At 38.4% G+C, this 72,089-nt stretch overlaps 3 protein-coding genes across 7 annotated transcripts; 2 read left to right on the forward strand and 1 right to left on the reverse strand.

Annotated features, from left to right (window-relative positions):
• Positions 1-1,335: 1,335 nt before the first annotated feature.
• LOC117327986 (WD and tetratricopeptide repeats protein 1-like) lies at positions 1,336-15,828 on the forward strand. 5 transcript variants are annotated; one of them, XR_004532766.1, is made up of 15 exons: positions 1,336-1,704; positions 2,628-2,711; positions 2,949-2,995; positions 3,850-3,961; positions 4,340-4,527; positions 4,789-5,019; positions 5,707-5,795; positions 6,393-6,593; positions 6,878-7,040; positions 7,423-7,605; positions 8,217-8,455; positions 8,959-9,136; positions 10,069-10,261; positions 11,058-14,120; positions 14,194-15,828. XR_004532766.1 is itself a non-coding variant. In XM_033885270.1 (14 exons), the coding sequence occupies exons 1-14, from the start codon at positions 1,654-1,656 to the stop codon at positions 11,247-11,249; spliced, it is 2,151 nt and encodes a 716-aa protein (XP_033741161.1). In that variant the 5' UTR covers positions 1,336-1,653; the 3' UTR covers positions 11,250-15,828. The 5 variants fall into 5 exon arrangements, 1 of the variants encoding a protein (XP_033741161.1); XR_004532764.1 differs by having other exon boundaries at positions 11,058-13,887; positions 14,084-15,828; XR_004532767.1 differs by having other exon boundaries at positions 11,058-13,887; positions 14,121-15,828.
• A 1,326-nt stretch (positions 15,829-17,154) lies between these two features.
• LOC117327987 (protein GDAP2 homolog) lies at positions 17,155-34,617 on the forward strand. Its single transcript, XM_033885272.1, has 12 exons — positions 17,155-17,692; positions 19,359-19,507; positions 20,074-20,227; positions 20,398-20,486; positions 21,022-21,098; positions 22,824-22,986; positions 23,275-23,455; positions 24,432-24,585; positions 25,714-25,853; positions 26,682-26,736; positions 28,291-28,434; positions 30,567-34,617. The coding sequence occupies exons 1-12, from the start codon at positions 17,505-17,507 to the stop codon at positions 30,618-30,620; spliced, it is 1,548 nt and encodes a 515-aa protein (XP_033741163.1). The 5' UTR covers positions 17,155-17,504; the 3' UTR covers positions 30,621-34,617.
• On the reverse strand, positions 32,551-33,921 carry LOC117328451 (putative proline-rich protein 21). The gene has a single exon (XM_033885983.1). It carries the CDS (start codon positions 33,919-33,921, stop codon positions 32,551-32,553), a length of 1,371 nt encoding a protein of 456 aa, XP_033741874.1.
• Positions 34,618-72,089: the final 37,472 nt, after the last annotated feature.

A 72,089-nucleotide genomic window follows, 5' to 3' on the forward strand; every position in this document is an offset into this window, starting at 1 on the left:
TGTAGTCGTTTTGTAACTTACTGTAGTCGTTTAGGTACTTACTGTAGTCGTCTGGGAACTTACTGTAGTCGTTTGGGAACTTACTGTAGTCGTCTGGGAACTTACTGTAGTCGTTTCTGTACTTACTGTAGTCGTCTGGGAACTTACTGTAGTCGTCTGGGAACTTACTGTAGTCGTCTGGGAACTTACTGTAGTCGTCTGGGAACTTACTGTAGTCGTCTGGGAACTTACTGTAGTCGTCTGGGAACTTACTGTAGTCGTCTGGGAACTTACTGTAGTCGTTTCGGTACTTACTGTAGTCGTCTGGGAACTTACTGTAGTCGTCTGGGAACTTACTGTAGTCGTTTCGGTACTTACTGTAGTCGTATGGGAACTTACTGTAGTCGTTTCGGTACTTACTGTAGTCGTTTGGGTACTTACTGTAGTCGTCTGGGAACTTACTGTAGTCGTTTGGGAACTTACTGTAGTCGTCTGGGAACTTACTGTAGTCGTCTGGGAACTTACTGTAGTCGTTTCGGTACTTACTGTAGTCGTTTGGGAACTTACTGTAGTCGTCTGGGAACTTACTGTAGTCGTCTGGGAACTTACTGTAGTCGTCTGGGAACTTACTGTAGTCGTTTCGGTACTTACTGTAGTCGTTTGGGAACTTACTGTAGTCGTCTGGGAACTTACTGTAGTCGGGGGAGGAGCTTATAGCCAGTAATGACCACCAGGGTGTCGTTTTACTGAAAATGTGCTATACAGAATAGGAAAGGTTGTTATAGGTGATGTTGTCTCGTTGTCATATATAATATGTATGTCTCTACGGCATTTCGATATCAAAACCAGGGACATATATATATATTATACGTTCCTGTCAAAACTAAAAATAAATTTGAAATGAGGTATAGATCTAATATATGTTATAGCAGAGACATATATGTCTCTGGTTATAGGGTCATTCATGATGACGTCACACTAGTCAGAACTATAGATTAGGCCACGCCCATTGGTGGTCAGTAATATTGGCTTGGGTTAAGTAGTTATATAGTGAAAAAAATACAGGTGAGCTGATAGCTATTGATATAGTCATAGCAGTGAAAAATGAAATGCACCACGGGAAAGGGAATACTTCAAGCTTCAGTTTGGTACATTTAAAGTTTGGTCGAAAAATAGTGATACAGTGATAAATAGACAAACCACCAAAGTCAGACCACAAGTGGGAGGGGCTAAACTGGACATGGTGACATCACTGTATGTCAAAGGCGAGCTAGGGCTTATTGTGCATTCGGTGTACGCGTTGCGTTTCGCTTCTTTTACAATCGTCAATATACAACATCTGTCATAACACACAGAGGAATATCAACAAATCATGAAGTCCTGAGACGTCGGGTCGCTTCATATCGAATTAAGACTACCATGTAGTTCTTTTAACACGTGTCAGTTGTGGCTTCAGGAATGGAAACATCAAGAACACATACCACCTTTATTTTAGGCTTTATAAGCGGTTTTTTTGTGAAACATCATGAAAAAAACACCAACTAACAGTGTCATTTTTTCACGATTTGCTAAAAAAAAGAACAAGCAAAATTATTATTTTTAACGTCCTCACTTATTCAAGGAAATTGTGACATATCGTGAGAAAGTTGTACGTAGGTCAGGAAAAGGGTGAATATGGCTTTCGCATCTCGAAAATTAAACAGCAAGTTCAGAAGAGAAACTGATGTAAGTGACCCAATATTTCTTGGAACAAAATATAAGCCTATAACGTTATTATATATAGTTTACTGAAAAAGTCGATGTCATCCTCATCACAGGGAAATTAAGTAAAAAAAAGATACTAGAATTCACTTTTGATGAAACATATCTTGAGTAGATGGAACATTGACTAGAATCCCATAGCAGCAGCTACCTTCAAGAATCCGGATGAACCTAATATTATATGTGTACTGTAATGAATATAACGATTTGCTCACATAACTATGTTCTTTAGTAAAATGACATGGGCAAGGAAAATACTAAATCCAGACAGGTAATATGAAACCATATCGCCTACCTAAAACCTAAACAACAAATTCGTCATTAAGTGCAATATCAATTTGAAATGAAAGCTAATGAAAATCAAATAACCAACAGAATTGTTTCTTTAACAAATATTTATTAAAGTAACATTTGTATTTTTGAAGAAATATGTTGTTTGCAATGTGAGAGACAAACCACTGAGATTCCACCATTGCTATGGGAGTTATCACTCTATTATTGGCAAACTAGGGAATGATGTATCTCCTTCTTAAAACTCCCTTATAGTTAACCTTGAATACTCTTTACCTTCTTACATGATCTATTGATGTGATTCATCAAGACATTTGCTGGAGAGGACTATACCTTTCAGATGTTACTAGGTATCATTTTACCAATATTTCATCTTGGACTGCTTGGTACTTGTCAGGTGGATCCCGCTATTGTTTCCTATAGGCTGACACTGTTTCAGTGTATCATTGTCTTTTCTTTCTATCACTTTGTTTCAGAAGTTGTCTATAAAAGGACAGAATTGTATTTTCTAGTGTTAAATCACTGTAAGATATCAATTGACTGATGCAACATGAACATTATTTCTATATATAGGACATACTCTTTTCTAATTTTAGGAAAAATGCAGATTGACATTCCAAAGAGAGTTACAAGTTACAGGTGATTTTATTAGCAGACTTGGGTTAGACCATGAACTACAGGTAAGTTTTAAATGTGGTGTGAAACGTGAAACACCATAGTTTTCTCAAGAATGTTTAATTAGGTTACAGTAATCATCAAAAATGCTATTACTGGAAGTTCATCATCAATTTATTTTCATCCATTTACCTACTTCCTTGTGGTATAAACTTGTACAATGCAATTTTATTCAAATAATTAAAGAAGCAATCAATAAATTATAACTGAAAATTATACATTCTGTATTTTGTGCATTTCAGGGTCACCAAGGATGCGTTAATTGTCTTGAATGGAACGATAAAGGATCGTAAGTACCTAAACATTTGAAAAATGTATACAACAGGAATAATTGAACAAGCTTGAACAAGGATTTTGATTTCACTCACAAAACACAATCTTGGAATCTATCTGATGGCTGGCTGATCTGAATTTGAGCTAAAATGTGTAACCAATACATTTACTGAATGACATGGAGACAGCATTCTTTTGAAATATTCTTTTTTGATCAAAGTATCCCGGTTGAAATTTACATCAATAAAAATACTGAATATACATGACGAGCTGACTTCTCTAAGCAAGGTGTTCATATCACGGTGGCAGAGTGGTTAAGGTGTCCCGACACTTTATCACTAGCCCTCCACCTCTAGGGTTGCGAGTTCGAAACCTACATGGGGCAGTTGCCATGTACTGACCGTAGGCCGGTGGTTTTTCTCCGGGTACTCCGGTTTTCCTCCACCTCTAAAACCTGCCACATCCTTAAATGACCCTGGCTGTTAATAGGACGTTAAACAAAAACAAACAAACAAACATCCCGAAGGTGACATTCGGCTGTATGAGACAACCATCGGCATAGTCTACACCTGGTCAAACTTGTATTATGTACCTGTACTAGCGTGATCATAGACTACACTTGCCACTGTTGGCATATCATAATTGTATATATATTGTATTCTGTCCTGCCTTCATGACAGTATTATTTTCTGTATTTCACTATAAATTCTCTTTTCGGGAAAACTGATTCATCACTTTTTAGAAAGGTTCTGTATGCACTGCCAAACTAACAGGCTTCATGCTATTATACTGATGTAATAATATAAGTGGTTATTAAATTCAGGCAATTATATTTTCCTGATCAATGAAATGATTGTGTGTTATCTACAGATTACTAGCGAGTGGTTCTGATGACGTACAGGTGATAGTTTGGGATCCCTTCCTACACAAGCCATTATCTACCATTCGCACAGGTCACCAAGGCAACATTTTCTCTGTAAAGGTAATATAATTCATATCTGTCGCCTATACTGTAGTATGGTATCAAGGGATTGAGTGTCAAACTACAGGCAGTAATAAATGTAAACTCAATCATGTATATGATTTGAGGAATTCAGGGGATCATTGTTGGGGTACATGAATGTAAACACAATAATGTATATAATTTGAGGGATCCTTGTTAGGATACATACACGTAAACATAAATGTTAACACAATGATGTATATAATTTAAGGGATCATTGTTGGAGTACATAAATGATCATGGCATGAAATATGTTTCATTGTATCTGATTTGTTGGTGCAGCTGACTGTATCTTCAGTATAGTGCTAATGTTGACAATGTATGCTCCCTGTACCTAACTTTCTCGTATGATTTCAGTTCCTGCCTAGTTCCAATGATTCTGTGATAGTAACTGGTGCTGCAGACTGTAAGATCCGAGTACATGACATCAACTCACAAGAGACGACCCAGGTTTTTTCTTCACATGCAGGGCGGGTGAAACGTCTTGCTGTGGCACCCAATGTCCCATTTATGTTTTGGAGTGCTGCAGAAGATGGTACCATAATGTAAGTCTGGTCTTTAAGTATTTGTATCCACTCAGAAGTATGTTTAACAGGACATTCAGTCAGTTTCTGAGAGTTACTGAGTGGATATTTATTTTACATTATGGTGATTCATGATTATAATATATAATTAGTATGTCTCTGTAAATGTATGATTATAGGGAAATTGGATTGTGGTCTTGACCTGAATTTTAGTAATAAGTATATATATTCTGCAAAGAACATTTGTTTTAACAATGTAAGGGATGTAATCATGTATTGCAGGCAACATGATTTGAGGACACCAGAGAAAAGTCAAGGTAATGGTGATCCTCAGAATGTCCTGATCAACCTCAATGCTCACATGGGTGGGAGTGCGGAAGCCAAGTGTCTCGCTGTTAATCCCCTGCGGCCTGACCTGCTGGCTGTCGGAGCCAATGATCCCTATGTTCGTCTGTATGACCGTAGAATGCTTAGTTGTAAGAGCATGAAGCTGCCAGCGGAATCCAGTAGCAGGTATAATATTGTTATAGGAGTTTATTAAACTTTTGTATTTGTCACAAACAGCGGGTTGGAGATCACCAAAATTTATATTGCTAAACATTAACAAAATACCGGTATACAGTAGTAGAAAAAATGGTACTCACCTTAAGAATATTGAACTAGTGAGGTTTTTTGGTAAATTGGTCTAGAGATTCAGACAAGCACCTACTCATTAAATTTTGAGCTGGACTTGTGTAATTAATAGCTTTCCAGACTTGTAAGCTAGCTAGATAAAAGAAATGCATTAATTTGAACATTATCAATAGTAACAAAGTATACCTTTTCATGACACTGGTATTTGTTGGCTTACTTGAAAGGTGATTAATATCATTAAGTCTCTTTATAATTTTCATTTAAATTCAGTTATGAATTGAAGTGTTAAGGAAAAAAGCTGTTGTATGAGTTTGCAGTAATGATGATAAGAACAACAGTCAATTCAATTATCACCATAAAATAACTCTGAATCATAATAAATCACACAATATTGAATAAACAAAAATGATATAATCTAATTTTTAGCATAAAATCACAAAAAGAAAAAATCTCAGCACTACTTTAGTACCTCAATTGATGTATTGTCACTCAGTTCCAGTTATCAGATTGACATTTCAATCATCAACCATAAGGAATCTTAGTGTAAAAACCTTTAATCTTTTTCAGATTACCGTGGGAAATGTCTGATATTTCCATCAACAATCCACCAGAAGATTTTGCCTTACCCCAGGGCTGTGTCAAGTATTATATAGCAGGTATATACAAACATGTGGTTGTCATTTTGTCGTGAGGATATATCTGTGGTCAGTTGTTGTCTCATAGAGGTATAAAGCTGTCACACATTCACTTTTCATCAATCTTCTACTGCAACCCCCCCCCCCCCCCACACACACACAAATATATTGTGTAACAGAAACCTTACCACAGTCAAGGCTTCTGTTACATGTAAATGGAAAAACAACACATAAAATAGAAAAAAAGGAGAGGCAAAGCAAAATTATTTCAGATATTTCACCAGTCTGAATTTCTGGTTGAAAAAAGGAAATATGTCCTGTCCCCCGATTTACTAAGGCAATTTTCAATTCCACCAGATCAATTTTAACCCAATATCATTCAAATCCTCACCTCATTGCTGAGTGTTATTTTAGTTCTCAGAACTGTTAGATATTGGAAGTCTCCCGTTAGCAAAAAACCCAGTTTTGTCAACTTCTTGTCAGTTGAAGTACAGTTACAAAAAGTATTGGGTTCCATTCAATGCTATATGTGAGCCAAATAGAATGTATTTACCAGAAAATAAACAAGTGCATATGCATTCCAAAATTTTATAATCCTCATTTTGAATATTTGTATAGGACATTTGCCCCAGAAGCAGTTAGACTATAAAAAGCGTTACAGAACTTTGGCTGCCACTTATGTGACCTTCAGTCCTGATGGACGGGAGCTGCTGGTGAATCTGGGTGGAGAACAGATCTACTTATTTGATATCAATAATAACAGGGTTCCAGAAAAGTTTGACATATCAATGGTTTTAGCTGCCAATGGAATCGTCAAAGGTAAGTGTTCTGGTATGGAGAATCTGTAAACTCCATGTAGGTAGAAATTAAGATTAAGATAATCCGAAATCCATGTGGTAAGAAAAACGTCCATTAAGATAATCCAAAATCCATGTGGTTAGAAAAACGTCCATTAAGATAATCCAAAATCCATGTGGTTATAAAAAAGTCCATGAAGATAACCCAAACTCCATGTGGTTAGAAAAATGTCCATTAAAATAACCCAAAAGATGTATTAAATAAAGAGTAGAAAATGATAACTGATTGATATAAATGTCTTTCAGAAGCAGCCTGTTCCCATAGCAATGGATTCAGTTTGCATAAAAATGGAACTACAAATGGTGTGAGTAATGGGCTACATACTGCAACAGGGGCCGCGGCGGCAGCCATGATGAAGGCAGAGATGGAAGTGGAGGAGAAACAGCGAGACATACACACAGGGAAGAGGTTGGTAACCGACACCAGAGAAACCTAACTAGAAATAGAGAAACATTTAGTCATTCTGTATATCTGAAATAAATTTATCTCTAACCTTATAACATTTGTTGAAATCTGATGCCAAATATGGTGTACAGGAATAACAAAATGTGTATTTTCATTGGTGGATGGATGGTCAAGTAAATGTTTGGATCAGAGATACCAATGTCTGAGATTTCTTTATAGATTAAATAGTTCCCATGCTGTTTACATGTGAAAAACTGTTTACCAATGTATGTTCAAACATTTTTATTCATGACCAGTCAAAAACATTGTTCATTTGACATGTTGTGTTTTGTCCTACCAGTTCTTATACCCTAGTATTTCATCATTAACATTTTATATTTACCAGACAAAGGATGGAGGGGAAACCTCTGCCCACATTTGTGGAGGCTTTGAAGAAACGTGCCAATACATTTTTTGAGAAGGAACAGTATTCCAAGGCCATCATTGCCTACAACGAAGCCATTGCTCGCGTGTCTTATGCCTCTGTGTTATACGGCAACAGGGCAGCTGCTTTCATGAAGAGGAAGTGGTAAGTCGCTCCTTTTGAAACACGTTTGGGTTCTTTGTACAGTGTTTAGAATGAGGCCATAAACAGAACCTATTGTCAATAGACATTTAAGTTCCTCACCTGGATTGTTCTGAAGGTGGGAGGTGATTAATCACTTAGTCCTTCATGTCACCTCTGCTGTCTTTGACAATTTCTGTGTCCCTATCTCCATTGTGTTTTAAAATGTTCACATCAAAATAAATTAAATTTTCATTCAGAATTATAGTAGTTTATATTTATTGTATTTATAGTGGTTAAAAATCTGATGTACATGTATCTGTTATTATATAAACTATGCAGACAAAGCAGGTTGCCTATTTCAATATGTAACTTTTCAGGTATAAATCTTGACAGACCTGTAGATATTAAGGCAAGCCTTGAAAGTCTTCGTGGAGATTTACCATAATAACCTATTTTAAGATATAACCGATATTTTTTTCAACAAGTCCAAACATTTGGACTGTGATAAATGAAAACAGCATAGGTCTCTTAATGTTTCTGGTGTGTTCCAAAACCACCTAAATAGAATATTAGGCACCATGCATGTTTGGTCTGAAGGATTAGTGCTATTATACTACTGTTTCATTTTAAAGGGACGGAGACCTGTACGCAGCCTTACGGGACTGCCACAGTGCATTGAACCTTGATCCAAACCATCTTAAGGCCCACTTTCGCCTGGCTCGGTGTCTGTACGAACTCTCTTGGCCACAGGAGGCCTATCATTGTCTCCAACATTTCAAACACAAATTCCCAGACTATGCAAAGAGCCATGCTTGTGAGGCACTTGACCGAGACATCAAGGCAGCTTTATACTCAGGGACGTGTACTCCAGGTAAATGGTTATGCTGAATAGTCAAAGGTCAACATGCCAGATGTACATATCTTGTGTTCTACTGACCATTTAAGCAATGAACAGTGGTTTTAATGTTGTTATAGTTGATATGGCAGCAAGATGTATGGTGGGCAAATGGCATGGGAACACATGTTAGTTGGCATAACAACATTAAAACCACTGTTCAATACTTATATTTACATTGTCTTACCATTTTTGTCAACTTTGAAAAAGACTAAACCAATACAAAATATAACTGCCATTTTTAAAGTCACATGACCCACTGGGTGTTATATCCAGAGGCACTGGGTGTTATAGGCGTATGGTGGCAACTGCCTCTGAGCATTGTGTGAATGGGGAAACACAGAGAAAATGTAAATATAAGTAAATGATGTAGTGTATATATCTGTATCAGTATCCATTCCTGTCCCCTGTGGTGTCCATTGTGTATGTTTCCTAATAAACCTGCTGTGTGATTACCTGTACCTTGTTGTGTTATATAGATGAGAAGGAGGGTAGTGCATCATCCGATTCCTCTGAATCTCCCATAAAGAAGAAAGCAACAACGCCTATCTCTGATCAGGAGAAGTATTGGCGGGATGAGGCGTACGATTACCATTCTCGCTTCTGTGGTCACTGTAACACAACAACGGACATAAAGGAGGCAAACTTCTTTGGCAGGTACAGGCATTTAGTGTAATGGCCTACTGTGTCAAACACAATTTGTTCACTCTTTGCATGCAACATGTTGGAGTCATCCTTGCAAACCACAGTCAGAAAGTAATTTATCAACATTTTCATTTCAGATTCTTAGTTTATCTATTTTCAAACTGTTCCATCAAGATTGTCTCCATCGTCATTAGTTCTTTCCCATTACAATTATTAATGTCATGTTTCAATCACTGATGACTAAAGGAGTAAAGTCACTGAAAACAGTTTCCATAACATGTATGAATAAGTAAAATTTTCATTGTAAAACGTCGATTATCTTTGTCATCATAGGAGGCAGGATTTCTCCTTGGAGATATCCTATATAATGTGTTAGAGTAGTATTTCAGTAAGACTATACATGTATCAGTAATGAGTTGCCTTCATTAAGATCAGTATGTTGGATTTTGGCAGTAATATATCATTTGTGTTTGTTTTCTCAAACCCAGTGTTTTTTCAGAATAACATGACTTTATTCACCTTAATCTGAAATATTTGTCTGGTTATGATGGCTTACCTAGTGCATTTTATTGTATCTTACCAGGGGAATTTGTTATAATTGTTTTTTTTTATAAGAAGAAATATTTAGATTCACTTGATACATCAAATAGACTGTTACATTTTGATTTCTGTCTTTTCAATTATTCTTTTGTCCTACCATACACAGAAAGCTTTACATTGCTTGGTGATCACCACACAGAAGAAGGCTCACGACATTGCATTGTTTGCAATGGTACTGTAATATTATAGTAATGAAATGAACTGTTGTAGAGATTAGAAAAAATGGAGGACTCTTTTTTTTAAACTGACTCTTGTTATTAGCTATGCATTTATACAATTTGTTGGAATAAAATGATACTGAATTACTGAATATCCACAAAATGCCTTTATAAATTATTTTACAGTAATGGTCAGTACATAGTCGCCGGTTCAGACGATGGGTCATTCTTCATCTGGGAGAAGCGAACTACCAACATAGTACGAGTATTAAGGGGAGACGACTCTATAGTTAATTGTTTACAGCCACATCCAACGTGTTGTCTCTTAGCCACCAGTGGTATTGATCCTGTTGTCAGACTTTGGAGTCCCCGGGCTGAGGTAAGAACAATATTTTATTCATCTTCTGAGATAAAAAAAGAGTTACAGATAATTTTTATTCAGTGTTGATATCAATTAATACATATACTGTATTATTTATGTTTTAATATGTTGGAACTTGTTCATTAATAAAACATTCATTGAAAACTTTGATCAAACTCTGCCATCAATCACTCTCTCTTCAGCCTGTGTAACTTTCCACCAACACTATTACAATATTTACCGTATTTATCCTGTAGATTTACCAAGGGGGCCATCAAATCTCCAAGTAGGATAGTCTTATTGCAGGGCATTGATATAGTAATTGTTGTTACTGATCAGCAATAGACATTGGTGGATTATTGCTATATAATATGGTACTAGCAGCCGAGTTCTTCCCCAATATAAATCATGAATGCAGGAGGATATGAATTATCTTGTCCTGAGTTAGGTTATTTAACTTGTTGGAGTTGTACACCAAGACTTCCTAACTCATTGTCCATTTAATGTATTAACGTATCAATTCATGTACATATTCATATACATTTATATGGATTGTGGGTCGGGAAGTTATGCCAAGCCTACGATTCTATATTAGTTTTTGCTATTCTATAAGGAGTTATATCCCTTTTCTGTATTGTATTTCATCATCACAATGGTTGATTTTGTCTTGGATCAATATTGGTGAAATTTCTTCTGGATGATTGTTAACCTAGATTATCATGTTTTTGGAAGTGTATGTACATGTATTAACTATTTTATATGGTGTACTAGTTACCCATGATTTTATCATATTGTAAACTGATAATCTTGACAGGATGGAACAAAAAATGACCGAGAGGTTGACAACTCAGATGATGCAGCATTAGCCAATCAAAAAAGGATGAACGCTGACCCTCTGGAAGTGATGTTGATGAACATGGGCTATCGTATAACAGGTGTGTTTGATGTTGATGAGGAGGAAGGGGGACCTAGGAATGACCAGGCTGTACAGTGCCGACCTAGCTGAAAATTAAACACCAATAAAAATGTATGAACTTGATTACAGGTCACTATGTATGGGCTTGATCAGTGTTGATAAATGTCGCTTAAGACACGTAGTACACCAACTCATAAAGATTTTAATTTGGATTTATGGCAAAGAGGAAGATAAACATATCTGAGTTACCAGATAAAGCAATTTCTGACATAATATTCAAAACCATTTGTTACTTTGGTTACTTTATTCTACATTTGCTCATCTAATTGCCGTGATCATGATGTCGAGGATGAGATATTGGTGACGTGGACAATTGAAACAGTGCATCGGAATTGCTGTTGGTGAGTGGAACTACTGGCAGCAATATTTGGTTTCATTTCCAAAATATCCTTTTGAACAATTTTCATCCAGTGTTTTATTTGATGTTCTTCAACATATTTTTGGACTAAAGAAAAATAAATCTTTCAAGGTGTTACAGAAAGTGAAGAAAAGTGGTATTCTCTAAAATATTGAACACAAAGTTAATAGATATTCCATAGAATGATTTGACATGGATTGAAAAGAGAGAGAGGGGGGGGGGGGGGGTTGATATTCTATTAATCTATACAAAACGTTAATACAAAGCGTTATTTTTGTATTTATATGCGAGCACATGGTTTTTTATGAGTTGGGTAATTGATTTCTTAGTGGTGTAATTTGTGCAAAAGCATACTTATTTTGGTCAAAAGCTGGTTTGTAAATGAGATGTAAAGATGTGTTTGTTGAGAAATGGCTGAATTGTATTGTAAAACGTTATTATTACACATCTACACCAGGTAGAAATAATGTCACAGGAAGTTTGTAATATGCTCTTTTGAATTTTAGTTCAAAGATGCCTTTTGTAAATTATTAATTTTTCTTCCTTTTAAATACAACAGATCGAACATGAGTCTCAATGTAGATATGGAATTAATAACAAGAATAACAATAATAATTTGATGTGTGTCACAAGCCTATAGAGGAGTGAATTGTTTAACAGATACGACAATGACTGGATGTAAGACTATTTAGCACAACACATAACTCATATCTCTGAGAATATAAGCTATTACGACTTGAATCATTTTTCAGTAGAGAGAGAATAATGTTATATCGTAAAGGTGTCTTCTTTTTATGACATGACATTATGGTCATTACACAAATTGGAGAGATGTTAATGACATGGCAGAACAGGCCAGTAATGTACTGTACTCTACTGATGGAAAAGGACATCATTAGAATTCTCCTTATGTGTTTCACCATTTGTCACTTAACATGGAATCCTAATTCTGTGTAGGAAATTTGAAATTCTCACTTTTTTTTTAATCCCCAAGAAGTTGTTGCATACTTTGAAAATGGAACTATGGTACTGTATCTTATGAATACTGTATGAATGATGGATGACCACCCCCTTGTTAATTTGTCTTTCATTATTTGTTAGATTTTGTTTGTTTGTACATGTTTATTGCCATTGCAAAAGAATTGCCAAATAATGCTGTCCCCAATAGGAGTTGTGATGAAGTAGCGTATAGCCATGGAAATCATACAGATGTACATCGGAAAGCTTGTTGTTTTTTGTATTGTATTCTGAATATAAGGGAACGTGGTGATCAGATTTTGTTTATCTTATAACAGACTTTTCCCCACCAACATGACCAAGGTACTTTATATGTATGCAGAAATTCTTGTTAACATAGATATATGATAAAACTGTTTGTCATGCGTTATCTTAGTATGATAATAGGCTTTTATTTACCAGATAAACATTTCATGATAGGAAATCAGGTTTCTGTTTACTAGGTGACATCTCAGTATAGGAAATAAGCTTTCTGTTTACTAGGTTACATCTCAGTATAGGAAATAAGCTTTCTGTTTACTAGGCGACATCTCAGTATAGGAAATAAGCTTTCTGTTTACTAGGTTACATCTCAGTATAGGAAATCAGGTTTCTGTTTACTAGGTGACATCTCAGTATAGGAAATAAGCTTTCTGTTTACTAGGCGACATCTCAGTATAGGAAATAAGCTTTCTGTTTACTAGGTTACATCTCAGTATAGGAAATAAGCTTTCTGTTTACTAGGTTATATCTCAGTATAGGAAATAAGCTTTCTGTTTACTATAGGTGACATCTCAGTATAGGAAATAAGCTTTTTGTTTACTAGGTTACATCTCAATATAGGAAATAAGCTTTTTGTTTACTAGGTTACATCTCAGTATAGGAAATAAGGTTTCTGTTTACCGGATGACAGTTCAATATAGGAAGTAAGCTTTTTATTTTCATGGGGACGTCTTGGTATAGGAAATAAGCTTTCTGTTTACAATTTTTTTAAACATCCAAGTTTAGAAATAAGCTTTCTGTATACAATGCATGCAGCATCTCATTATAGGAAATAAGCTTTCTGTTTCCCATGTGGCATCTCAGTATAGGAAATAAGCTTTCTTGTTACAAGGTGAAAACTTAGTATAGAAAATAAGTTTTCTTATTACAAAGTGACATCTCAGTTAAGGAAATAAGCTTTCTGTTTCTCATGTGACAACTCAGTATAGGAAATAAGTTATCTGTTTCCCATGTAACAACTCAGTATAGGAAATAAGCTTTCTGTTTCCCATGTGGCATCTCAGTATAGGAAATAATCTTTCTTGTTACAAGGTGAAAACTTAGTATAGAAAATAAGCTTTCTTATTACAAGGTGCGTCTCAGTTAAGGAAATAAGCTTTCTGTTTCGCATGGGACAACTCAGTATAGGAAATAAGCTTTATGTTTCTCATGTGACAACTCAGTATAGGAAATAAGCTTTCTGTTTACCGGATGACTCAGTATAGGAAATAAGCTTTCTGTTTACCAGGTGACTCAGTATAGGAAATAAGCTTTCTGTTTACCAGGTGACTCAGTATAGGAAATAAGTTTCTGTTTACCAGGTGACTCAGTATAGGAAATAAGCTTTCTGTTTACCAGGTAACATCTCAGTTTAGGAAATAAGCTTTCTGTTTACCAGGTTACATCTCAGTATAGGAAATAAGCTTTCCGTTTACTTGGTTACATCTCAGTATAGGAAATAAGCTTTCCGTTTACTTGGTTACATCTCAGTATAGGAAATAAACTTTCTGTTTACTGGATGACATTTTAGCATAGGAAGTAAGCTTTTTATTTTCATGGTGACACCTCAGTATAGGAACTAAGCTTTCGGTTTACAATTTTTTCAACATCCAAGTTTAGAAAATTAGCTTTCTGTGTACAATTCATGCAGCATCTCATTATAGGAAATAAGCTTTCTGTTTACCAGATGACTTCTCAGTATAGTAAAGAAGCTTTTGTGTATACCAGGTGACCCCTCTGTATATGAAAGAAGATTTGTTGCCAAGAAGCTTTAAGTACCTCTTTTTAATAACCACTTGAGTGTTTCTTAAACTTTTGAGGTACCTTCACACTAAAACATGTCATAATTGATGACTTTGTGAATGAAAAAAATGTTGCAAGTAGGCAAACTTTCTCTAGCATTCATTGTTGATACCACTGTTAAAATGGCTTGTTTTGTTGTTAATCCCTTCATTGTGATAAATTGATATACTTGTATCATGCTCGTATAGATTTTAAGTACATAGTACAATTTACGCATTGTTAAACACAGATTATCTGTTACTGCCCTACAAGTGTTTCCCGGGCAGATAATTAGCTGTTTATAAGCCATTTATATTCAATGTTGAATTAAGATTCTCCATTCTCACAAGATTCTAATTTGGTGTAAAAACTACAAATATGTCATTCATACAAATGCTATGTATAGTGATGAGTTAGTTTATCCAGTTAAAAGTTTCCTGTGTATTATAAACATTACGACAGTGGTCTGCCATGTAGTGTTTTGCTCTGTAAGAGAAAAATGTTGAATTATGATGCTATTTTGTCAACCAGGTTTACCCAAATCATGTATGGATACCGAGATGAAACCAACCAATGTCTAAACATACTCTGATATTATTCTTGGTTTTCTTTTAAGTACTTTTCAAGTACCTTCTTAATATCTTAAGATGTTTGACTGGTCCTCACAAATCTTAAAGAATCACATTACATTGTATGTACATTTATACTTCTGACATACTTAAGATTGTTTTTGTTATTACTTGAATTGTACTGTGATTTATTATAAGATATCGGTCGATATTTTTTTCCGGTCAATAAAACCATGTATCAACCTGATTAAAGGCTGTAATTGTATGTTATTTTGTATGTCTTTTTTCATAGATGGCTATTTCAATGCTCAGTTCAGTGTTAATCTTCAGAAACAACTATAGATCAGCTAGAAGTTTCTGTTTTAAATCTGGTTCCCTGTCTGAAAACTAGGTTAATTCGTAAGACCAGTGTTAACTTTTGTCATTGTTACCTTAATGTACTGATTTGGGGTACCCCTTACAAGTGTATTGTTGGGGTACAAGCTGTTGTTTCTGTGTTACTGAGACACAAAGAGATATGTTTCTCTATAATTTGACAGAATGGAAGACTTGTACTACTGGCAGATTGTAAAGTTTCTGAGTTATAAACATACACCATATTGATAGCTTCCTCTGTAATAAAATACTTTTGAGTACTACTGTTTTTCTGTTGTTTTTTTTGTTGTTTTTTTTAACTTTGTTATATATTAGGCCTATAGGCCACATGCTTCCATATAATTGTAACCCAGCTGAAACAGTTCATGTGTGACAGAAATGTTACATCATGGAAAACAAAAAAACACCCAGATGTGTTACAATGTATTGAGCTCCACACACATCCCACCACACACACACACACACACACACACACACACACAACCTTATCTTCAAATGTACATGTAATTTAGATTTAACTCATATTAACACCATTTAGATTAAGCTCATATTCACACCATTTAGATTAAGCTCATATTCACACCATTTAGATTAAGCTCATATTCACACCATTTAGATTAAGCTCATATTCACACCATTTAGATTTAGCTCATATTCACACCATTTATATTTAGCTCATATTCACACCATTTAGATTAGGCTCATATTCACACCATTTAGATTTAGCTCATATTCACACTATTTAGATTTAGCTCATATTCACACCATTTAGATTAAGCTCATATTCACACCATTTAGATTTAGTTCATATTCACACCATTTAGATTAAGCTCATATTCACACCATTTATATTAAGCTCATATTCACACCATTTAGATTTAGTTCATATTCACACCATTTAGATTTAGCTCATATTCACACCATTTAGATTAAGCTCATATTCACACCATAGTACCATAGTATATATCATACCATCAATGTCTACAATGTACACCTGATTAGATTTTGACAGTCATTGGTCAGGGTTGAAGGTCAAATGTCGCACTTGACCACTTTAAGATATAAAAAAAGTCGTGTATGTGATATCTCAAGATCCCCTGGACAGATCTAGTTCACATAAACTGGATATTGCCATACATGTACATAAATCATTTTTGGTCCCAACTCTTGCATGCAAGACTACCCCTCAGGTAGTCAAAGTCAAGGTTAAACCATATTCGAATTCCAAGAGTTTGTCTGTCAAAAATACATAATCTTAGCATTGTTATGACCTTGGCTTTTAATAAAACAAAATATCCAAACTTTTCATTGTATACTTCATGTACTTAACTGACTTAAATATACCATGTAGTAATGCATATATTGCATTTTGGTTTGGAAACAACATAGGGATTTATTTTGTTTAATGTTTTTAAACATTATTTAATCAAGTAAAATTATCAAATAGGGAAAAAAACAAAGATAAAAAAAAAATCATTGCTCTTTCTGCGCGTCGAACCCTGATTGATTAATTTAGAATCCTGTCCAACCTGGCACTGAATAGAATGAACCGGAAATAAAGCTGGACGATCTCAAAAGTCACATGATCTAGAAAATGGCGGACGTTCAAGGAAGAAGTGAAAGTAGGATTTAACCTGCAAGGAAACTGTTGATTACCAACTAAATTGTTAAGCACATGTCTTAAATTTGCCATCAATCTCATGTGTAATTGAATTATTTTCGTAGATGTGCCATCATGTCAGATACATACACTAGCTATGTTACAATGTGATTTTCGATCACAGAGTCATATGACGAACAGCGACACAGCAATCTAGGACATTTTCTGTGATACTGTTAATCTGTTGTTTCTGTTGCTTGTGATATTTCTTAGCATCGAAGGCAACTCGCAATTAGACAGTGTATTTTTAATTACTTGACACACCATCAGTGGAAACCTCGGACATGGAAGAAGAGGGGCCCGAACCCCTGGGTGCCCGCTCCAACAATGTGGACATCGAAGAGTTGACTAAATGGAATCTAACACAGCTCCCCGAGTTCATTGAGTCCATAGACAGTCACTCTGGTGAGGAAGTGGAAATCAACACACCATTCCCTTGGAGAAGCGACCTTAACTCTAAAATCATACTTTGGTAAGAAAAGATTATTTATGTTCTAATTTTACATGTAATTCACAAAGTACAATGTAGATCTTCATTAGAGAATGGACTCCATTGGAAATTAATTAAATTCTAGCTTTCCTGGGACATCCTAATTAGAGCCAATGCGAAACAATTATTAATTATAATTTGCGTACCAAAGCACATTCTAAAGTTAATTCCAAACATAATCTGTGATCTGTATATTTCAATTTATAAACATGTTGAATTTCATGTAATTAATATGTGATCAGTATTCTATACCATGCTTAAATTAACCTGAGTAAGTTTTATTATTATTATGGATCATAGCTGCATAGCAGTAACAGTTTGAGAGAAGTAGAAGTATGGTATTGCTGAAGGTTTTATTTGTTATCTATTATTTGTTATCTTTATTTGATATTTGTCACAAGGTACATTTACCTAAAAATATTGAAAACAAAAAATGTAACAACTACATATACAGAGACAATGAAGAAAATAAGTATAGTGTTTAAATGTGGCCCATTATTTTAAAAAAAACAACAACCTATTATAATAAATGTTAGATTTAATAAACTAAATCTAATTACCCAGGTGTGTGTAATTGATTTGTTAATGAATTATAAATAAACAGGTACTTGTAAGGAAGTGAAGGAACTGATAGAGTAGTACCGAAGAGATTTTCTGCCATACAATATACCTGTATGTAGATCCGAAATATTCAATAGGATGTTTGACAACTTTCAGTCACCTTTTTGTGATTAAGTGCAGTGAGAAATTCTCTCTTTTTAATATGCACATTGGTAGTGTGTCTCATTAGAATATCCTATATTTACATCTACAGATAAAATACTTAGATGAGATTTCCTGCACAAATTGTAGTGAATAATAGTTTTGGTAAGGAACTTGGTGACCTTAGCACCACATCCAATCCCATTATAAAGACAGAGCCTTCTACCTGGACTTGCATGTGATGTACAATTTGATACTATTTTATTATGGCATGTCAGTTAGGAACAACTTTTTAAATAAAATGCAATTGAGAAAATTTACATGGTCTTCAAATATGTAATGCTCTATATTTTGACAAAGAATGGTGTAATATTTCTTATTTGGCCATGGGTTGTTGCATGCAATGAACTAAATGGTAATGCCAGGTTTAAGAATTATAGTATGCTGAATTCAAATGTAAAGTTTAGTGAATAAGAGGGGGCATCTTCCGTGATATGGAGGTTTGACAGGTATAGTAAGGATTGGGGTGCCCTGGGCTGGACTTTACATGGCTAATAGAGTGATTATTTTATATTATTAAGTAGTATTTAGTCCTGCTGGTTCAAAGACAGTAGGGACAACTGTTATCTTCTTCCTTAATAACACATCTTCCTTATGTTGATACAATTTAGTTACATACATGTAAACTTTATATCATGTTTCAATTGTCTAATGATATAATGTCCAAATGAGTCAGTGTTATTTTTTTAGTCAAGTGTGACAGTGTTGTTTTGAGTCAGTGTTATTTTTTTAGTCAAGTGTGACAGTGTTGTTTTGAGTCAGGTGAGACAGCGTTATGATTTGATTCTTAAAACTGATGAATGTTTTGTTTAGGTGTGACAATAATATCTTTTGAGTCCGTTGTAATAATGTTGTTTATTGAGTCCATAAAATGATTTTTTTTCAGGTGTGGTGACATCACACTACTTAATGTTGAAGCTATTGTTCATTCAACGAACGAAAAGTTCAACAACTCGGCTAAAACCCCTGCATCAGAAGCCGTATATGAAAAAGCAGGCCCTGAACTGCTGGCCGACCTTAAGAATAATGTACGAGGTAGGATTACTCACTTGGTGCGATTATCAGGATTGTCCTCAAACCTACACAGTTGATGCCGGGAAAAATGTTATACATGAAACACAGAGGTTACACACTTTCTATGACCAAGAATGAAATATTTAGCCCTGGAGTCCAATCCTCAGATCACTTCAATTATAACTGATCTGGGGTTATTTCATTCTGGATCATTGGAACATGTCTGTGTCTGAATGTTTCAATTAGAACATTGTATATACAAAACAATTTTGTCAATACTATATATACTAAACTTGATATGATATGAATGATATTGATAGAGTTATGGCCCTTGTTTTTCCAATAAACCTTGATCAGTCTATTACTAAAGTATAAAAGTAATTTCAACACAATATTACAAGCAGTTTTTCTGTGATAAAGAAATAATAAAACACAATGCAAAGTAAAATTAACATGGTATTATTGGTGCGGTTTAAAGGTTTTTGTCAATTTATATGAATTATTTCCAATATACAATGTACATATAAGTTATAATTGATATGTCAGTTTTATTTTCCTGTTATAACACATTATCACTTTGTTGTCAGTTTGTAAGACAGGTGATGCTAAGCTCACAAAGGGTTATAAGCTCCTGGCCAGGTATGTAATACATACAGTGGGGCCTCGCTACAACTTCAAGTATGTCACCGCAGCAGAAAGTGCCCTGTTCAGCTGTTACAGACAGGTGTTACAGCTAGTCAGGTGGGTACAGCAGTAAATATGTAATCGTCATTAACATACATTCTGGATAAATATGGCAGAAATAATCAATTCATATCCAACAAAGAAGATCAGATTCCAAATGATATCAAGGGAATGTGAATTACCAAATTTTTATTATTTAAAATTTCTCTTTTAAATTAACTTTTCAGAGAAACAAATATAAAGACTGTAGCCCTGACTCCAGCTCACTCCGTGACCAGGGGCTATCCTCCCGAGGACGGAGCTCATATAGCAATCAGTAAGTCATGATGTATACATATATGGTAGTTTGTTGATATTCATGTATGATATAAGCAGTTTTGTGTCATTAAAGGCAAACATTATCAAGATCCAGAATGACAGAAATCTTGGACTGGGTCAGTTGTTTGTGGTGACCTGGCAGCTTATTGGATAAAGCCTCCATTTAGAATTCAGATATATACCAGTGGCTGGCCAGTGCATTTTCCTGTTAATGCTCCATTCCCCTCAAACACACATGTCTGTAGATGTGTAAGCATTTTCAAATTGAGACAGAATCAAAGCTTTGTTGTTAATTATTTGATAGGTTCCAAATAACATTGAAAACCCGACATGGTTTGCTTAAACAAGATGTGCATATCATTTTAGCTTCAATCGATACATAACTCTGAGATTACAAGTGAGAAGGATTCTGTAAGTTTTCTGACAAGTCATCCTCATCCAGGTCCTCTTCTTAAACTTGGTTCTGTCTTGAGAAAATCAAAAGATGTAGAGATTGCAAAAATGACCCATATCATCGAACTGTATTTCTACAGGAACAGTACGAAGATTTTTAGAAAAATTTGGAGATGAAGTGGAAACCATTGTCTTTCAATGTACTGAAGATAATATGGTGGGTATTTCAATGTTCTGGTGTATTTCTAAAAAAAACTTTTTTTCAAACTTTTTTTTCAAAGTTTGTCATGACTGCTGTTTATTTTATTAACATACAAACAATATGTTACCGTAGATTTGATGTAAGATTATATATACCATATATTGCTAGATATATACCATATATTGCTAGATATATACCATATATTGCTAGTAGGAATACATTAATAAATGCCCATCTGTCCTCCTGTTCTATATACATGGATTCTAGACGATTGTTTACATCACTAATGCCAATCAATTTCAGTAAAAAAATAAAATAGAAATAGCTCTGTACAATGTAATAACCTACTCCTAACTTTATATCAGGCCAAAAACAGTGCTAAATTTGTATGAGGTTTTCTGGTTTTCTTTTACCAAGGAAACACTAGTAGTACAGAAATACCAAATTACAAATACCCATTATCACCTCTCTAATTACCTTGTTAATTGAATGCTTAAAAAGAGAGCAAACATCTGTCTGCTCGGTTTTAATTATTTGAAAGTGTTTTCATCTTCTGCTTGGATACTTGATGGTATTCAGGGTGTCCCACTAAGATGTCAATAAGATAAGGAGGTGGCGCTGTCACTACAAGCAGGGATGGTAGGTTTGGGGTTTTATTAAGCTGGGATGGTAGGTTTGGGGTTTTATTAAGCAGGGATGGTAGGTTTGGAGTTTTATTAAGCAGGGATGGTAGGTTTGGAGTTTTATTAAGCTGGGATGGTAGGTTTGGAGTTTTATTAAGCAGGGATGGTAGGTTTGGAGTTTTATTAAGCTGGGATGGTCGGTTTGGAGTTTTATTAAGTTGGGATGGTAGGTTTGGAGTTTTATTAAGCAGGGATGGTAGGTTAGGGGTTTTATTAAGCTGGGATGGTAGGTTTGAAGTTTTATTAAGCAGGGATGGTAGGTTTGGAGTTTATTAAGCTGGGATGGCAGGTTTGGAGTTTTATTAAGCTGGGATGGTAGGTTTAGAGTTTTATTAAGCTCGGATGGTAGGTTTGGAGTTTTATTAAGCTGGGATGATAGGTTTGGAGTTTTATTAAGCTGGGATGGTAGGTTTTGAGTTTTATGAAGCTGGGATGGTAGGTTTGGAGTTTTATTAAGCTGGGATGGTAGGTTTGGAGTTTTATTAAGTTAGGATGGTAGGTTTGGAGTTTTATTAAGCTGGGATGGTAGGTTTGGAGTTTTATTAAGCTGGGATGGTAGGTTTGGAGTTTTATTAAGCAGGGATGGTAGGTTTGAAGCTTTATTAAGCTGGGATAGTAGGTTTAGAGTTTTATTAAGCAGGGATGGTAGGTTTGGAGTTTTATTAAGCTGGGATGGTAGGTTTGGAGTTTTATTAAGCTGGGATGGTAGGTTTGGAGTTTTATTAAGCTGGGATGGTAGGTTTGGAGTTTTATTAAGTTGGATACTGCTCACATAATCGTTTTGCCAGTTATGGTTTCAAGGGGTGTAGTCAAAGCTGTAAATAACAAAACTCGAGCTGACAGTATCCAACTTACCAGTAATAAAACCTGCCATCCCAGCTTGTTGTGACCCACCATCTCCTTCATCTTGTTAATTGCTTGGCTGAGGCATTTTGTTACATCTTTACAAGAGGGGACAAGTACAAACAAAATGTGTTTTGACTCAGTTTTAACCTATTATGTGTTTTGACTCAATTTTAACCTATTAAGTGTTGATGTTTATTTTTGACCGTAACAGGAAGTGTACCAGAAGACCATACCTCTTTACTTCCCCCGCAGCAGCAAGGAGGAAGCTATGGCCTCCTGTATGTTACCTGAGAATGTTGGTAACGAAGATGGGGAACCGATAATAGCTGAACGGAAGATCAGGATCATGGATAAACCCACTTTTGCCTCCATGCGTATGTACAGTATAATTACCTAGAACATGTGGGGTACGATGAAGGTGATTTCTGTGTGTTTGCATGTATATAAATGTATAGATGTACCTGAAAAAATAATTGATGGACCCCTGGAAATGTAAAATCTAATGTTGATTTAACTTATTTGATCATTAGTTATAATTGGCATTGAATCATATTAATTCCACTATGTCTAGCACATGTTGCTCCATCTTCATGTATTTAAGAAAATATGTCTTGTATTTGTTGGAAAGTGTCTCAACTAATGAAGACTTGATGTTCCCCCAGGTGGTCACACTGAAGAGTTTGAGGAAACCGTTGATCTCAATAAAGAGTTTGCAACATCCACAGTCCTGGAGGTAGGCAAACATCCATTTGCTCAGATGCAGGATAATCCAGATGAGATGAAGAAATCTGCCATCATGGGAAAATCTACAGATGAACAGCGACAGCTAGAAAATAGACGAAGGTATGGAGTTTAGGATTTCTTCAGCATTGTTCAAACCTACTTTGACAAGTTTGTAGAACCAGACACAAACAGACTAATTATTAAAGTTATATTTCATCTACAACTGTTTTCCCATATTTGTTGCGCTAGTAAATATTTAGTTCAGGCTAATGGAGTTTTAGTGCTGTGCTCTGCACAGTTGTTCTATCTATCGTCGACGAGGACAAATTCATGTGAACACTTGCGGTAATCAATTGTCACATATTTCTACAATAAATCCTAATGATTTCAGGATTGGACCAAATAATTTCTTCCCCTCCAAAAATAAAACAAACAAACAACACACTATCACAGGTATTTGTGTGTAATTAAGTAATATAATTCTTGCTTTTATCTGTTTGAAGACATCAATTTAAGTTAAATAAATTATAGAAAAAAACCCACTGAAATCATATACAATGACCTGCTTTATCATTGAGTATTCTCAACTATTTTCTACACAAATCATTATGCTTGCTGCCTAGTTTGTGGAAGGGGAGGTAACTCCAGTCGATGCGACATTGGAAAGTCACCTCTTGGGTTGATAAAAATGGCCCTCACCTGTAGATTCTGTTTTTAGTCTCAGATTTTCTAATTGACCATAGATAAGTGAAATCTCTGATTGTTTCTACATTTGTTACTTAAAATAAAAGTAGAATACTTCTGATTGGTTCTTATGTCATGGTTTAGTGTCAGGAAGAGAGTAAGGACCTGATATGGTGTCAGTAGTATGCTGGGATGAAGGGCCGCAAAATTTGTCTGAATGAATAATCTAAGTCTTAATATATACTCATACATTTAAATAAAGTGGTATTCAGCTGAATACTCAAACATTTAAATAAAGTGGTAATCAGCTGAGCATCCACATAAATTACATCAATTCTTAAATTGCATTAGAAGGCGATGAGCGATACAGGTCGGATGAGCCTCTTGTTTTATACACACCTTTATTTGACAGGTATGAGAGGCTGATGAAGCGTGCGAGGACGGAGGACCTGACAGATATAGCAGCCTTGAAATGTCTGTACCGGACAGGAGTGGACAAGTTTGGCCGCCCAGTGGTCATCTATGTGGGGAAACATTTCCCTGGAGAGAGTGTAAACCTGGAAAAGGTAGTCATTATAGTAGGCACAGATATAGAAATAGTCATTATAGTAGGCACAGATATATTGGGTCTGTGTTGTCATAGTAACCGTATAGTTACAGAAATTACGTCAATATATCAGTTAAATGTCCTTAATTTAACATTTTGTTTACTGTGTCTCAGTCTCCCGATCATGTTGAGGGTGTGACGTTTAGTTGACAGACCCTCCTGTACATGTGATAGAGCCGGTTGTATGACGTTTAGTTGACAGACCCTCCTGTACATGTGATGGAGCCGTGTGTATGACGTTTAGTTGACAGACCCTCCTGTACATGTGATAGAGCCGGTTGTGGGGAGTGATTATGTGGTGGTGTACTTACATTGTATGATGTTTAGTTGACAGACCCTCCTGTACATGTGATAGAGCCGGTTGTGGAGAGGGATTATGTGGTGGGGTACCTACATTGTATGACGTTTAGTTGACAGACCCTCCTGTACATGTGATAGAGACGGTTGTGGGGAGTGATTATGTGGTGGGGTACCTACATTGTATGACGTTTAGTTGACAGACCCTCCAGTACATGTGATAGAGCCGGTTGTGGGGAGTGATTATGTGGTGGGGTACCTACATTGTATGACGTTTAGTTGACAGACCCTCCAGTACATGTGATATAGCCGGTTGTATGACGTTTGGTTGACAGACCCTCCTGTACATGTGATAGAGCCGGTTGTATGACGTTTAGTTGACCGACCCTCCAGTACATGTGATATAGCCGGTTGTATGACGTTTGGTTGACAGACCCTCCTGTACATGTGATAGAGCCGGTTGTATGACGTTTAGTTGACAGACCCTCCAGTACATGTGATATAGCCGGTTGTATGACGTTTGGTTGACAGACCCTCCTGTACATGTGATGGAGCCGGTTGTGGGGAGTGATTATGTGGTGGGATACCTACATTGTATGACGTTTAGTTGACAGACCCTCCTGTACATGTGATAGAGCCGGTTGTGGGGAGTGATTATGTGGTGGTGTACCTACATTGTATGACGTTCAGTTGACAGACCCTCCAGTACATGTGATATAGCCGGTTGTGGAGACAGATTATGTGGTGGTACCTACATTGTATGACAATTTTTGTGACGTTTTGTTAACAGGCCCTCCTGTACATGTTGAGGGTGATGGAGCCGGTTGTGGAGACAGATTACGTAGTGGTGTACCTCCATACACAGACCACAGCGTCTAACCACCCACCCATGAACTACCTCCGTCAGGTGTATAGTTTACTAGATAACAAGTGAGTACAACACAATCTATACTTACCTAAACTGTGTAGCTTAACCTCACAGGGATAAATTATAGTGGCTGTTGAAGCCAAACCTATTTTGCGGGTATTAAAATTTTGCATATCCATGCTTTGTAAACATTATTAAGTCACCTGAGAAAATGTGATGGCTGAGTGAATTGTTGCAGAAACCGTCCATGGCAAAATTGTAAATTATATACCAAAGTGCTGAGGGGTAGGGCAAAAAGGGGTCAAATTGACTGAAATTTCTTAAATCCTCTTCTCAAGCCACAACACATAAAGTAGAATCAAATACCCTTTATACTCTTTATAGATGGAAGGATCTCAAGGTGCTGTATAAAAATGTGAATTTCATGACCCATGAGGCTCATGTTTCCCACGGGGGAGGGGTGAAACTTTACTATAGTTTATACAAGGAAATCACATTTTTGAGCATCATTTGTATAAATGCCACTTAAAATGATACAAATTATCAGATGGGATGGTAATTTGATGGTGTACATATGTTGGCCCTGATTGACTCCTAGGGGCTGATGGTTGGGATCAAAAATGGATAAATTGACTGAAATTTTTCAGAACTGATTTGACCGTTAATGGGTCTCTTGTCTAGTAAACTCTTCTATACATTTCAATGTGTTTTCGTGCTACATCTAATAACTGTGAATAAAACAAATCTAAATCTGCTGTGAAGGAATAGATGTTGTAATTATAGATTTATGTATATAAAAGGTATGTTTTGTGTATTTACAGATACTTGATGTGAATGTTTGATGTGAATGTAAAACTATCTAAACTATTTGTTTTTGTGCTTTGTTATAGATACAGGAAGAATTTGAAAGCCTTCTATATTGTCCATCCCACCTGGTGGTCCAAGGTAAAGCTTTGATTGTTTCATATGCTCGTTAAAGAAGTGACAGCTGCATTTATGTCTGAACATGTTAAATAATTAGTGATGGAATTAAATTAAACTTTATAGAAAGCTTAGTTACCATAAAAGCTTGGACCTGTTTGAAAGAGGTATGACTCTTTGATACAGGACAGGCTTATGTTGTATATTTAGGGATTGAATCTTGATTTGGTCGATTTCATGGGGTCTTTGAATTGAGTTGCTCTTGAGACAAATTTAATGAACTGCAAAGCAGTTCATGTTGAATTTGTCTCAAGAGCAACTCAATTCATGACCCCATGAAATCGACCAAATCAAGATTCAATCCTTATATTTCAATTGTTTTTTTTTTCGAATAAAAAAGTCGGTCTAGATATTAATGTCTCGAAGCTTGTGCAAGTCCAAATGCGGAAAAGCCGGAGGAGTTCCGGATTGTGCATGTCTAGTTGGTCGAGTAAAATGGTCCGCAATTTTAGGATTAAAAACAGCATCATTTTGTCAAAATAGGCGTATCTAGCATATCTGGTTTTAATAAAATACAAGAATACATTATAAATTTGATAATTTTAATAATTATTCCATGTTTATAACAACAATGTAGAAAAAGTGAAATCGTTCCGAGGAAGGATTTTAACCATGTATTCATGCACACTGATCAGTGTTAATCTGGTCAAATTCATGAGCAAATGAAACAGATTAAGTTTGGTAGTTTCACTGAGTCCAACTTGAGTAGAAATTGAAATATTATGGGTTGAAATAATGTCACCCACCATCCAATGTCCCTAGAGAAACTTAAAATGGAAGGATTGGTTTATGTAGACACAATCTTCTCATGTTATAACTTTATAAGAAATGAAATTAAAATTTGAGTTGTTATTACAATGTTAACTGTTATTGAGTTGTTATTACAATGTTGATTGTTATTGAGTTGTTATTACAATGTTAATGGTTATTACAATGTTAATGGTTATTACAATGTTAACTGTTATTGAGTTGCTATTACAGTGTTGATTGTTATTGAGTTGTTATTACAATGTTAATGGTTATTACAATGTTAATGGTTATTACAATGTTTATTGTTATTACAATGTTAATTGTTATTGAGTTGTTATTACAATGTTAATGGTTATTACAATGATAATTGATATTGAGTTGTTATTACAATGTTAATTGTTATTGAGTTGTTATTACAATGTTAATGGTTATTACAATGATAATTGATATTGAGTTGTAATTACAATGTTAATGGTTATTACAATGTTAATTGATATTGAGTTGTTATTACAATGTTAATGGTTATTACAATGTTAATTGTTATTGAGTTGTTATTACAATGTTAATTGTTATTGAGTTGTTATTACAATGTTAATTGTTATTGAGTTGTTATTACAATGTTAATGGTTATTACAATGTTAATTGTTATTGAGTTGTTATTACAATGTTAATGGTTATTACAATGTTAATTGATATTGAGTTGTTATTACAATGTTAATTGATATTGAGTTGTTATTACAATGTTAATTGTTATTTTCCTGTTTACAGCTTGCCACCTGGTTTTTCACAACATTCACTGCATCAGACATAAAAAACAAGGTGTTCAGTTTGAGAGGTGTCCAGTACCTATACAGGTCCATAGCACCGGACCAGATTGACGTGCCATCATTTGTAACAAATTATGATATTCAGGTTAGCACGATATTTTAAGAATTTCCCAAAAATTGAACTACTATTTATATTACCTTGAGATGACTATTTTGAATTCTTTTCCATGTAGTTATGCCCCTTGTTATATATTTGATGGTGGGGTATTGGGAGTATACTGGATTCAGGGTGTGTTTGTTTGTTTGTCGGGATGGACCTTGTTATATATTTGATGGTGGGGTATTGGGAGTATACTGGATTCAGGGTGTCTGTCTGTTTGTCGGGATGGACCTTGTTATGTATTTGGTGGTGGGGTATTGGGAGTATACTGGATTCAGGGTGTCTGTCTGTTTGTCGGGATGGACCTTGTTATATATTTGATGGTGGGGTATTGGGAGTATACTGGATTCAGGGTGTCTGTCTGTTTGTCGGGATGGACCTTGTTATGTATTTGATGGTGGGGTATTGGGAGTATACTGGATTCAGGGTTCTGTTTGTTTGTCGGGATGGACCTTGTTATATATTTGATGGTGGGGTATTGGGAGTATACTGGATTCAGGGTTCTGTTTGTTTGTCGGGATGGACCTTGTTATATATTTGATGGTGGGGTATTGGGAGTATACTGGATTCAGGGTGTCTGTCTGTTTGTCGGGATGGGCCTTGTTATATATTTGATGGTGGGGTATTGGGAGTATACTGGATTCAGGGTGTGTTTGTTTGTCGGGATGGGCCTTGTTATGTATTTGATGGTGGGGTATTGGGAGTATACTGGATTCAGGGTGTCTGTTTGTTTGTCGGGATGGACCTTGTTATATATATTTGATGGTGGGGTATTGGGAGTATACTGGATTCAGGGTGTCTGTCTGTTTGTCGGGATGGACCTTGTTATATATTTGATGGTGGGGTATTGGGAGTATACTGGATTCAGGGTGTCTGTCTGTTTGTCGGGATGGACCTTGTTATATATTTGATGGTGGGGTATTGGGAGTATACTGGATTCAGGGTGTCTGTCTGTTTGTCGGGATGGGCCTTGTTATATATTTGATGGTGGGGTATTGGGAGTATACTGGATTCAGGGTGTGTTTGTTTGTCGGGATGGGCCTTGTTATGTATTTGATGGTGGGGTATTGGGAGTATACTGGATTCAGGGTGTGTTTGTTTGTCGGGATGGACCTTGTTATATATATTTGATGGTGGGGTATTGGGAGTATACTGGATTCAGGGTGTCTGTCTGTTTGTCGGGATGGGCCTTGTTATATATTTGATGGTGGGGTATTGGGAGTATACTGGATTCAGGGTGTGTTTGTTTGTCGGGATGGACCTTGTTATATATATTTGATGGTGGGGTATTGGGAGTATACTGGATTCAGGGTGTCTGTCTGTTTGTCGGGATGGGCCTTGTTATATATTTGATGGTGGGGTATTGGGAGTATACTGGATTCAGAGTGTGTTTGTTTGTCGGGATGGACCTTGTTATATATTTGATGGTGGGGTATTGGGAGTATACTGGATTCAGGGTGTCTGTCTGTTTGTCGGGATGGACCTTGTTATATATTTGATGGTGGGGTATTGGGAGTATACTGGATTCAGGGTGTCTGTCTGTTTGTCGGGATGGACCTTGTTATATATTTGATGGTGGGGTATTGGGAGTATACTGGATTCAGGGTGTCTGTCTGTTTGTCGGGATGCCCCTTGTTATATATTTGGTGGTGGGGTATTGGGAGTATACTGGATTCAGGGTGTCTGTCTGTTTGTCGGGATGGACCTTGTTATATATTTGATGGTGGGGTATTGGGAGTATACTGGATTCAGGGTGTCTGTCTGTTTGTCGGGATGCCCCTTGTTATATATTTGATGGTGGGGTATTGGGAGTATACTGGATTCAGGGTGTCTGTCTGTCTGTCAGGATGGATACCGCTTACTCCCTCCTCCAGTGTCACTTAACACACCTAATCAGTACCTAAGACAGCTTTGCCCTAAAGATTTATTTTCTATTTCAGTGATTTTTCTGAAATTCTCTGAACTCTTTGAATCTGGAATATGTTTAAGCAGAATTGAAGGACCTGCATTTCTTAAATTTCCTAACAGTTCCTGCTTGATTTTATTTCAATTTAGATTAGTGGTTTACTTTACTACATGTATTAATGTACTGATGTTGTATTTTGGTTTTATTTTAGATTAACGGTCCCCGATACTATGAACCTCCTGATGAAAGTCAGGAAGGATTGTGATGAAAGTGTGTGGCATAGTCTGGGAAGTAGTGAAAACATCGATATTAAAAGTGTACTTAAAATATCATGGTGATAAACACGACAGGACTGTATAATGTCATAATAACGATGGTATTATTGAAACTTTGATATACAAATGTATATGTAAAAATATAATGCTATGCTAATGTAATGTTATCTGTCTAAATCAGTTGGCCACATCTGTAATTTGAATTTTGATATCAGGGATAATAGAAAAATTTTCAAAAAATCAAATTGGAAGAAATAAAATTTAGAGAAGTAAAAACTTACATGAACCCAGTAAAGATATGCTTTGGTTGCCACCACAATCCCTCTGGGATCCTTTTATATCATTTTTTTCATTTCTTCAATAAACCAATAATACATTAGATAAAGACCAGGGCATGTGATACTTAACAACATATATCATTGTTTTAGTATTCATTATATCGACAGGCAGAAATTACAAGTTCGTAGTAAATGTGTTTTATGTTGTCATTATCAAAATTCTAAAAATGTAGTTTTTAAATGTATGACTTGTAATGTTTTATTGATTGTTTTCTTCTAAGGCCTACTTAGTTAAAATACTTACGTGAAAGTCCTCTGCAGGACTGTATCCTTTATCCTTGATCACCCTAACTCCATAATGTCCCATTAAGTTAGATAATATTTGATATACAAAATTACTGTATAACATGAAACTTTCCTTGTGTCTAAACCTTCATTGTTTTCTTGGCTGCTATGAAACCACAAATACAAATACACTGTACAATGAATATTGTTGTATGTATTATTGTTATATTATTGTTGCATTGGCTAACCATGAAAGTTTGTAATTTGTAATTTTAAAATAATTTGAAAGCTCCAAATCATGAAAGCACAAACATTTCCTGTTATACAGTACAATGTAAATACAGTATAATTATGAATTAATGTAATTTTGTGTCCATTTTATAGTTATATGTATTATAAAGTATCTATTGCTTTACACCATATACTTTGCTTTATCTATTTTGTAAATTATTTTGTAGATTAAATATGGGTTTGTGTAAAAGTCATAGCCAAAGCACACATTATCTTTATTGTTGTACACCCATTGACATAATTATGATAAGTTTAAGTGATTAATCCTATTAAATGTAACATCGATGTCATTTTTGTTTTAATTTGTAGAATGTAAGACCACATTAATTTTTGATATGTTTTACATACTGATCCAGTGTATGCTGTGACATAAAAGTTAAATAAATCCTACATATTAAATTGTTTGTTGATAATTGATGTTTCGTGGTTTTGCCATTGGATGTTAGATATGTCCCTGTGATTTATTTGTGATCATAAATAGAAAAACCTTAAAAAACAGAATTATAGGGTACACACATGTACTTGCTATATGGAATTATACAAAGTTGCAATCACACATTTCAACTAGATCAGGAACTTGGTGAGTCTATGGTTTCAGTTTTGGATAGAAGAAGAATTTTCTTTATTTAATATATGTGTTTAGTATGTGAAGGATATGTTGTATGCAGTATGGTAGAGTGTATTAAAGTATGGTTGCTACAGTTAAGTTTGTGTAGAAAATAAAATTGGATAATCCTCTATTACCGTGTATATTACTACACTATATAAAGTAGTATTTATACAATAAATTTAACCATGTCTCTTTATCACTGGTCAGAAATTCATTTGTGCATATTATTCCAAGAAGATGCCCACACACATTATTATAATTATCTTACCTTGAATGAGTGTCCCTTTGTCACAATGCCTGAGTCACTAACACAATGACTTGTATGAGAGTCACTATCACAATGTCTTGTATGTTAAAGTATTATTACAAATGTAGAGTAGACCAATGAGCAAAAATACTCTGCAGATGAGACATTATTTGTGGGAGTTATTTCCCTTCCTATGCATCCTTCGCTTATTAGACACTTTTTGTCTGAGATAGGTGTAGTCTGAGATAGGGCTGGGCGTTGGGTGTAGTCCGAGAGGCTGGGCCTTGGATGTAGTCTGAGATAGGGCTGGGCCTTGGGTGTAGTCTGAGATAGGGCTGGGCCTTGGGTGTAGTCTGAGATAGGGCTGGGCCTTGGGTGTAGTCCGAGATAGGGCTGGGCCTTGGGTGTAGTCTGAGATAGGGCTGGGCCTTGGGTGTAGTCTGAGATAGGCTGGGCCTTGGGTGTAGTCCGAGATAGGGCTGGGCCTTGGGTGTAGTCTGAGATAGGGCTGGGCCTTGGGTGTAGTCTGAGATAAGGCTTGGCCTTGGGTGTAGTCTGAGATAGGGCTCGGCCTTGGGTGTAGTCTGAGATAGGGCTGGGCCTTGGGTGTAGTCTGAGATAAGGCTGGGCCTTGGGTGTAGTCTGAGATAGGGCTGGGTCTTGGGTGTAGTCTGAGATAAGGCTTGGCCTTGGGTGTAGTCTGAGATAGGGCTCGGCCTTGGGTGTAGTCCGAGATAGGGCTGGGCCTTGGGTGTAGTCTGAGATAGGCTGGGCCTTGGGTGTAGTCCGAGATAGGGCTGGGCCTTGGGTGTAGTTCGAGATAGGGCCGGGCCTTTGGTGTAGTCTGAGATAGGGCTGGGCCTTGGGTGTAGTCTGAGATAGGCTGGGCCTTGGGTGTAGTCTGAGCTAGGCTGGGGCTTGGGTGTAGTCCGAGACAGGGCTGGGCCTTGGGTGTAGTCCGAGATAGGGCTGGGCCTTGGGTGTAGTCCGAGATAGGGCTGGGCCTTGGGTGTAGTCCGAGATAGGGCTGGGGCTTGGGTGTAGTCCGAGATAGGGCTGGGCCTTGGGTGTAGTCTGAGATAGGGCTCGGCCTTGGGTGTAGTCTGAGATAGGCTGGGCCTTGGGTGTAGTCCGAGATAGGGCTGGGCCTTGGGTGTAGTCTGAGATAGGGCTGGGCCTTGGGTGTAGTCCGAGATAGGGCTTGGCCTTGGGTGTAGTCTGAGATAGGCTGGGCCTTGGGTGTAGTCCGAGATAGGGCTGGGTCTTGGGTGTAGTCTGAGATAGGGCTCGGCCTTGGGTGTAGTCTGAGATAGGGCTGGGTCTTGGGTGTAGTCTGAGATAGGGCTCGGCCTTGGGTGTAGTCTGAGATAGGCTGGGCCTTGGGTGTAGTCCGAGATAGGCTGGGCCTTGGGTGTAGTCTGAGATAGGCTGGGCCTTGGGTGTAGTCTGAGATAGGGCTTGGCCTTGGGTGTAGTCTGAGATAGGCTGGGCCTTGGGTGTAGTCCTAGATAAGGCGGGCCTTGGGTGTAGTCTGAGATGGGGCTCGGCCTTGGGTGTAGTCTGAGACAGGGCTCGGCCATGGGTGTAGTCTGAGATAGGCTGGGCCTTGGGTGTAGTCTGAGACAGGGCTGGGCCTTGGGTGTAGTCCGAGATAGGGCTGGGCCTTGGGTGTAGTCTGAGATAGGGCTGGGCCTTGGGTGTAGTCTGAGACAGGGCTGGGCCTTGGGTGTAGTCTGAGATAGGCTGGGCCTTGGGTGGGTAGACAGAATTACAGTTTTTTGAAGGGAAGTTTATTTGATAGGTCTTCAGAGACACATATCCTTGTAGAAACTATGACATGACCAAAGTATTCTAATTAGGTCAGTGTTTTGTGTTGTTTGTTTGTTTTTGTATAAATACACGTTGGCCGTTTTTTTTTTTTTTTTTCATTTCTTTCTGTATTTTTCTGTATGGATTTTCCATGATTACATGATCATCCTTTATTCGCTGATTGTTATATTTATTCAATGCCTATAAAGAAGATTAATACGTTAATTTCATGAGATGTGTACGTAATTTAAAGCTACATGCATTGCCTGTGCTGCTTGATTGATTTCTGTGATTGTAGGGCTACAATGATAATGTGTTCAATACGAAAATATTACTGGTATATGATTCCTGAATCTGAAACAGCTTGTACCTGGAACACCATTTTGTCTGTTGTGTAAAATTTAGGATAAATTTTTGAGCTCAGAAACAAAAAAACAATAAGTGTCATATAATAAATTAGATATCAACAATATTTTTTGACATATTTCCTATACTTAAAGCTTCATTTTTGTGCCCAACATAGTAATCCCAAGCATACTATCAAAGGTGAAGTACTGTCCGTGGACTCGGTTGTGGTACTGTCCGGGGACTCCGTTGTGGTACTGTCTAGGTACTCAGTTGTGGTACTGTCCGGGTACTCCGTTGTGGTACTGTCGAGGTACTCCGTTGTGGTACTGTCCGGGGACTCGGTTGTGGTACTGTCTAGGTACTCCGTTGTGGTACTGTCCGGGTACTCGGTTGTGGTACTGTCGGGGTACTCGGTTGTGGTACTGTCGGGGTACTCGGTTGTGGTACTGTCGGGGTACTCGGTTGTGGTACTGTCTGGGTACTCGGTTGTGGTACTGTCCGGGTACTCGGTTGTGGTACTGTCCGGGGACTCGGTTGTGGTACTGTCCGGGGACTCGGTTGTGGTACTGTCCGGGGACTCGGTTGTGGTACTGTCCGGGGACTCGGTTGTGGTACTGTCGGGGTACTCGGTTGTGGTACTGTCCATGTACTTGGTTTTGGTACTGTCAGTGAGAACTGGGTTGTACATCTTGTGATATTTCCTTGAATGGCATAATTTGACGAACATTATTGATAATGTCAGTTATTTTGATATCTTAAATATAACCAAAGCATTGCACAGCTATCAATACATGTAGGTGTTCTTAATGAACCCACCATTCAATGCAAATAAAACTGTGTATTTTATTTAATTGTGATTTGTTGTTTTCATTTTGGTTAAAACATGTGTAAAATGGTACACAGTGTATGTGTATTTACCTGTGATAGCTTTCCTCTTCATTTTAACATTTTGATTTTGGTGTAGATTTGATAGTGTAGATTTGGTAGTGTAAACTTGGTAGTGTAGAATTGGTAGTGTAGACTTGGTAGTGTAGAATTGGTAGTGTAAAGATGGTAGTGTAGACTTGGTAGTGTAGAATTGGTAGTGTAAAGTTGGTAGTGTAGACTTGGTAGTGTAGATTTGGTAGTGTAGACTTGGTAGTGTAGACTTGGTAGTGTAGATTTAGTAGTGTAGACTTGGTAGTGTAAAGTTGGTAGTATAGACTTGGTAGTGTAGACTTTGTAGTGTAGACTTGGTAGTGTAGACTTGGTAGTGTAGACTTGGTAGTGCAGACTTGGTAGTGTAGACTTGGTAGTGTAGAATTGGTAGTGTAGATTTGGTAATGTAGACTTGGTAGTGTAGGCTTGGTAGTGTAGATTTGGTAGTGTAGACTTGGTAGTGTAGACTTGGTAGTGTAGACTTGGTAGTGTAGGCTTGGTAGTGTAGGCTTAGTGTAGACTTGGTAGTGTAGACTTGGTAGTGTAGGCTTGGTAGTGTAGGCTTGGTAGTGTAGATTTGGTAGTGTAGACTTGGTGGTGTAGACTTGGTGGTGTAAAGTTGGTAGTGTAGACTTGGTGGTGTAGACTTGGTAGTGTAGACTTGGTGGTGTAGACTTGGTAGTGTAGACTTGGTAGTGTAGACTTGGTAGTGTAGGCTTGGTAGTGTTAACTTAGTAGTGTAGACTTGGTAGTGTAGATTTGGTAGTGTAGACTTGGTGGTGTAGACTTGGTAGTGTAAACTTGGTAGTGTAGACTTGGTAGTGTAGGCTTGGTAGTGTAGATTTGGTAGTGTAGACTTGGTAGTGTAGACTTGGTAGTGTAGATTTGGTAGTGTAGACTTGGTAGTGTAGACTTGGTAGTGTAAAGTTGGTAGTGTAGACTTGGTGGTGTAGACTTGGTAGTGTAGACTTGGTAGTGTAGATTTGGTAGTGTAGACTTTGTAGTGTAGACTTGGTGGTGTAGACTTGGTAGTGTAGATTTGGTAGTGTAGACTTGGTAGTGTAGACTTGGTAGTGTAGGCTTGGTAGTGTAGGCTTAATATTGTAGATTTGGTAGTGTAGACTTGGTGTGTAGACTTGGTAGTGTAGACTTGGTAGTGTAGATTTGGTAGTGTAGACTTGGTAGTGTAGGCTTAATATTGTAGATTTGGTAGTGTAGACTTGGTGTGTAGGCTTGGTAGTGTAGACTTGGTAGTGTAGATTTGGTAGTGTAGACTTTGTAGTGTAGACTTGGTGGTGTAGACTTGGTAGTGTAGACTTGGTAGTGTAGATTTGGTAGTGTAGACTTGGTAGTGTAGACTTGGTAGTGTAGACTTGGTAGTGTAGGCTTAATATTGTAGATTTGGTAGTGTAGACTTGGTGTGTAGACTTGGTAGTGTAAAGTTGGTAGTGTAGACTTGGTAGTGTAAAGTTGGTAGTGTAGACTTGGTAGTGTAGACTTGGTAGTGTAAAGTTGGTAGTGTAGACTTGGTAGTGTAGACTTGGTGGTGTAGACTTGGTAGTGTAGACTTGGTGGTGTAGACTTGGTAGTGTAGACTTGGTAGTGTAGACTTGGTAGTGTAGATTTGGTAGTGTAGACTTGGTAGTGTAGATTTGGTAGTGTAGACTTGGTAGTGTAGACTTGGTAGTGTAGACTTGGTAGTGTAGACTTGGTGGTGTAGACTTGGTAGTGTAGACTTGTACGGACGTCTACCAGATACATACGGACGTGTACCAGATACATATGGATGTGTACCAGATACATACAGACGTGTACCAGATACATACAGACGTGTACCAGATACATACAGACGTGTACCAGATACATACGGACGTGTACCAGATACATACGGACGTGTACCAGATACATACGGACGTGTACCAGATACATACGGACGTGTACCAGATACATACGGACGTGTACCAGATACATACAGACGTGTATCAGGTACATATGTCTGTGTACCAGATACATACGTCTGTGTACCAGATACATACAGACGTGTACCAGATACATACGGACGTGTACCAGATACATACAGACGTATACCAAATACATACGGACGTGTACCAGATACATATGGACGTGTACCAGATACATACGGACGTGTACCAGATACATACGGACGTGTACCAGATACATAGGGACGTGTACCAGATACATACGGACGTGTACCAGATACATACGGACGTGTACCAGATACATACAGACGTGTACCAGATACATACGGACGTGTACCAGATACATACAGACATGTACAAGATACATACGGACGTGTACCAGATACATACGGACGTGTACCAGATACATACTGGATGTGTACCATTGCCTACAATTATGGAAATGTTTGAAGTCAAGATCAACGTCTAACCAAGAAACCAGTTGAAGTGCTTAGAACCTGCATGCTGTACACACATAGAATGACTATAGTATCTCTGCTGTGTGTTTGTTTGTGTTGTAATTGTGAATTCCAGTAACAAATTTAGCAATCACAATGATATGCAATATTACACAATGAATATTCTTGTTTCTTTATCTTTTAACTCTGACTCTAAGGGGTCACCTGCCGACCACGTGGATTTCTGCGCGATCTGTGCCACAGTAAGACCCCTCGCGGCCAACAATTGTGATTAATATAAGTTTACAAACTGTTTCGCAATTGTTATAGAATAAATAAACTTGACATATTTTTTTCTGGCTGTGTGATGTTGCCGTGTATGACATTATAGAATAACATTATTGGTCACTATAAAGTTCACGCGTACTCAGTGAGATCGTGAATACCGAATCTGAAAGATCGACCAATTCAAATAAAGCTGTGTTTTTTCGTGAATACGGTTTGTGCGTTATGGTTCCCTTACATAACAAGGCCTCGTTCCATCCGTCTCCAATGGTGTTTATCGTAGTCCTGATTCTAAAACATGGACAGATAGACAGATTTATCGAAATGTACCATTCCAATAAAATAAGGATCTATCCGGTATGTGTACTGGATATAGTACAAGTTTTATGTTAAACCGTATTAGATTAATGTACCATGTCAGACAAACCTATATAACATGAAGGAAAGGTTCACGTGCCATGACTCATTTCTTTGGTCAGAACATGTAGTCGCTACCATTTCCTGGAAACGTCAAATGTTGATGTTGGTCTGTATGTAGCATTAGAGTCCATCGCAGGGGAGGGTCTTCTCCATCCTCGATTTATCACTTCTAAGGCGGCTAAGTTATGTGACCGAAAGTGTGTTAGAAGGGTTCATCTAAATAGCAAGTCAAGAGATAATTTTCAAGCTTATAAATCACTACTAATGTACAATTGAACAGAAGTAACTTGACCGATTGTTAGCCTGTATCATGGCCGACCGTCGACTCGGCAATGTAATCTGTTACGGTTTGTTAATTTTGGCAGAACATGTGAAAAATGCATGTTTCAGGAGGACACAATTAGCTCATGCGGATCACATAATTATATTGCACAAAATAACCATGCTGTCATGCTCACAAGTAAGTGTCTGCAGGACGTAGAAGGGGCATTTCTTTGATAGAATTTGATTTTACAAAAGCATAAACATTGATTCTCGTTTGACCTTGAAATATCACTAGATTTCCACAGAGTGGTTATTTATGGGGTTGTACAACATCACTGGTTCGCTATTTAAATGAACCTTATAATGGGTAATTCTATGAAAATGGATACCGACGACTTACCGAATTGCATATACAAAAAAATGTAGTCTTAAATGTTGTAGATAGAGAGCTTATAGAGGTTGTTGGAAATGGGATCATCGGGACCGTAAAATGATAGAAATCGGGGATAAGGACATATATAGGTCTCCTTAACGACCACTGACGCTAAACATTACCTACAAACTAGTAATCCAACTGACATCGGGAATTTATGAGAAGGCGTTGATGAGTAGGAGAAGCATACATTGAACTTATGAGAAATGGAAGTCTGAATGACGGCCGTGGAAGAGCTTTTTTGAGTGACAAATTTTATCGTGTTTGTAACGATCATGGTGAAGCTAAAGACGCATGTGGTTAAATTCTTTTCATCAATGGTTAGGAAGTCAAATGCACTTAAGTAAGTAATATTTTCTAAGATCCAAAGACTGGCATATGATAAATTAGTTCAAATTCATATAGGGATTGAACGGTGTTTTTATTGCGTTTATGGTGGTATGAACGCAATAGGATACAGACATATCCCATTGCGTTCATACCACCGTAAACGCAATAAAAACACCGTTCAATGCATATATTCACATCAAACAAATCGTTGCAATACTGTACGAAGAAAATAAAAGTCGTGATATGTTGCGACGTTGGTAACTACGGCAGTCGTGGTATCTACATAAAGGCACCCGTATTGTTAACAAAGCTAAAAGAAACAACTCAATATTTTTGTTTAATACATTTAAAGTTTTCAATTCATTAATATATCCACAATCCACAATTTCTGTCTCGCATAACATGGTTGTCAAGCACAGCGGGTACTGACACAGATTTAGTAGTGGCGTGGTCGTTTGTTCTATAGGAACTGTACGTTTCAGCCATTTGTTGTTAGCTTACCTTTTGGAGAAGTTAAATCTCCACACATTTCCGCAATCTTCGGTTCAGTTTTTGACAAAATACTCACTTGACATTAGATTTTTGTACAGAGAACTCAGATCATTGGGTAACAGGAGAAAACGCTAAAATTGCGTAGATCAGTCTTTGACAATGGCGCCGTCTAGTTGACGTTCCGGGACGTCACAAAGAGACGACGTCATGATTATGTTACCGAATTCCCGCGCTTATTTATCCGCTGAGCCTTTTTTCACTGCTTTACGCTAATTTTAACGCAGTCAGAGTTTACTAAGCTGATGAAGGGAGATATGCAAAATATATTTACTTATTTATTTATTTATCTATTGCACAATTCTAATTACATAAATAATTTGATGGCAATTTACGTCCCAGCTTGGATACTGAACTCCTTGCCTATTTCATTTGGGTTCTAGGAAATAATTACGAAACAATGTGATGATTCATTAACTGACCGCGATTTACATTGTTCTATTCATCATCAACTGATATTCGAGTCTGATTGAAGTGTTGGGTGACAATACAGACAACAGACAGGGTGGGAGGGTGGGGGGTGGGGGTTGGTGGGGGCAAACATATCTTTTTGCCCCCCACCCCACCCCCACCCCACTTTTTGACATCCAAAATCTAAAAAATGAACGAAAAAGTTTTCTTGAAGGCAACGATAAAAACTTAATCTTGTACATCCGGAACATTCCGACTTTTATACTAGTATATGAATCCTCAGACCTGTGTGTAGGTCGTCTGCACCAGTCTGGTAAGTCAATATTTATATCTTAATACGAAATTTTGCTTAGCTTCATCACATAGATTCGATAAGTTGATGATAATTTGTGAAGTTGATTGATTTCATAATGAGAACAAGACAGAAACACAACATGGATAAGAATGCATGGTTTTAACGTGAATAGAGTAATACTAATTACCGACAGGTATGAATGAGAAACACCGTATATTTACATGAAAAGGCACTGGCATCTGTTGTCTACAAATTAGCAGCATATAGGGTTCGCTTAAGATACACATTCTATCAGATTCGATAAAGTTAAAAACCTGTCAATTATTAAGGAAAAATAATAAGTTTTTAAAGTGAATACTTATTCTAGGTAAATTTTCCCTTTTTTTCGGAGGAGGAATTTTTTTTATAGCCTTAAAAATGGGGAACAAAGATTCTGCTCACGCCTACGCGGCTCGCATTATCACTAAAGTACTGCCCCCTTCCCCTTCGAAAATCCTGGATCCGCGCCTGATCCTGAATGATTGCAAATTTGCTATATTCATTTTCCGCCGGGGGGCTTCGCCCCCCTGAAACCCCCTACCAGGGCGTTGCCCTGGACCCGCTGGGCGGCCCCCAGACCCCTACGGCGCTCTCATTATCAATAAATTACTGCCCCTGCCCCCCTCCTTTCGAAAAACCTGGATCCAGGCCTGGTGATTCATGTTTTACTATAAATAATATATCCTGATTTGCGTATTTGCGTAAATAACTTAGTTTGTACTACATAAATTATCATCGGGATGTTGAAATGATAATTATTGGCTAATTTTGCGGAGATGGCATACGATTTGTTTAGTGCGTATAATTTAAGGTTAAAACAAAATAAAGATATGAAGTTTTGAATGCCGTATGTCGTTTGTTGAGCGGCTGAACATTCAAAATCTGAATGTTGTATGTCGTATGTTGGGCCGCTGAACATTCAAAAGTTCCCTCGTTGGCTGGTAAAAACACAAGATATGAAGTTTTGAATGTCGTATGTCGTATGTCGTATGTTGAGCTAACTTCACACAGCCGTACATTTAATACGTTTTGATTGACTGACGCGGTGAACTTTGACGGAGACTATTTTTAATCACGTGATTCACGGCGTTTTGATTGGCTGACACGTGAAGGTCTCTCCATTCCGTTACAGACAAGATAACACACATAAGGTAGTTTGCACTTGTTTACTTGGTAATCATTTATGTTATATTGAATTTCTATCAAGTTAATGATTTGAAAATCATAAAATTCTTAATTATTTATGATTTGTAATAAATTATCATATTTCCACATATTTCTGATATTGTTAGTTTTGTGTATTTTCACAAAAGGTCATATCCTTCACAAAAGGTCATATCCTTCACAAAAGGTCATATCCTTCACAACAGGTCATATGCTTTTGTCCAAAATGATATTACAAAGAATACGGTGGTCAATTCCTATTTGTTTGTGGTTTTTGTTTTTTGTTTTTAACTTTAAAAAAATAACTAACTCAAGTGAGAAATACCAGATACATCAAGCACTCGTTGTGCAATCCATGTACTCCATGTCTGCCGAGACCATGATATACTGAAGTCATCATATATCTCGGTCAACTCAGTTTCTCTAGGATTTTGTTGTTTGCCCTGTGTAAGAGGGAGATGTCTAGGATTTTGTTGTTTGCCCTGTGTAAGAGGGAGATGTCTAGGATTTTGTTGTTTGCCATTTGTTAGAGGAAGATGTCTAGGATTTTGTTGTTTCCCTATGTAAGAGGGAGATGTCTAGGATTTTGTTGTTTCCCTATGTAAGAGGGAGATGTCTAGGATTTTGTTGTTTGTCCTATGTAAGAGGGATATGTCTAGGATTTTGTTGTTTGCCCTATGTAAGAGGGAGATGTCTAGGATTTTGTTGTTTGCCCTGTGTAAGAGGGAGATGTGTAGGATTTTGTTGTTTGTCCTATGTAAGAGGGATATGTCTAGGATTTTGTTGTTGCCCTATGTAAGAGGGAGATGTCTAGGATTTTGTTGTTTGCCCCGTGTAAGAGGGAAATGTCTAGGATGTTGTTGTTTGCCCTATGTAAGAGGGAGATGTCTAGGATTTTGTTGTTTGCCCTATGTAAGAGGGAGATGTCAAGTATTTTGTTGTTTGCCCTATGTAAGAGGGAGATGTCTAGGATTTTGTTGTTTGCCCTATGTAAGAGGGAGATGTCTGAGATTTTTTTGTTTGCCCTGTGTAAGAGGGAGATGTCTAGGATTTTGTTGTTTGCCCTATGTAAGAGGGAGATGTCTAGGATTTTGTTGTTTGCCCTATGTAAGAGGGAGATGTCTAGGATTTTGTTGTTTGCCCTATGTAAGAGGGAGATGTCTAGGATTTGTTGTTTGCCCTGTGTAAGAGGGAGATGTCTAGGATTTTGTTGTTTGCCCTATGTAAGATGGAGATGTCTAGGATTTTGTTGTTTGCCCTATGTAAGAGGGAGATATCTAGGATTTTGTTGTTTGCCCTATGTAAGAGGGAGATGTCTAGGATTTTGTTGTTTGCCCTATGTAAGAGGGAGATGTCTAGGATTTTGTTGTTTGCCCTGTGTAAGAGGGAGATGTGTAGGATTTTGTTGTTTGTCCTATGTAAGAGGGATATGTCTAGGATTTTGTTGTTGCCCTATGTAAGAGGGAGATGTCTAGGATTTTGTTGTTTGCCCCGTGTAAGAGGGAAATGTCTAGGATGTTGTTGTTTGCCCTATGTAAGAGGGAGATGTCTAGGATTTTGTTGTTTGCCCTATGTAAGAGGGAGATGTCTGAGATTTTTTTGTTTGCCCTGTGTAAGAGGGAGATGTCTAGGATTTTGTTGTTTGTCCTATGTAAGAGGGATATGTCTAGGATTTTGTTGTTTGCCCTATGTAAGAGGGAGATGTCTAGGATTTTGTTGTTTGCCCTGTGTAAGAGGGAGATGTGTAGGATTTTGTTGTTTGTCCTATGTAAGAGGGATATGTCTAGGATTTTGTTGTTGCCCTATGTAAGAGGGAGATGTCTAGGATTTTGTTGTTTGCCCCGTGTAAGAGGGAAATGTCTAGGATGTTGTTGTTTGCCCTATGTAAGAGGGAGATGTCTAGGATTTTGTTGTTTGCCCTATGTAAGAGGGAGATGTCTGAGATTTTTTTGTTTGCCCTGTGTAAGAGGGAGATGTCTAGGATTTTGTTGTTTGCCCTATGTAAGAGGGAGATGTCTAGGATTTTGTTGTTTGCCCTATGTAAGAGGGAGATGTCTAGGATTTTGTTGTTTGCCCTATGTAAGAGGGAGATGTCTAGGATTTGTTGTTTGCCCTGTGTAAGAGGGAGATGTCTAGGATTTTGTTGTTTGCCCTATGTAAGATGGAGATGTCTAGGATTTTGTTGTTTGCCCTATGTAAGAGGGAGATGTCTAGGATTTTGTTGTTTGCCCTATGTAAGAGGGAGATGTCTAGGATTTTGTTGTTTGCCCTATGTAAGAGGGAGATGTCTAGGATTTTGTTGTTTGCCCTATGTAAGAGGGAGATGTCTAGGATTTTGTTGTTGCCCTATGTAAGAGGGAGATGTCTAGGATTTTGTTGTTTGCCGTATGTAAGAGGGAGATGTCTAGGATTTTGTTGTTTGCCCTATGTAAGAGGGAGATGTCTAGGATTTTGTTGTTTGCCCTATGTAAGAGGGAGATGTCTAGGATTTTGTTGTTTGCCCTATGTAAGAGGGAGATGTCTAGGATTTGTTGTTTGCCCTGTGTAAGAGGGAGATGTCTAGGATTTTGTTGTTTGCCCTATGTAAGATGGAGATGTCTAGGATTTTGTTGTTTGCCCTATGTAAGAGGGAGATGTCTAGGATTTTGTTGTTTGCCCTATGTAAGAGGGAGATGTCTAGGATTTTGTTGTTTGCCCTATGTAAGAGGGAGATGTCTAGGATTTTGTTGTTTGCCCTATGTAAGAGGGAGATGTCTAGGATTTTGTTGTTGCCCTATGTAAGAGGGAGATGTCTAGGATTTTGTTGTTTGCCCCGTGTAAGAGGGAAATGTCTAGGATGTTGTTGTTTGCCCTATGTAAGAGGGAGATGTCTAGGATTTTGTTGTTTGCCCTATGTAAGAGGGAGATGTCTGATATTTTTTTGTTTGCCCTGTGTAAGAGGGAGATGTCTAGGATTTTGTTGTTTGCCCTATGTAAGAGGGAGATGTCTAGGATTTTGTTGTTTGCCCTATGTAAGAGGGAGATGTCTAGGATTTTGTTGTTTGCCCTATGTAAGAGGGAGATGTCTAGGATTTGTTGTTTGCCCTGTGTAAGAGGGAGATGTCTAGGATTTTGTTGTTTGCCCTATGTAAGATGGAGATGTCTAGGATTTTGTTGTTTGCCCTATGTAAGAGGGAGATGTCTAGGATTTTGTTGTTTGCCCTATGTAAGAGGGAGATGTCTAGGATTTTGTTGTTTGCCCTATGTAAGAGGGAGATGTCTAGGATTTTGTTGTTTGCCCTATGTAAGAGGGAGATGTCTAGGATTTTGTTGTTTGCCCTGTGTAAGAGGGAGATGTCTAGGATTTTGTTGTTTGCCCTATGTAAGAGGGAGGTGTCTAGGATTTTGTTGTTTGCCCTATGTAAGAGGGAGATGTTTAGGATGTTTGTTGTTTGCCCTGTGTAAGAGGGAGATGTCTGAGATTTTGTTGTTTGCCCTATGTAAGAAGGAGATGTCTGAGATTTTGTTGTTTGCCCTATGTAAGAGGGAGATGTCTAGGATTTTGTTGTTTGCCCTGTGTAAGAGGGAGATGTCTAGGATTTTGTTGTTTGCCCTATGTAAGAAGGAGATGTCTGGGATTTTGTTGTTTCCCTATGTAAGAGGGAGATGTCTAGGATTTTGTTGTTTGCCCTATGTAAGAGGGAGATGTCTAGGATTTTGTTGTTTGCCCTGTGTAAGAGGGAGATGTCTAGGATTTTGTTGTTTGCCCTATGTAAGAGGGAGATGTCTAGGATTTTGTTGTTTGCCCTGTGTAAGAGGGAGATGTCTAGGATTTTGTTGTTTGCCCTATGTAAGAGGGAGATGTCTAGGATTTTGTTGTTTGTCCTTTGTAAGAGGGAGATGTCTAGGATTTCGTTGTTTGCCCTATGTAAGAGGGAGATGTCTAGGATTTTGTTGTTTGCCCTATGTAAGAGGGAGATGTCTAGGATTTTGTTGTTTGCCCTATGTAAGAGGGAGATGTCTAGGATTTGTTGTTTGCCCTGTGTAAGAGGGAGATGACTAGGATTTTGTTGTTTGCCCTATGTAAGATGGAGATGTCTAGGATTTTGTTGTTTGCCCTATGTAAGAGGGAGATGTCTAGGATTTTGTTGTTTGCCCTATGTAAGAGGGAGATGTCTAGGATTTTGTTGTTTGCCCTATGTAAGAGGGAGATGTCTAGGATTTTGTTGTTTGCCCTATGTAAGAGGGAGATGTCTAGGATTTTGTTGTTTGCCCTGTGTAAGAGGGAGATGTCTAGGATTTTGTTGTTTGCCCTATGTAAGAGGGAGGTGTCTAGGATTTTGTTGTTTGCCCTATGTAAGAGGGAGATGTTTAGGATGTTTGTTGTTTGCCCTGTGTAAGAGGGAGATGTCTGAGATTTTGTTGTTTGCCCTATGTAAGAAGGAGATGTCTGAGATTTTGTTGTTTGCCCTATGTAAGAGGGAGATGTCTAGGATTTTGTTGTTTGCCCTGTGTAAGAGGGAGATGTCTAGGATTTTGTTGTTTGCCCTATGTAAGAAGGAGATGTCTGGGATTTTGTTGTTTCCCTATGTAAGAGGGAGATGTCTAGGATTTTGTTGTTTGCCCTATGTAAGAGGGAGATGTCTAGGATTTTGTTGTTTGCCCTGTGTAAGAGGGAGATGTCTAGGATTTTGTTGTTTGCCCTATGTAAGAGGGAGATGTCTAGGATTTTGTTGTTTGCCCTGTGTAAGAGGGAGATGTCTAGGATTTTGTTGTTTGCCCTATGTAAGAGGGAGATGTCTAGGATTTTGTTGTTTGTCCTTTGTAAGAGGGAGATGTCTAGGATTTCGTTGTTTGCCCTATGTAAGAGGGAGATGTGTAGGATTTTGTTGTTTGCCCTATGTAAGAGGGAGATGTCAAAGATTTCGTTGTTTGCCCTATGTAAGAGGGAGATGTGTAGGATTTTGTTGTTTGCCCTATGTAAGAGGGAGATGTCTAGGATTTTGTTGTTTGCCCTATGTAAGAGGGAGATGTCTAGGATTTTGTTGTTTGCCCTGTGTAAGAGGGAAATCTCTAGGATTTTGTTGTTTGCCCTATGTAAGAGGGAGATGTCTAGGATTTTGTTGTTTGCCCCGTGTAAGAGGGAGATGTCTAGGATTTTGTTGTTTGCCCTATGTAAGAGGGAGGTGTCTAGGATTTTGTTGTTTGCCCTATGTAAGAGGGAGATGTTTAGGATGTTTGTTGTTTGCCCTGTGTAAGAGGGAGATGTCTGAGATTTTGTTGTTTGCCCTATGTAAGAAGGAGATGTCTGAGATTTTGTTGTTTGCCCTATGTAAGAGGGAGATGTCTAGGATTTTGTTGTTTGCCCTGTGTAAGAGGGAGATGTCTAGGATTTTGTTGTTTGCCCTATGTAAGAAGGAGATGTCTGGGATTTTGTTGTTTCCCTATGTAAGAGGGAGATGTCTAGGATTTTGTTGTTTGCCCTATGTAAGAGGGAGATGTCTAGGATTTTGTTGTTTGCCCTGTGTAAGAGGGAGATGTCTAGGATTTTGTTGTTTGCCCTATGTAAGAGGGAGATGTCTAGGATTTTGTTGTTTGCCCTGTGTAAGAGGGAGATGTCTAGGATTTTGTTGTTTGCCCTATGTAAGAGGGAGATGTCTAGGATTTTGTTGTTTGTCCTTTGTAAGAGGGAGATGTCTAGGATTTCGTTGTTTGCCCTATGTAAGAGGGAGATGTGTAGGATTTTGTTGTTTGCCCTATGTAAGAGGGAGATGTCAAAGATTTCGTTGTTTGCCCTATGTAAGAGGGAGATGTGTAGGATTTTGTTGTTTGCCCTATGTAAGAGGGAGATGTCTAGGATTTTGTTGTTTGCCCTGCGTAAGAGGGAAATCTCTAGGATTTTGTTGTTTGCCCTATGTAAGAGGGAGATGTCTAGGATTTTGTTGTTTGCCCCGTGTAAGAGGGAGATGTCTAGGATTTTGTTGTTTGCCCTATGTAAGATGGAGATGTGTGGGATTTTGTTGTTTGTCCTATGTAAGAGGGAGATGTCTAGGATTTTGTTGTTTGCCCCGTGTAAGAGGGAGATGTCTAGGATTTTGTTGTTTGCTCTATGTAAGATGGATATGTCAAGTATTTTGTTGTTTGCCCTATGTAAGAGGGAGATGTCTAGGATTTTGTTGTTTGCCCTATGTAAGAGGGAGATGTCTAGGATTTTGTTGTTTGCCCTATGTAAGAGGGAGATGTCTAGGATTTTGTTGTTTGCCCTGTGTAAGAGGGAGATGTCTAGGATTTTGTTGTTTGCCCTATGCAAGAGCGAGGTGTCTAGGATTTTGTTGTTTGCCCTATGTAAGAGGGAGATGTTTAGGATGTTTGTTGTTTGCCCTGTGTAAGAGGGAGATGTCTGAGATTTTGTTGTTTGCCCTATGTAAGAAGGAGATGTCTGAGATTTTGTTGTTTGCCCTATGTAAGAGGGAGATGTCTAGGATTTTGTTGTTTGCCCTGTGTAAGAGGGAGATGTCTAGGATTTTGTTGTTTGCCCTATGTAAGAAGGAGATGTCTGGGATTTTGTTGTTTCCCTATGTAAGAGGGAGATGTCTAGGATTTTGTTGTTTGCCCTATGTAAGAGGGAGATGTCTAGGATTTTGTTGTTTGCCCTGTGTAAGAGGGAGATGTCTAGGATTTTGTTGTTTGCCCTATGTAAGAGGGAGATGTCTAGGATTTTGTTGTTTGCCCTGTGTAAGAGGGAGATGTCTAGGATTTTGTTGTTTGCCCTATGTAAGAGGGAGATGTCTAGGATTTTGTTGTTTGTCCTTTGTAAGAGGGAGATGTTTAGGATTTCGTTGTTGGCCCTATGTAAGAGGGAGATGTGTAGGATTTTGTTGTTTGCCCTATGTAAGAGGGAGATGTCAAAGATTTCGTTGTTTGCCCTATGTAAGAGGGAGATGTTTAGGATTTTGTTGTTTGCCCTATGTAAGAGGGAGATGTCTAGGATTTTGTTGTTTGCCCTATGTAAGAGGGAGATGTTTATGTCTGCTCCCTATGTTCCTGTTTGTTATTAAGAACAAAAGTATACGAGTTGTTTCCCTTCTTACATGGCTTCTAATCACCTTACTCTTCAGTCGATCTCAGCTGAAAGACAAGGCGAAAAATCACAACCACAATGTATTATGGAACTGACATGTAATTTAATTAAAGTCTGATAACAAGATTGTGAAGTTGTAACTGAATTAAGCATTCCTGATTAGGACGGACATAAATCAATATTTCTAACATATTGCTATACATTATTCTCGTTGTTCTGAAATTTTCTAAACAGCACGGAAAATGTTAAGAGAACAGTGTGGTTATTGCCTCTCCTAATACAGTTTTCGGAAACAGAACATGTTCTTTTATGAACTATTGTTCTTCCAACAAATTGATCAAAATTGGAAACAAATAAAACATTAAACAACTTCTCTACACAAGGTTGAAAGGATTGTACAACGGCACACACAATATCGGAACCTTTTCAATACAAATTAAGAGTTCCAGTGGTCCAGATCGAATTAAACTGTACCTACAGCTGCTGGGTCATTTTAGCCTCCGTCAATGATACTAAGGGTCTTTTGTTATTACCTAGGAGATAACGGAGTTGATTAAATTGTACAACAACCACAACAACGACGACGACGACGACAATCTCGATGACAATACTATTAGACAACACAAAACTAAAATCAGAAATGATAAAAGGCTGAAAAGCCAAAGGAAAATAAAACAACACACAAAAGGACTCAGAATCCAGTCAATACATTCTATAAACCACGCTATTAATCGATGTTGAGAGATAAAGCAGTGTTCAAGAACGTTTATTTTCTGTGTTACTTAAACAACAATACTCAATAGCGACGTATTAACGTAATCGATATGACAAAGGAAAATATGAAAAAATAAATTTACATGGGGATCTATGAAAATTGGCTTGGATGACCTTACCGGATGATATAGACGTTCCAAAATAACGCCTGGGTGTTTGGAACAGCAAGCACCCCCGGAAATTAAGGTACAAGAGGACAGGTGTCATTCTCTGATATCATAGCGTCATAAAACGACAACTCATCGCCACTGCCGTGTACGCCGTTTATATCGTGTAAACCCCAATCTCGACAGATCACAGATTTGTAGTATGTCTAACGTAATTTAACCCCTATTAAATCAAAAGAGCGTGCGTTGTTATTCTTACCAATATTAGCGTGCTATCATGCCACTAATGAAAGTTTATGGTGCTACTGTTGTCGACACAAAGGCTTACCATTTGATCCCTCTGTTTTATATATGGTGCTTCGCAGTTTGTTTGACAACATGACGGATGGGGTCCGTTTGATGTATACCCTGACTGAGCTGATGAAACTTTCACCCACATCACAGTTAGCCACTATACGACATTATAGTCTTAATGTTTTCCAAGTGACCTTTGATGGATACAGAAAATAGTCGCGAAACAGAGGAGTCTCAAAGTGGTGCTTATTCTGAGAATCAATATACATAATGTCGATAAAACATTCTACCCGTATAACTGAATGGAATAAGCCAGATATGTTTCACGACAAGAGCATTGCTCTATTTTAGGTAAGACACATTGGCAGTAGCCTATCGTGCAGCTATTAACTACAGCCTCTCTATGAAATACCCACTGGAGACTATGTCGTTCAAGCGTCTCCACGAAAGCGAGCCATTTTCTTTAGAAACGTTTAATTGCTTCTCTCCATAGAACACTTCAAATGGAGCCTATCCCCTTTTCTTTCATGGCTCTTGTTCGCAGATTTTTTTTTTACATTTATTAGATGAGCTAATAAATAAATGACGTTATAAAGTTATCTTTAATGAAGAATGGCACTAATTTGATTTATGAATCAATCTTTGTCTTGTCACTGGTCATCTGAATATGTCATAAATCAATTAAATGATTCTGAAGCTGATAAGTATAAAATGGATGATCCTCTGAATAGCTCGAATACGTTTAAAATAGTTTACACGTCATTCATGGTATAGGAAATTAATGGTATGGGCCTAATAAAAGTGGATAAGGTATTTATGGAATCACTTAAAAAGTTATTTAATATTGATTTCTATGACACACTACCGCTTGGCTAGAAGTTCCAGCTATAAATCACATGAACCCACAGAACAAATAGTGTTTTCTTCACTCGGCGCTTCCTTCGAATATTACAGCAATATTACATGCATCATTGTGCTGTTATTTACATATCTCTATTTGTCACGATTATGGACATCCAGCCCTCCCTAATTGCTATGCACAAACCTAGAAAAAACCTTAACTTGGACTCCCAGTCTACACTACCTTGGTTCTTATTTTGAGAGCGTGACATAGTCCGGATTCGATTAACATATCTCTATTTGTCACGATTATGGACATCCAGCCCTCCCTAATTGCTATGCACAAACCTAGAAAAAAACCTTAACTTGGACTCCCAGTCTACACTACCTTGGTTCTTATTTTGAGAGCGTGACATAGTCCGGATTCGATCTACATGACAAGTGTCGTCGATGAAACAGAACACTCTTACCCTTTTATAACACCTGACAATCTTTATTTTACTTATTTCGAGCTAGAATGACAATTTCGTTTTAGCCTTCGGATACTCCTTTTAGACCAACAAAAGTGTGTTACATCACTTTTGCGTTTGTCTTATATTTTCCCAGCTTTTGTGCGTGTTTTATTGCACATAAAGGAGCACTCATTAAGTCCCACGCCAAAGTCTAACCCTAAACGTGTTTATCCAGTATACCATTTAACAGCTGGTGGAATTGAGAGTTGGTGTGCTAACCTATAAAAGTGGTCTAGTTAGTACATCGTACTTTAATTGTTAGAGTTTAGAGTACGTGTAGTTTTAAATCGTCACATAAAGGTGTTCGTTTGCCTTGCCAGCTCGTCCGTCGTACTGTACGTGTTAAAAGTACCTGTAGGTTTTATCTATCACGGAGCTTTCCCGTGAAGGTGTGGGTAGCTGTTCTATACAATCATATATCAGATGTTGTCGTTATTGTCTATCTTGTGTTCTCACCTGTCACACAAGGAACACCTTCGTGTGTATTAAATTGATCTCGTATTTCATTGGTTGGTGGTATTGCCATGAATATTTAATTTGTTGATCGAGCACTGTATAGAATCGACCATAACTCATAGTTCTACCATGGATATCTACGGGAGGGCGTGAAACAGGCGAACGGCTCGAGTACGCATCTTACATCCTCACGTGTATCCTAACATCCTCCCGTGTGTATCCTAACATCCTCCCGTATGTATCCTAACATCCTCCCGTGTATATCCTAACATCCTCCCGTGTGTATCCTAACATCCCCCGTGTGTATCCTAACATCATCCTGTGTGTATCCTAACATCATCCCGTGTATCCTAACATCATCCCGTGTATCCTAACATCCCCCCGTGTGTATCCTAACATCATCCCGTGTATCCTAACATCCCCCGTGTGTATCCTAACATCATCCTGTGTGTATCCTAACATCCTCCCGTGTGTATGCTAAAATCCTCCTGTGTATCCTAACATCCCCCCGTGTGTATCCTAACATCCTCCCGTGTATCCTTACATCCTCCCGTGTATCCTAACATCCCCCGTGTGTATCCTAACATCATCCTGTGTGTATCCTAACATTCCCCGTGTGTATCCTAACATCCTCCTGTCTGTATCCTAACATCCTCCCGTGTGTATCCTTACATCCTCCCGTGTGTATCCTAACATCCTCCGGTGTGTATCCTAACATCCTCCCGTGTATCCTAACATCCCCCGTGTGTATCCTAACACCCCCCGTGTGTATCCTAACATCCTCCCGTGTGTATCCTAACATCCCCCGTGTGTATCCTAACACCCCCCCGTGTGTATCCTAACATCCTCCCGTGTATCCTAACATCATCCCGTGTGTATCCTAACATCCTCCCGTGTGTATCCTAACATCCCCCCGTGTGTATCCTAACATCCCCCGTGTGTATCCTTACATCCCCCCGTGTGTATCCTAACATCCCCCGTTTGTATCCTAACATCCCCCCGTGTGTATCCTAACATCCCCGTGTGTATCCTAACATCCCCCGTGTGTATCCTAACATCCTCCCGTGTATCCTAACATCATCCCGTGTGTATCCTAACATCCTCCTGTCTGTATCCTAACATCCTCCCGTGTATCCTAACATCATCCCGTGTGTATCCTAACATCATCCCGTGTGTATCCTAACATCCCCCGTGTGTATCCTAACATCCTCCCGTGTATCCTAACATCATCCCGTGTGTATCCTAACATCCTCCTGTCTGTATCCTAACATCCCCCGTGTGTATCCTAACATCCCCCGTGTGTATCCTAACATCCCCCGTGTATCCTTACATCCTCCCGTGTGTATCCTAACATCCACCCGTGTGTATCCTAACATCCTCCCGTGTATCCTAACATCCTCCGTGTGTATCCTAACATTCCCCGTGTGTATCCTAACATCCTCCCGTGTGTATCCTAACATCCTCCGTGTGTATCCTAACATCCTCCCGTGTGTATCCTAACATCCTCTCGTGTGTATCCTAACATTCCCCGTGTGTATCCTAACATCGCCCGTGTGTATCCTAACATCCCCCGTGTATCCTAACATCCCCCGTGTGTATCCTAACATCCTCCCGTGTATCCTAACATCCTCCCGTGTATCCTAACATCCTCCCGTGTGTATCCTAACATCCCCCGTGTGTATCCTAACATCCTCCCGTGTGTATCCTAACATCCTCCCGTGTGTATCCTAACATCATCCTGTGTGTATCCTAACATCCTCACGTGTATCCTAACATCCCCCGTGTGTATCCTAACATTCCCCGTGTGTATCCTAACATCCTCCTGTCTGTATCCTAACATCCTCCCGTGTATCCTAACATCCCCCCGTGTGTATCCTTACATCCTCCCTTGAGAGTATGACAATGGCGATTGGTAGAATGACAATCCTCCCGTGTATCCTAACATCATCCTGTGTATCCTAACATCATCCTGTGTATCCTAACATCCTCCCGTGTATCCTAACATCCCCCCGTGTGTATCCTAACATCCTCCGTGTGTATCCTAACATCCTCCGTGTGTATCCTAACATCCTCTCGTGTGTATCCTAACATCCTCTTGTTTGTATCCTAATATCCTCCCGTGTGTATCCTAACATCCTCCCGTGTATCCTAACATCCTCCCATGTATCCTAACATCCTCCTGTCTGTATCCTAACATCCTCCTGTCTGTATCCTAACATCCCCCGTGTATCCTTACATCCTCCCGTGTGAATTCTAACATCCTCCTGTGTGTATCCTAACATCCTCCCGTGTGTATCCTGACATCCTCCCGTGTATCCTAACATCCCCCCGTGTGTATCCTAACATCCCCCGTGTGTATCCTAACATCCCCCCGTGTGTATCCTAACATTCCCCGTGTGTATCCTAACATCCTCCTGTCTGTATCCTAACATCCCCGTGTGTATCCTAACATCCTCCCGTGTGTATCCTAACACCCCCCGTGTGTATCCTTACATCCTCCCGTGTGTATCCTAACATCTCCCCATGTGTATCCTAACATCCTCTCGTGTGTATCCTTACATCCTCCCGTGTATCCAAACATCCTCCCGTGTGTATCCTTACATCCTCCCGTGTATCCTAACATCCCTCCGTGTGTATCCTAACATCCCCCGTGTGTATCCTAACAACCTCCCTTGTGTATCCTAACATCCTCCCGTGTATCCTAACATCCCCCGTGTGTATCCTAACATCCCCCGTGTGTATCCTAACATCCCCCGTGTATCCTTACATCCTCCCGTGTGTATCCTAACATCCACCCGTGTGTATCCTAACATCCTCCCGTGTATCCTAACATCCTCCGTGTGTATCCTAACATCCTCCGTGTGTATCCTAACATCCTCTCGTGTGTATCCAAACATCCTCCCGTGTGTATCCTAACATCCTCCCGTGTGTATCCTAATATCCTCCTGTGTATCCTAACATCCCCCGTGTGTATCCTAACATCCTCCCGTGTGTATCCTAACATCCTCCCGTGTGTATCCTAACATCCCCCGTGTGTATCCTTACATCCTCCCGTGTGTATCCTAACATCTCCCCATGTGTATCCTAACATCCTCTCGTGTGTATCCTTACATCCTCCCGTGTATCCAAACATCCTCCCGTGTGTATCCTTACATCCTCCCGTGTATCCTTACATCCCTCCGTGTGTATCCTAACATCCCCCCGTGTGTATCCTAACATCCCCGTGTGTATCCTAACATCCCCCGTGTGCATCCTATCATCCCCACGTGTGTATCCAAACATCCTCCCATGTGTATCCTAACATCCTCCCGATTGTATCCCAATATCCTCCCGTGTATCCTAACATCCCCCCGTGTAACCTAATATCCCCCGTGTGTATCCTAACATCCCCCGTGTGTATCCTAACATCCTCCCGTGTATCCTAACATCCCCCGTGTGTATCCTAACATCCCCCGTGTGTATCCTAACATCGCCCGTGTGTATCCTAACATCCCCCGTATATCCTAACATCCCCCGTGTGTATCCTAACATCCTCCCGTGTATCCTAACATCCTCCCGTGTGTATCCTAACATCCCCCGTGTGTATCCTAACATCCTCCCGTGTGTATCCTAACATCCTCCCGTGTGTATCCTAAAATCCTCCTGTGTATCCTAACAACCTCCCGTGTGTATCCTAACATCCTCCCGTGTATCCTTACATCCTCCCGTGTATCTAAACATCCTCCCGTGTGTATCCTAACATCCCCCGTGTGTATCCTAGTATCCTCCCGTGTATCCTAACATCCTCCCGTGTGTATCCTAACATCCCCCGTGTATCCTAACATCCTCCCGTGTATCCTAACATCCCCGTGTGTATCCTAACATCCTCACGTGTATCCGAACATCCCCCCGTGTGAATCCTAACATCCCCCCGTGTAACCTAACATCCCCCGTGTGTATCCTAACATCCTCCCGTGTATCCTAACATCCCCCGTGTATCCTTACATCCTCCCGTGTATCCTAACATCCTCCCGTGTGTATCCTAACATCCCCCCGTGTGTATCCTAACATCCTCCGTGTGTATCCTAACATCCTCCGTGTGTATCCTAACATCCTCTCGTGTGTATCCTAACATCCTCCTGTTTGTATCCTAATATCCTCCCGTGTGTATCCTAACATCCTCCCGTGTATCCTAACATCCTCCCATGTATCCTAACATCCTCCTGTCTGTATCCTAACATCCTCCTGTCTGTATCCTAACATCCCCCGTGTATCCTTACATCCTCCCGTGTGAATTCTAACATCCTCCCGTGTATCCTAACATCCTCCCATGTATCCTAACATCCTCCTGTCTGTATCCTAGCATCCCCCCGTTTTTCCTAACATCCCCCGTGTGTATCCTAACATCCCCCGTGTGTATCCTAACATCCCCCGTGTGTATCCTAACATCCCCCCGTGTGTATCTTAACATCCCCCGTGTATCCTAACATCCTCCCGTGTGTATCCTAACATCCCCCGTGTGTATCCTAACATCCTCCTGTCTGTATCCTAACATCCCCCGTGTATCCTAACATCCCCCGTGTGTATCCTAACATTCCCCGTGTGTATCCTAACATCCTCCTGTCTGTATCCTAACATCCCCGTGTGTATCCTAACATCCTCCCGTGTGTATCCTAACACCCCCCGTGTGTATCCTTACATCCTCCCGTGTGTATCCTAACATCTCCCCATGTGTATCCTAACATCCTCTCGTGTGTATCCTTACATCCTCCCGTGTATCCAAACATCCTCCCGTGTGTATGTGTATCCTTACATCCTCCCGTGTATCCTAACATCCCTCCGTGTGTATCCTAACATCCCCCCGTGTGTATCCTAACAACCTCCCTTGTGTATCCTAACATCCTCCCGTGTATCCTAACATCCCCCGTGTGTATCCTAACATCCCCCGTGTATCCTTACATCCTCCCGTGTGTATCCTAACATCCACCCGTGTGTATCCTAACATCCTCCCGTGTATCCTAACATCCTCCGTGTGTATCCTAACATCCTCCCGTGTGTATCCTAACATCCTCCGTGTGTATCCTAACATCCCCCCATGTGTATCCTAACATCCCCCCATGTGTATCCTAACATCCTCCAGTGTGTATCCTAACATCCTCCCGTGTATCCTAACATCCCCCGTGTGTATCCTAACATCCTCCCGTGTATCCTAACATCCTCCCGTGTGTATCCTAACATCCTCCCGTGTTTATCCTTACATCCTCCCGTGTATCCTAACATCCTCCCGTGTATCCTAACATCCCCCGTGTGTATCCTAACATCCTCCCGTGTATCCTAACATCCCCCGTGTGTATCCTTACATCCTCACGTGTATCCTAACATCCCCCGTGTGTATCCTAACATCCTACCGTGTATCCTAACATCCCCCGTGTGTATCCTTACATCCTCCCGTGTATCCTAACATCCTCCCGTGTATCCTAATATCCCCCGTGTGTACCCTAACATCCCCCGTGTGTGCCCTAACATCCTCCCGTGTATCCTTACATCCTCCCGTGTATCCTTACATCCTCCCTTGATAGAATGACAATGGGGGATTGATATAATGACAATGGGGTATTGGTAGAATGACAACGGGGGATTGGTAGAATGACACTGGTGGATTGGTAGAATGACAATGGGGATTGGTAGAATGACAATGGTGGATTGATAGAATGACAATGGGGGATTGGTAGAATGACAATGGGGGATTGATATAATGACAATGGGGGATTGATGGAATGACAATGGGGGATTGATAGAATGACAATGGGGGATTGATAGAATGACAATGGTGGATTGATAGAATGACAATGGTGTATTGATAGAATGACAATAGTGTATTGATATAATGACAATGGGGGATTGGTAGAATGACAATGGAGGATTAGTAGAATGACAATGGGGGATTGGTAGAATGACAATAGGGGATTGATATAATGACAACGGGGGATTGGTAGAATGACAACGGGGGATTAGTAGAATGACAATGGGGGATTGGTAGAATGACAATGGGGGATTGGTAGAATGACAATTGGGGATGGGTAGAATGACAATGGGGGATTAGTAGAATGACAATGGGGGATTGGTAGAATAACAATGGGGGATTGGTAGAATGACAATGGGGGATTGGTAGAATGACAATTGGGGATTGGTAGAATTACAATGGGGGATTGGTAGAATGACAATGGGGGATTGGTAGAATGACAATGGGGGATTAATATAATGACAATGAGGGATTGGTAGAATGACAATGGGGGATTGGTAGAATGACAATGGGGGATTGATATAATGACAATGGTGTATTGGTAGAATGACAATGGGGGATTGGTAGAATGATTATGGTGGATTGGTAGAATGACAATGGGGTATTGGTAGAATGACAATGGGGGATTAGTAGAATGACAATGGGGGATTGGTAGAATGACAATGGGGTATTGGTAGAATGACAATGGGGGATTGGTAGAATGACAATGGGGGATTGATAGACTGACAACGGGGGATTGGTAGAATGACAATTGGGATTGATAGAACACATAGTTGTGTTGTCAGACTCTCAACATTCAAACTACATGTACATGGTAGTTTTGACCACTGTTGTTGACTGGAGTATGACTGACCTCGATCATTCTATACTATTAAGTACTGATTGTGAACGCACATTGGATGACGTGATTTCGCTGAATGGAGGAAAATTAAAAAAAAGTATCTGCACGGCGTCATATTTGAAAAAAATATTTATCCATCGAGCCGTATTTCGTTGTTATACGGTAATCTTATCCGCAGTCAAAGTATGCGAAACTACGGGTAAGATATAAATATAACGTTGACGTTTAGACATTCTGATCGTAGTTCCGTTACATATGAATTCGCTATATGTGTACTTATATGTGAATATAACTAATACTATTATATAGGGGTTTTATGAATATAAATTCGTGGTTTAGTCTACTTTTATTCAATCAAATGACCAGCTTGTCTGTGCCAAACGTTCTCTTGGTAGTTCTTCTCGTTTTTTCCAATTAGGCGGTTCTGACAAAGAACGTTAGCATGAAATTGATGCACTTTTCCGTTCGAGTATGTAGTATTGTCTGTAAACTGAATCAGACGTACGAGTGAGGTCTTCCACACCTATTAGGGACCGTCCTGTCAGACACTCTCGGAGGCGTGTTGTTGATGGACACGTGTTAGTCTTCTATTTGTCTTCTACCTCTGCCATACAATGCTTGCTAACCAATCCTGGGTTTCGAGAGGTTGAAGATCACGGGGAAGATTAACGGTCGACATCATTGGGAAATATTTTCTGGTGTGATGAAGTCAAATGTGATCGATGCTTGTTAATATTCACAGTGGTATTTTGTTGATATGTCCAGTGGTTTTGTTGACATGTCCATTGGTTTTGTTAACATGTCCAGTTGTTTTGTTGATATGTCCAGTTGTTTGTTGATATGCCCAGTGGTTTTGTTGATATGTCCAGTGGTTTTGTTGATATGTCCAGTGGTTTTGTTGATATGTCCAGTTGTTTTGTTGATATGTCCAGTTGTTTTGTTAACATGTCTATTGGTTTTGTTGACATGTCTATTGGTTTTGTTGATATGTCCAGTGGTTTTGTTGATATGCCCAGTGGTTTTGTTGATATGTCCAGTTGTTTGTTGATATGTCCAGTTGTTTTGTTGATATGTCCAGTTGTTTTGTTGATATGTCCAGTTGTTTTGTTGATATGTCCAGTTGTTTTGTTGATATGTCTAGTGGTTTTGTTGATATGTCCAGTTGTTTTGTTGATATGTCCAGTTGTTTTGTTGATATGTCAAGTTGTTCTGTTGATATGCCCAGTTGTTTGTTGATATCTCCAGTTGGTTTGTTGATTTGTCCAGTTGTTTGTTGATTTGTCCAGTTGTTTGTTGATATGTCCAGTCGTTTTGTTGATATGTCCAGTCGTTTTGTTGATATGTCCAGTGGTTTTGTTGATGTGTCCAATGGTTTTGTTGATATGTCCAGTTGTTTGTTGATATGTCCAGTTGTTTTGTTGATATGTCCAGTCGTTTTGTTGATTTGTCCAGTTGTTTGTTGATTTGTCCAGTTGTTTGTTGATATGTCCAGTCGTTTTGTTGATATGTCCAGTCGTTTTGTTGATATGTCCAGTCGTTTTGTTGATATGTCCAGTGGTTTTGTTGATGTGTCCAGTGGTTTTGTTGATATGTCCAGTTGTTTTGTTAACATGTCTATTGGTTTTGTTGATATGTCCAATTGTTTTGTTGATATGCCCAGTTGTTTTGTTGATATGCCCAGTTGTTTTGTTGATATGTGCAGTTGTTTTGTTTATATGTCCAATGGTTCTGTTGATATGTCCAATGGTTGTGTTGATATGTGCAGTTGTTTTATTGATATGGCCAGTTGTTCTGTTGATATGTCCAATGGTTGTGTTGATATGTCCAATGGTTGTGTTGATATGTGCAGTTGTTTTGTTGATATGCCCAGTTGTTTTGTTGATATGTCCAGTTGTTTTGTTTATATGTCCAATGGTTCTGTTGATATGTCCAATGGTTGTGTTGATATGTGCAGTTGTTTTATTGATATGCCCAGTTGTTCTGTTGATATGTCCAATGGTTGTGTTGATATGTCCAATGGTTGTGTTGATATGTCCAATGGTTGTGTTGATATGTGCAGTTGTTTTGTTGATATGCCCAGTTGTTTTGTTGATATGTCCAGTTGTTTTGTTTATATGTCCAATGGTTCTGTTGATATGTCCAATGGTTGTGTTGATATGTGCAGTTGTTTTGTTGATATTCCCAGTTGTTTTGTTGATATGTCTAGTGGTTTTGTTGATATGTCCAGTTGTTTTGTTGATATGCCCAGTTGTTCTGTTGATATGTCCAATGGTTCTGTTGATATGTCCAATGGTTGTGTTGATATGTGCAGTTGTTTTGTTGATATGTCCAGTTGTTTTGTTTATATGTCCAATGGTTGTGTTGATATGTCCAATGGTTGTGTTGATATGTGCAGTTGTTTTATTGATATGCCCAGTTGTTTTGTTGATATGCCCAGTTGTTTTGTTTATATGTCCAATGGTTCTGTTGATATGTCCAATGGTTGTGTTGATATGTGCAGTTGTTTTGTTGATATGTCCAGTTGTTTTGTTTATATGTCCAATGGTTCTGTTGATATGTCCAATGGTTGTGTTGATATGTGCAGTTGTTTTATTGATATGGCCAGTTGTTCTGTTGATATGTCCAGTTGTTTTGTTGATACGTCCAGTTGTTTTGTTGATATGCCCAGTTGTTTTGTTGATATGCCCAGTTGTTTTGTTGATATGTCTAGTGGTTTTGTTGATATGTCCAGTTGTTTTATTGATATGGCCAGTTGTTCTGTTGATATGCCCAGTTGTTTTGTTGATATGCCCAGTTGTTTTGTTGATATGTCTAGTGGTTTTGTTGATATGTCCAGTTGTTTTGTTGATATGTCCAGTTGTTTTGTTGATATGGCCAGTTGTTCTGTTGATATGTCCAGTTGTTTGTTGATATGCCCAGTGGTTTTGTTGATATGCCCAGTTGTTTTGTTGATATGTCTAGTGGTTTTGTTGATATGTCCAGTTGTTTTGTTGATTTGTCCAGTTGTTTGTTGATATGCCCAGTTGTTTTGTTGATATGTCCAGTTGTTTTGTTGATATGTCCAGTGGTTCTGTTGATATGTCCAGTGGTTTTGTTGATATGTCCAGTCGTTCTGTTAATATGTTCAGTTGTTTTGTTGTCGTCGCTACATGAGTTCTCATTTCGAGGAAAGGACATTACTCAATTTGACCTAGATTTGTGGGTGTCGTCGATGAATCAGAAGACCCTTACTCTTCCGAAGCGCCTGGTCATATTTTTGTACACTTTCTGGGTTCTCCATTCCAATCTGTATCGATTTTAGAGTTATAGTTACGGTTTCATTTTCATGTTTGTCGCCCCATTTCGAACACCTTTATTTCACTTCGTTTCTAAGTATTGTACGAACACTGTTTCACGTGCCAGTAGGTCATTTTATGTTTTATCCTATTCCTGCATCCAAGCTCCATCACTTACATACAATTTCCCCTTATTTTCCTGGTGTCCTTGACAGGGAGTTTGTCTGGTTCCTCGATCCCTACACTATCCCCATAATTCTGAATATTCCTGCCTTAGAGTCCCTATATGCATTGTAATAAAGACATGCAGACATGTAGTTTGATATATTACCTGCACAAATGCTGACATTGTGAATTATGGGGGAACACCTAGAGGATGACGAAGGGGATTCAGTGATGATTCAGTATAATATATAGTGAGTACGTGGCGGATTTGGTTGGTAGTCATGGTGTTGGTGTCCTTGGTTTCCTTGGTAACCATGACTCACCTTAATTCTATGAAACGAAAATCGAAAGGAAATTTCAGACTTGTTTTCCCTGTCAGGTCATAATATTTCTGTAAGTGTTTAATATAGTATATACATACATACCCCCAGGGACCGCTTTACTCTGTTATAGGCAAACACCGGACCCACCCGGGCCAATTCTATTCCCTAACATATGAATGCTAATTGGATGGGTAGACGTTGGCGGTCGTATCTGAGGCTTTCAGGGACAGCGAGGCTTCTTTTGTGTAATATTATTTATATATACATTATGAAATCCCCAGTGGTAAAGCTATTGTGTATTGACAGACGTTATTTCGGACAGTTCCATATTGATGTACATACAGATAATCAAATGTACTGAAGGATGGTTTGAGCTTCAACCCTTCAATGTGTCGATTTCTAGGAAAAGGACAAATTTCACAGGATGAAAAATACCTTTTGGGGTCAAAAATAGTTTTACGAAACACACCTTTATTTCAGGGTATTCTCTTTTTCACGGAGTAAAGATTTAATTTCTTGGGAACAAATTTAATTTCGTGCATTTACAAATACATTCGACACATAAAAAGTATCAATTTCATTCTGAAGTTATTAAATTGTTTCATTTCTAGGACGATTTTGCCGAATATAATTTGTTATTGAGGTTTTGGACAGGTACATGTCATATAACCTGACTGGATTTCTCACGCCGAGGGTAATATGAAATCCTTTATATGAGACCATATCACCAGCCTAAAAACTGAATAACAAATGATCCTTCTGCAAAACCTATTTCATGTGAAAACTGGTGAAAATCAGCATAATTTTTTTATTTAACAAAGCAGCTATTAAAACGTATTTTGAAATACTTAAAAGTGTATTTTAGCAGAAAAGTTATCGGCCGTGTGGAAGGTGAACCACACAGACTTCGTCATTGATGTGGGATTGATCGCTCTTTGCACACGACTTTATATTACCTGCACGTGACTTCACATTACTCCTGAAGAATCAGAATAATGAAAATGACAGCTGGATGATTGGCCAATCAAATGCTTTCGATTTACTTTTTTCGGTAGGATAAAGGTTAATATCACGTGATTATACCATAGTGTTTAATAACTTCATTACGGTATGTATCACGTGATTAATATCATAGTGTTTAATACCTACATTACGGTATATATCACGTGATTAATATCATAGTGTTTAATAACTACATTACGGTATGTATCACGTGATTTATATCATGGTTTTTAATAACTACATTGCGGTATTGATCACGTGATTAATATCATAGTGTTTAATAACTACAATACGGTATGCAGTGTTATCGACGCGGTCATGTTCACATCGCTGTTGTAATGAGCACATGACATGGATGTATCAGGTAATATTTGGGTCAACAGTCCTGTGCTGATTCGACATGTCATTGTGTTTGTGATCTAACGACATGTCATTGTGTGTGATCTAACGACATGTCATTGTGTTTGTGATGTAACGACATGTCATTGTGTTTGTGATGTAACGACATGTCATTGTGTTTGTGATCTAACGACATGTCATTGTGTCTGTGATCTAACGACATGTCATTGTGTTTGTGATCTAACGACGTCATTGTGTCTGTGATGTAACGACATGTCATTGTGTTTGTGATGTAACGACATGTCATTGTGTTTGTGATGTAACGACATGTCATTGTGTTTGTGATGTAACGACATGTCATTGTGTTTGTGATCTAACGACATGTCATTGTGTCTGTGATCTAACGACATGTCATTGTGTTTGTGATGTAACGACATGTCATTGTGTTTGTGATCTAACGACATGTCATTGTGTTTGTGATCTAACGACATGTCATTGTGTGTGAGATCTAACGACATGTCATTGTGTGTGTGATCTAACGACATGTCATTGTGTTTGTGATCTAACGACACGTCATTGTGTTTGTGATCTAACGACATGTCATTGTGTTTGTGATATAACGACGTCATTGTGTGTGTGATCTAACGACATGTCATTGTGTTTGTGATGTAACGACATGTCATTGTGTTTGTGATGTAACGACATGTCATTGTGTGTGTGATCTAACGACATGTCATTGTGTGTGTGATCTAACGACATGTCATTGTGTTTGTGATCTAACGACATGTCATTGTGTGTGTGATCTAACGACATGTCATTGTGTGTGTGATCTAACGACATGTCATTGTGTGTGTGATCTAACGACATGTCATTGTGTTTGTGATCTAACGACATGTCATTGTGTTTGTGATCTAACGACATGTCATTGTGTGTGTGATCTAACGACATGTCATTGTGTGTGTGATCTAACGACATGTCATTGTGTTTGTGATCTAACGACATGTCATTGTGTGTGTGATCTAACGACATGTCATTGTGTGTGTGATCTAACGACATGTCATTGTGTGTGTGATCTAACGACATGTCATTGTGTGTGTGATATAACGACATGTCATTGTGTTTGTGATCTAACGACATGTCATTGTGTTTGTGATGTAACGACATGTCATTGTGTTTGTGATCTAACGACATGTCATTGTGTTTGTGATCTAACGACATGTCATTGTGTGTGAGATCTAACGACATGTCATTGTGTGTGTATGATCTAACGACGTGTCATTGTGTTTGTGATCTAAGGACATGTCATTGTGTGTGTGATCTAACGACATGTCATTGTGTTTGATCTAACGACGTGTCATTGTGTTTGTGATCTAACGACATGTCATTGTGTGTGTGATCTAACGACGTGTCATTGTGTTTGTGATCTAACGACATGTCATTGTGTGTGTGATCTAACGACATGTCATTGTGTTTGTGATCTAACGACATGTCATTGTGTTTGTGATCTAACGACATGTCATTGTGTGTGTGATATAACGACATGTCATTGTGTGTGTGATATAACGACATGTCATTGTGTGTGTGATCTAACGACATGTCATTGTGTGTGTGATCTAACGACATGTCATTGTGTGTGTGATCTAACGACATGTCATTGTGTGTGTGATCTAACGACGTGTCATTGTGTGTGTGATCTAACGACACGACATGTCATTGTGTTTGATCTAACGACATGTCATTGTGTTTGTGATCTAACGACATGTCATTGTGTCTGTGATCTAACGACATGTCATTGTGTGTGTATGATTTAACGACGTGTCATTGTGTTTGTGATCTAAGGACATGTCATTGTGTGTGTGATCTAACGACATGTTATTGTGTTTGATCTAACGACGTGTCATTGTGTTTGTGATCTAACGACATGTCATTGTGTGTGTGATCTAACGACGTGTCATTGTGTTTGTGATCTAACGACATGTCATTGTGTCTGTGATCTAACGACATGTCATTGTGTTTGTGATCTAACGACATGTCATTGTGTTTGTGATCTAACGACATGTCATTGTGTGTGTGATATAACGACATGTCATTGTGTGTGTGATATAACGACATGTCATTGTGTGTGTGATCTAACGACATGTCATTGTGTGTGTGATCTAACGACATGTCATTGTGTTTGTGATCTAACGACATGTCATTGTGTCTGTGATCTAACGACATGTCATTGTGTTTGTGATCTAACGACATGTCATTGTGTTTGTGATCTAACGACATGTCATTGTGTGTGTGATCTAACGACATGTCATTGTGTGTGTGATCTAACGACATGTCATTGTGTTTGTGATCTAACGACATGTCATTGTGTGTGTGATCTAACGACATGTCATTGTGTTTGTGATCTAACGACATGTCATTGTGTTTGTGATCTAACGACATGTCATTGTATGTGATATAACGACATGTCATTGTGTGTGTGATCTAACGACATGTCATTGTGTGTGTGATCTAACGACATGTCATTGTGTTTGTGATCTAACGACGTGTCATTGTGTTTGTGATCTAACGACATGTCATTGTGTCTGTGATCTAACGACATGTCATTGTGTGTGTGATATAACGACGTCATTGTGTGTGTGATCTAACGACATGTCATTGTGTTTGTGATCTAACGACATGTCATTGTGTGTGTGATGTAACGACATGTCATTGTGTGTGTGATCTAACGACATGTCATTGTGTTTGTGATCTAACGACATGTCATTGTGTGTGTGATCTAACGACATGTCATTGTGTTTGTGATCTAACGACATGTCATTTTGTTTGTGATCTAACGACATGTCATTGTGTTTGTGATCTAACGACATGTCATTGTGTTTGTGATCTAACGACATGTCATTGTGTTTGATCTAACGACATATCATTGTGTTTGTGATCTAACGACATGTCATTGTGTTTGTGATCTAACGACATGTCATTGTGTGTGTGATCTAACGACATGTCATTGTGTTTGTGATCTAACGACATGTCATTGTGTGTGTGATCTAACGACATGTCATTGTGTGTGTGATATAACGACATGTCATTGTGTGTGTGATATAACGACATGTCATTGTGTGTGTGATCTAACGACATGTCATTGTGTTTGATCTAACGACATGTCATTGTGTTTGTGATCTAACGACATGTCATTGTGTTTGTGATCTAACGACATGTCATTGTGTGTGTGATCTAACGACATGTCATTGTGTGTGTGATCTAACGACATGTCATTGTGTTTGTGATCTAACGACATGTCATTGTGTTTGTGATCTAACGACATGTCATTGTGTGTGTGATCTAACGACATGTCATTGTGTGTGTGATCTAACGACATGTCATTGTGTGTGTGATCTAACGACATGTCATTGTGTTTGTGATCTAACGACATGTCATTGTGTGTGTGATCTAACGACATGTCATTGTGTTTGATCTAACGACATGTCATTGTGTTTGATCTAACGACATTGTGTGTGTGATCTAACGACATGTCATTGTGTTTGTGATCTAACGACATGTCATTTTGTTTGTGATCTAACGACATGACATTGTGTTTGTGATCTAACGACATGTCATTGTGTTTGTGATCTAACGGCATGTCATTGTGTGTGTGATCTAACGACATGCCGCCATGCTAAGATCCATCAATACTAATGTGTGGCTGTGGAGACAACAGTTATTATTATGATGTTTCCTGGGGGTCATTGTCTGGCGATGATAACACTTATCATGTTTTGGATGTAGTATTACAATACACTCGATGTGGTCTACTTCACTGGACTCACGCGCATCCGTGATTAGAGATGTGTGTATCCCTCCAAGTGGATTATGTAGTGAACACTATTGTTCAAAACATTGGGACTTAATTATCATTGAGAGTACATAAAATATATATTATTGATCTACCTATTTTTTTTTATGAAAATAACACATTTGCAATGAAATGTACTCCTTCACGCCACTATTGTTGTATTTTTTCACCAATGCCAGACTAAAACATACTTAGTCCACGATGTCCCTGTGAACGTCATGTATAAATAGGTGGTTTATGAGGGAGGAAACTCATAATATGATTGAAAGAACAGATGAATGTGAAACTGCAACCCCAGAGGGCTTTGTAACGTGATAAAACAATACAAACCTAATGATACTTGCAAATTTACTCTTATGCCAAGTTTTAGCCAAGGTCACCGTAAATCTCAAAGGAAACATCCGAAACTCGAATTCTCGCAGGAATCAAAGTGGAGGGATCTAATTTAGGATTTCCATTTACAAAGGTCAGACGATCCTACCTTGGTTTATAATGGTCATATATAGCTGAGAGAGGCTGTTTCAAAATAAGTTAAATGAAGAAATATGGTTTTATCATAAAACCTGGAACTTGAGATCTCTGGAGCGGGATATAGATTTCCACATTACGCTATCACAGACTCACAATACACAGGTATTTATGAGTTAACGTAGAGCAAGATGTTCTAAAGAAAATTGAAAATTGTTACTTTCCGCCTCTTCTTAATTTAAAACAAATGCCATGGCTTCGGATATACATCACATTGTTTATAAATGTTTATCAAAGTTATCCTCAACGTGGTCCACATGGCTATAATGTATATACATGTATATCAACGAGCACTGTAGTAATAGTACTACAGATAAAGGATACCGGTTATACAAATAGCAAAACAAAACAAGATTATTTTTTGAAATCCTATGTAACGAGGCACTGTTTTATCAAAAGAAAAATTGATATTGAAACACATGTATAAAAATGTACGTATAGTATGACCAGTAACCACTTGATTACAATGTATATCATGACAATACATAGGTCTACAGTAATCCTGTATATACAATGTATATGAAAATATATAGGTCTACAGTAATCCTGTATATACAATGTATATCATGACAATATATAGGTCTACAGTAATCCTGTATATACAATGTATATCATGACAATATATAGGTCTACAGTAATCCTGTATATGCAATGTATATCATGACAATATATAGGTCTACAGTAATCCTGTATATACAATGTATATCATGACAATATATAGGTCTACAGTAATCCTGTATATACAATGTATATCATGACAATATATAGGTCTACAGTAATCCTATATATACAATGTATATCATGACAATATATAGGTCTACAGTAATCCTGTATATACAATGTATATCATGACAATATATAGGTCTACAGTAATCCTGTATATACAATGTATATCATGACAATATATAGGTCTACAGTAATCCTGTGTATACAATGTATATCATGACAATATATAGGTCTACAGTAATCCTGTATATACAATGTATATCATGACAATATATAGGTCTACAGTAATCCTGTATATACAATGTATATCATGACAATGTATAGGTCTACAGTAACCCTGTATATACAATGTATATCATGACAATGTACAGTGTATATTATTATACACCTTATCTGTAGGCGGTCCGGGTAAGTCACGTTGTGAGTACAGATCGAGTTTAACATCTGACATAGACTTAGCTACATATTCCGGGCTACCTGTATTGATACGGTCAATGTCATTCTTGTAATATAAAGGCAACACATCATGACTTGGAACTAAAATAGGAAGTCCATGATAAGGTCTTTGTTAAATGCTTTATATGGCTCATTACTCGAAAAATATCAAAGAATTCAATAATTTTCACGATCTTATCCACAGGTGACCATTTGGACCTGTTAAAGAAGACAGCTGATTATTGCAATAGGGTACTATTATTTGTAAAGAGTTCATGCTCTCGTGGGGTCAGGCTCATGCATGTACTTTGATTTCATATTGGCTTCTACAGAATGGTGTGTAGGATATTACTGATGTTACTAATGTACGGTGGTTTGTCAGTTCGTCAACTGACCTGTGTTTTAGGATATAAACACAATTTTCAATAAAACCGGAGTTGACGAAAGCTCATGTAAACATTAGAAACATGACTAAAGAGTCTTATTTGTGTAACATCTTTAATTTATGAAGTCTCAGAGCGAATTTTCAAAGGAGCTGGTCATTCACTTAACAGGCAAAGTAAGTGTGATTAAATTAAGAAAACAAATATGAACATGATCACAAAACCATAAATAAAGTTCATAATCGTGTCACACAATCACGGAGAGAATATTTGTAAAGATGAAATGTACAAAACCTTATCGTTCTGTTTCCATCCTTCCAGAATTAATCGGTGATGCATGAGACCAAATTTGTGGAAATCCAAACGGGGAGTAAGATAATCAAAATGAGCATAATTAGATATCAAAATACAGAATGGGAGCTGAACAACCCGTAATCAAATCATTTGTAGTCATGGCAGTATAAAGACATTGCTTTTTTTTTTTTTTTTTTTATAAATAATCAAGAAATCCTGAGTGTTATGGCTGATTGACTACGAACTTCGCTCGTGCAACACGTAAACTATAGTGAATACTAATATCTTCGACGACGATGTTTGGAGTAAAAATCTTTATAACCACAGGTATAATATTGTAGAAATCAGATAGGTTTTAACCAGGATTGTTCTTATACATTTTGATTCACAAGTTAAAATGTTTAACCAAGAGTAATGCACAAGACAATGTACACATTATGTTGAATGCTATTTTCATCAAGTTTATTGTAATGATTAATTGAACCACATCCAGTGCTTATATGCTATCCATTGATTCATTTTAAATTATTTTTACAAAACCATATTGTATAATTTTTGGTTAATATTTCGGGATTGGTCTCCTTTTATATTCTGTAGCACGGAACACACTTCCCCTTCTGGGACTCTTTGTTCTACCTCCAGCATAGCAAAGCTTGTATCTTATTTTGACTCTTTTGTAATTTCATTAAGTTTAGGCATTTTATATCATGATACACTCCTGCAGACCACCTTAGTCTGTAATAAGAAAATACAATATTTGGTCGGGTAATACTACATGGATGATCTTCTTTCTCGACAACCTACCTTAACATCAAGCAAGCGTGACGGAAGTCATTGTCTGATTTTGTAAGCTTCTTTGGTCCAGGCTTTAGGTTTAGTTACATTAATATTTCACATGGACATTCTGATTTCGCCATTGACTAGGAAACCACGCTTACTACAATTTCAAATGGATAGAGCAAATTGAGACAATAATAGATGGTCATTACCAAACAGCTGTCGCTTGCGTGCAGAGAGAATCATCGCGCGTCGACCTTATGTCGGTGCAGACATGGCCCAAATATGTTGGTCGTTGGAGGCTTGTGATGTTCACTGACCAGTCGAGATTCTCTCTGGTACGCTCATAAGTGAGGAAACGGGTATATCGCATGGTTTCACCGACGCGTGCGTGATTGAACGCAATATATTTGGCGGGGCTACTGTGAGGGTTTAGGGAGGTATCTCTCATGGACGAAACATCCCTTGGTAGTCCTGACCCAAAAACTCGATACCGTTACATACAGAGACCAGATAATTCCGCGTCTTTCGACTTTTTAGACGTCATAACCTCCTCAACCACATGTTGCCAGTGTGAATTCCTCACGACTAACAATGTCCATCCTCTAGAATGGTCTCCATATAGCCTCGACACGTCTCCAATTGAGCATCTCTGGGATGAGTTTGATGGGCGTATAAAAAAACCGCCATCCTTTCCCACTAACACCACCCAGTTGATTGCAGCATTGGCAGAAGAATTCCGTGCATCGGAGAATCCGTGTAGGAATTCGTTCAAGAGGTGCCCATACTAGATACTGAAGTGACATTTTCTATGCGGGGTTGTCCACTCGGAGTGACTACTAACAGCATTAGTGACGTCACAGACTTTCCTTGTGTTGTAAAGTGTACACATGCCCCTTTACATTATATCCAATTTTGTACAAACATTCCTAACGATCATAATCAAGGAATTACTTGCATAATTCAATTACGCCTTTCTCTATTTTTGTCGTTTTAACATGATACTGAATACGGCAAAAATGTATCTGATTTGATAAACGTAATATTGCTCTTTCGGAATACCATTTCCTTTGGGTGTCATGATAAATCACAGGACTACTGTCGCCGTTTGACCAAGGTCATAGCGTTTCTCTGTTGGAGACAGTGACCCCTGGAGACAGCTAAACATCTAATCTGTCAGTGATGATAACTCTGAATGGCCTGTCATATGCATATATACGAGTGCTGTTTGTAGTTACTGAGGTTGTTGGCTCCAATAATCAAAACCAGAGATGTCGTTATCCTGATGCTATCTTACTACATTATTGATTTATTCACCAACAAATGAGGTTTTATATCATGGTTTG

This window comes from Pecten maximus, chromosome 5 (genome assembly GCF_902652985.1).
Source record: "Pecten maximus chromosome 5, xPecMax1.1, whole genome shotgun sequence".
Taxonomy (NCBI): Eukaryota; Metazoa; Mollusca; class Bivalvia; order Pectinida; family Pectinidae; genus Pecten; species Pecten maximus.

Coding starts and splice junctions, on each gene's coding strand:
- LOC117327986 (XM_033885270.1), top strand. CDS start 1,654: ATGGCTTTCGCATCTCGAAAATTAAACAGCAAGTTCAGAAGAGAAACT. Junction 2,712..2,948: donor GGTTAGACCATGAACTACAG/GTAAGTTTTAAA, acceptor TGTGCATTTCAG/GGTCACCAAGGATGCGTTAA. Junction 2,996..3,849: donor GAATGGAACGATAAAGGATC/GTAAGTACCTAA, acceptor TGTTATCTACAG/ATTACTAGCGAGTGGTTCTG.
- LOC117327987 (XM_033885272.1), top strand. CDS start 17,505: ATGGAAGAAGAGGGGCCCGAACCCCTGGGTGCCCGCTCCAACAATGTG. Junction 20,228..20,397: donor CAGGTGTTACAGCTAGTCAG/GTGGGTACAGCA, acceptor TTAACTTTTCAG/AGAAACAAATATAAAGACTG. Junction 24,586..25,713: donor AGAGTGTAAACCTGGAAAAG/GTAGTCATTATA, acceptor TTTTGTTAACAG/GCCCTCCTGTACATGTTGAG.
- LOC117328451 (XM_033885983.1), bottom strand. CDS start 33,921: ATGGCCGAGCCCTGTCTCAGACTACACCCAAGGCCGAGCCCCATCTCA.